Consider the following 71100-nt stretch of genomic DNA (forward strand, 5'->3'; position numbering starts at 1 on the left):
CCTAGCTGGGTGTTTCCAGTGATGCGTGTGCAGGGTGTGTATGTATGTTGCACACCATCTAGTGGACAACAAGGCAACTGATTTCCAGGCTATGGAGTGAACTCCAAAGCACTGGCAAACTTCTTAGTATCCAAGATTTAGTTAGTACATTGTCAGATTTTAAAAACTAAGATTGCTCTTAACCTCACTTATAAGGTAAAAATGTGGTAAAGGCAATTTACAGCCTGTAACTACCCTGTCAATCGCTGTACTAGGTATAGAGTTTCAAAAATGAGCCAAAATAAATATTGCATTTGTCCTCAAGGATTGCCAGGTTAGATGGGAAAGCCAGCTGCTTGAGCTGGTTAGTACAAAACAGGATTCAGCATATGGCTGAGAAGAGTACATGAGTTTGGACTAGGCTCTGGGCATCTTTGAGAGGCCTCTTCGGGCATGTCCCCAGGGCACAGTCCCTGATTCTGGAGAGGGGCCTTGCCCTCCATGGCCCATCTGTGGTATAATCCGGGTGACCAAGCCTGTCTTGGGTAGGCCCGGCTTCTTGAGTGTGAATCATCACAGACCTGCTCACTGCCACTTCCTCATACCCGTGCCCACACTTTCATCCCCTAATTAGAGAATGCCTCTTTGCAGAACGCCAGCCCTGGACTCATAAATTAATCGCGCTCCTGTTGGGACAGTATGGGGAAAGCATGGACTGGAACAGCTGTGCTCTGTCCCAATCTGCTGCTCAGCAGCTGGGTGACCTTTGGAACATTTCATTATATCTGGCCTCAGCCAGAAATCCAGGAGATGAGACACAACTCCAAGATCCCTCCCTCTTTAGAAAATCTGCGGGTTTTGTTGCATGTTGTTATATTCCAGGGAATTAAATTCGATGCAGTTATTTCTCAAGAAGTCAAATAACAAACCACACCACAATAGGGTTCTTCTGTAATTAAAAAAAAAAAAATCAAATCTTAAAACATTAAATTGTGTGTATTTAGTTCTAACAAAATGTCTTGCCTCTGAAATTGTGGAGGAAGAAGAATCACAGAATTTTGATGTTGCTTTAAAAAAAAAAAGTTATTGAAAAATAAATCATAACGGTTGAAAAGTGCCTCTGTGGAAATACGGTGTGGAAATCTGCAGTCTGATTAGAATTATGTAACGATTTCCAGAACAGCTCTGTGTCATTAACGCAAAGATGCCCAACTGGATCATAATGTCACTGTGACTTGGTAAAGCAATTTCCCTCTTGAACCGGTGAGCTATCTGTAGCTGTATTTTCTTCCCTTTCCTCCTTTATATGTTTTCTTAAAAAGAACAAAGGACCAAAATAAGATCAGCCCAGTCACTAAAAGAACAAGGACAAAAAAAATCTTCAAACCAGAAGCAAGGGAATGAGAGTCTGCATTTCTCCCAGCTTTGCTTGCTTGCACTGGAGAAATAAACTTGTTGCCAGCGCCTATGCGGGCCCGCATCAGCCCCGGGTCTTCAGACCAAGCTGTGATCTTCTGGCGGTTCTAGCGAGTGTCTGGGTCCATCACAGCAAAGCCCCGTTCTTGGCAGAAAAGCTGCACTCGGGACAATTGTGTGGGCTTGGAAGGGAATAGAATTTTCTGAGGCAATTGCGAGTTTCTTTATGTCGGCCTTGTGTCTTAAAATAATTGGGCTTATTGGCTCAGTGTGAAATGCGTGCAGGAGAAACTGACCTACGTGGGCAGAATGGTGACAGCAGTGTCTGTGGCGGAGACTCAACCTGCACCACCGAGCTGAGCTAACGGCGGTGCAGACCAACGGGCTCTGCTCTCCACTGTGCCCCATGGGACTTGCCCGACTTTTGAGGGCAAGGCCAAGTTAATTGTTTACATATTTTTATAGGCATTCGTTCATTCGCTCGTTCAACAAATGTGTATAAGTGCCTACTGTGCGCCAGGTAGTAGGCTAAGAGTTAAGGACACAAAAGAATTCATGTGTTGAAACTTTCCTAGATTGTTAAGTGGGAGGGCTGTGTTTTTCGTGCATTCACTCATTCATTCATTCACAGGGCACGGGGGTATAAAATGAGTAAGACTCCCAAGTAGCAAGTGCCAGTCCTCAAAGAATGTCCAGCACAGTAGAAAATGCTACCATCATGGAAAGGGCCATGGCAAGGGGCAGCCTTCTACTAATTGGGATGGGAAAAAAGGGGATTTTATGGAAAGTAACCTTAGAAGGGGATCTGATTGTAAATTCCTGGCTGAGCAGGTCATGGTGAGTGGTCCCACTCCAGGCCTGTAACTTCTTTAGAGCGAGGCTTTAGGCCAGCCCTGCCCGCTGTTCTTGTGCATCTAGATTAACACACCTCTGAGATGCTACGGGTAATAACCCCTCGAAGCGGGTATTAACCCTCAGGAGAGCATATAATCTGATTAACTATCTTGTAATTCAATCCTTGCCTTGCTTCCTCCCACCTTCATGCCATCTTCCTTACGTCCCTGCCTTAATTTCAACTGCATAAAAGAAGCTGTGAAACTGTTATTCTCTCCAGAGCAGTTGAGATCTTGCTCCTCGGCATGCGTCATCAGTGTGGCTCAAATAAACCCATAAAAATTCTCTACAGGTTTGGATGTTTCTTATGTCAACATCTAGCTGTTTTTTTCTCAACCGCCTGTCCCAGGTGTCCCTTTGGAATAATCTATGTTCAAGTGCTGTCAATCATTCAAAAAGCTCGTTTACCCCTTTTTAAGATGCAGCCTACGAAAGGTGCCCTGCTCAGCACTCCTTGGCAGTAGAGCTGATACTGGAATGAGGGGGACGAAACTGCCAGAGAGCCGAAGAGACTCTTGGGGGGAAAAGGCAGGACCTCAACCTCGGCATCTACCCACCAGAGCTTCTGACTGATTATAATGGTTCCATCTGAGTTCCATGGGCAATGATGGCCTTGAGGGCCCCAAAGACGCCAGGGCTCAGACCCCTGGGGGAGGGGTGCCAGCTCCAGCACGGCTGTGGCATTCCTTCTGAACCAAACAGCTAGAACCTCCTGGTCATTCCCCGTCTGCCACCCTGGCCCTCACGAGGGCTGTGTGTTCAAGGTGCTCCTTCAGCTTACACCGCACACCTTCCTCTTGCGTGAGGCTTAGGAGGCAGCCCTCCAAGTGAGGAGGGGGCCCTCGAGTCGCCCACGCAGCCATATTTATGCCAGGCTCTACTCCGGGCATCAGGGGCACAAGCAGTAAACGAGAACGAGACACACAGAACCCTGGCCGCTCACTTTTTTGGGGTAGTCACCAAAATGTTAACAGAATAAGTCTGCAGGCATCTTTTGTTCTTCCTCAACCTGGAAGTAATGTGGTTTGGTTTGCTTTTTACAGGCTGCAGGTATCACTTATATAATCAGGAAAAGAAAATCAAGGCTGCTGTTTATATTATGTGTGTGTTTCAAAGAAAAACAAGAAAAGGAGAGCTAGGCCATGTGTGGTGGAGGCAGCCATGGAAACTGAGCCTTCTCTGCCTCTCACATCGCACAGACCCCCCCCCCCCCAGCCTGCTTCAACCGCCCCCCACAGTCTCCCTTAATTATTTCTTCCTTCATTATGCATGAGCATTTTTTTCTCTAATCTCACTGTTAATAAACCAGGCAACATAATGTATGGTAAAGAGCATTTGGAAGTTAAGAGCAAACAGGGAAATAAAGTAAGACATGTTTATACTATTAATGAAAAAAACCTACAAAGCTTAGAATAAACGTTGTGGGGAATATTTTTAAATGGGCAAAAAGGTAGTAAGGAAATTCACAGAAGAAGAAATTGAAAAAGCCAATGAAATATAAAAACAAACAAATGAAAGTACAATATACATACAAAATCTGAAGACTATGGCTAAAGCTTAATTCAAGATAAAGTGGATAGCCTTAAATACGCACTGGAAAATAATAAAAATAAATGACAACTCAGGGAGGGAAGTGGAGGTAGATAATGAGGTAGAAGTGCCATCTTTTGCTCTGTATACTTTGTCTTATCTAAACCAGGTCTGCCCAAAAGAAACGTGATGCAAGACACATATGTAACTTTGAATTTTTATGAGCCACATTTAAAAAGTAAAAAGAACATAAAAATTAATTTTAATAATATATTTGATTTAACCCAATATTTAACCCGTGTAACCCAATGTTTCCAAAATAGTGTCATTTCAACATAGACTCGATATAAAGAAATTACTAAAAAGATATTTAATTTTTTTTCATACTAAGTTTTCAAAATCCAATGTGCATTTATACTTACAGCCCATCTCAATTCGAACTCATCCGTCAGGAGTGCTCAGTGGTCACGTGTTGCTAGTGACTGCTGTACTTGACAGAGCAGATCTAAATATTTTACAGAAAGCATGTATTTGTATATCATGTGTGAAATCTAAAAACTGTACAAATAAAATAAATGTAAATGACACTATCATCCATCCCAACAACCAAATATGTTTCATCTGTGTTGTGACCTTGCATGCAGCTGTTAAAAGGAATGAAGGGGCCCCTATTTTTGGCAGAAATAGATATCTCCGAGATAGTAAAAAAAAAAAAAATGTAGGGTATGATATGTACATTACAAGATCTCAAGCTGTGTGTGTGCGTGTGTGCGTGTGTGTGTGTGCGTGTGTGTAGAAAGAATCCGGCAGGATATAGGCCACACTATAAACAGAATGGAAATGGGGAAGGACTGAGGAAGGAAGGCTTTTACTCTTTATTTATACCAACATTACTTGTTTTGTTTGTTTTTGTTTACTTTTATCAAGGGAAAACAATAATAAATTCCTTAAGCTCTTGACTCTGTCTCTCTCTCTCTCTCACATACCCTGTCCTCAGTAAGACACCAGTATTTGGGCTCAGGTGTTCCTCAGGCATCTCTGGAGGTCCCCAGAAACTGTGAGCCTGTGGGGGCATTTCCTTGCTCAGTCCCACATCCCCATAGCACACCAGGAATTGGGGTTCCTTTGGAGCTGGACAGACAACTGAGAGCAGTAGATACATATGAAATTCAGAGAAAATTGAGGATATGCATAAAAAAACAGATTTCTGATTAAATAAACATTTTCTTTTATTATTATTATTATTATTTATGCCTATGGCACCTGATCTTCCTAGGTGGTCTCCCATTTAAATACTAACCATACCGGACCGTGCTTAGCTTCCAAGATCAGACACGGGGCTTGTTCAGGGTGGCATGTCCATAGACCATGGACTGTGGCACCACTGGGGCATGAACCCAGGACCTTCTGTGTGTAAAGCAGACGTGCTAACCGCTACACTATGGAACTATGGCCATTAAATAAACATTTTCTGAGGGCCAACTAAATGACAGGCATCGAGCTGGCACAGAGAAAAAAAAATTGAGTAAAACAGAGTTTCTTCCAAGGAAGAGCTGAAACCTAGTGAAGGAGCCAGCTTTGGACACAAGGAGGGGCCAAGGAGACAACTGAGCTCCCGGCACCAACGATGAGAAGGATGAGGCGAGAGTGACTTGACAGGAGGCCCTGCAAACTGAGGGGGAAACCGAGGCAGAGGCTCAGTCCTCATCCCGGCTTTAATACTGGGTGACCTTGAGCTCATAGATTCATCTCTCCATGTCTCCATTTTGTTATCCGAGAATGCAAATGGCTCCTGAAAAGAATGAAACTTAAGTGAACAGAGAGCACAGAGCACTGAGTGTCTCCCATAGAGGAGAGGGAAGGGAGGGGAGGGAGGGACGTGGGAGGGGAGGGAGGACACCTGCTGCCGAGGGAGCCCAGACTACATGGGAGAGGTGCTTTCAACGATAGGTGTTTCAGGTGATATCCTAGCCAAGAGCCAGCTGCAGCCACCAAGGAAGCCTTTGCGATGACTCCACCCACCTCTGACTGAAACCACCAGACACCTCGAGTGAGAACCGCCTACCTGAACCCAGTCAACTCCCAGAAACACAACGGGTAACATCATAAACGATATTTGTGTTTTTCGCCCTGTCGTTTTGAGTGGTCGGCTACGCAGCAATAGATAACTACGAAGGGAAGTAGCAAGAGGTGGCGGATGGTCACAGTAAAATGCCAGTTAAATAAGCAGCCTCCACCCAGCCCCAACCAATACTGGCCACGGGAGAACACAAGGGCAAATGTTCCCACGTTTCGACATTTTTCAAGTAAAAACGGACATCCAGAACCGTATGAGAAATGTCCCGGTTTTGAAATGTTGACGAATCGTTCAAAACCACTTGAAACCTGTTCGAGACAATCATGTGGGTCAGACTGGGTTTCTGGGCCGTCGGCAGTCTCTGGTTCGACGAGGTGGAGTGACCCTTGTCTGCCTCCCTCTCTTGGCACCTCCCTCAGCCCCATCCACACGGTCGTCGTGAAGCCTCCGTGTCTCTACATGACCGTACCTCTCGGTCACTGTTGACTGGTCCACAGGTCAGTTTTATCACAATTCTTACCTGGAATGTCTTAAGCAAAACGGAAGAAAAAAGATCCGCCCTGGCCATAGGAGCCATAAGAAATAGAGGCGAAAAAATGGCAGGCTTTGGGAAAGGACGGGGGAGGTAGACGGGGTAAAGGGGGTCAAAATATAGGGGGGTAGGGGGAGGGTGAAGTGGGTAAAAGGGATCAAATATATGGTAGCTGAAGGAAACTGGACTTTGGGTGCTAAACACACAATAGAATATACAGATGTCAAATTATAATGCATACCTGAAAATTATATTATTGTACTAACCAATGTTACCCCAATACACTTAATTTAAAAAATAATTTTAAAAAAAGAAAAAAGAGAAAAAAATAAAAGAAAGGGCGGCCTTGATCCCTGTGGTATATGACACAAGCCAGCGTCCTATGAGACAGGAAGATGTTCCAAACAGAGACAGAGACAAGCAGCAGAGGGGATCCGAGAGGCCGCGGAGCCCCCGGACCCCGTTCTCTCTCCAGCCCATCTGCATTTTAGTCCTTCCCATAGTTTGGTTCATTCTTCCTCCTGTTCTATGAGATACCCCAGTATCCTCCCCCCAAACTCCCCTTGGGGCCCATCTTCTTTCAAGCTGAGTTTCCGTCACATGTAACCAAAAACTTTTAACACAGGAGTTCAACAGAGAGTTTTAAGCAGGGTAGAAATCACGATCAAATTTATATTTTTAAAAGGTAACTTTGGTGGAGGGAGATAGATGGCGTAAAAGGGGTCAAATATGTGGTGACAGAAAGAAATCTATGAGCGGTGAACACAATGCGATACGTATATATGCCTTCCTGTCGAATTGTCTACCTGCAAGTTACTGGATTTCATTAACCAATGTCACCATAATAATAAACAAACAAACAAACAAACAAGGTAACTTCGGCAATGGCCGTGTTGGAACAGGCGGAGGACACTGAGGGAGAGGAATGCTCGGGCAGAACAGCGGACGAGGCTTAATGACCGAGGGATGAGCAAGTTACTAGACCTTTCCGGGTTCATGTTCTTATCTGAAAACTGGGATTTAAAAATATCTACCTAGAGACACAGCTGAGGCAAGTGAGAGCTGGTGGGCACTGGGCAGCTCTGTGCCTCACTGAGGAAACATAACTAAACACGGGCAAAGGGGACCCTAAGAGGCTGACAGGTAAAATGTCATCGGTGGCATTCTGCGTAAATTTGCCAGAAGTTGCCCAGGAGGACGCCTCCAGGTGCTTCGGTCAACTTCTCAGGATGTTCTTCGAAATGCTCTGAAATGTGGAGAGCCTTACCTGCTAAAAAGAAAGGAAACTGGAGCCACGACAAGAGTGGACAAGGCCCCTGGAAAAGAAAAATGGCGACGTGCATCTCTCCTAAAGCAGGAACAAAAAGGAGTCCAGTGATTCCAATGCACCCAAAAGACCTCCTATGGCCTTTTTCTTGTGTTCTGAGTATCACCCAAAAATCAAAGGAGATCCTGGCCCATCTGTTGGCAATGATTTAAAGAAACTGTGAGTGGCAGTGCGACAGATGGCAAGCAGCCTAAAAGGAAGGCTGTTCAGCAGAAGGAAAAGTACCAAAAAGATCTTGCTGCATCTTCAGCTAACGGAAAGCTGATGAGGAAGGCGGTGAGAAACCACTGAGTCAGAACATCGGGATTCAGTGATGGAGTGGATGTTGGACAGAAGAGCAAAGGAGTCAGGTTGGCTCCAGGTGTTTGACCTAAGCCATGCAGAGAACCGTGAACCATTTCCTGAGATGGGAAGCATCAGGGGAGGTTTTGGACGTCACTGGAGAAGCATATGAGACAGTCAAACAGAAATATGGAGAAGGCAGTAGGGTATCCCTGGCTCTCCTTAGGAGTCCAGGGCAGGAATTCTTAACCTCTGTGTGTGTGCAGTCAGGACCCCCTTATCAGTCCAAGGAAGTCTGTGGTCTTCTAATGCAAAGGTAGCTTGCAGTTACACTATCAAGCAAACTCTCCCAGAGGTCACAAAACAGAAAGCCTCCCAGACCAAATTAAGATGTGTGAATTACAGGATTTATTTAAATCGGTTTGAAACGCCTGATTTAAACCTCCCGAAGCAAGAGGGAACAGCATGGGGTAGAAAACACACACAGGACAGGATAGAGGCATGGTAGAAGGACCACACCATCTAAACCTCAAATTATGCAATGTTAGGTGTTCTGCTCTCCCTGCTGCATCCGCCAGCCCCACTGATAGCAGGGTTACAAACACCAGAGCTGAGGACGCTCAAGGCTACCCAACAGAGAGTACTGGAGCCAACTCACAGTGACCTATCAGAGAGACCCAGGGACAAGTACGGCTGGCCACAGATGTAGCTCAGCCATCGGCCTGCCTAATAGACATGGGTTTTATCTGCAATTTTGGGGCAGAGCATATGGGAGCTGGAATAGGACCATAATATTACCACCCATGAGTGGCCATTTAAGGATGACATAGTTGTCAACTCAGCGGTGGAATGATCATGCTTTTTGATTGGATTACTAAGTAAAATTCTTTCATTTGTTCCATCGTGTATTCCACGTACCACATTTACCTTCGACATATGTAACATGTAACTTATGTAGAATTCTTGCCTACATCTCACAACTGAATCGCCTACTCAACAGCCATGTCTCTTATGCTACTAGCTTTCCTCTGCTCTATGCTTAACATGTTTTGTGTGTTTCATTCATTCTGTTTATTTTTCTTGTCCTCTACAGCGGAACTGTAGTCTCAAATACAGCACACTCCGTTATAATGTTTTTACGAATAGAATAAAATGTATAGGATGAAAATGCCGGTTGTAAAAATATATAGTTTTACATTAAAGAACAAGATGTAGTAGCAGCAGGTCTTAAACCACAATTCCAAGTAGTGATGAGCTTCACAACATTGAGCTGTCTCCACCTGGCCGGCCACCGAGGAGCGAGGACACGCTCATTAAAAGGGAATGAGGGTAGAAGTAGTTGGGAGAGCATGTAAGCCTTCCAGGGGACAAATGGTTAAAGAGGTGGCGTCCGACCCCCTCAAGAGCTACGGCCGCTGTGCAGGCCTCGGACAGAGCTGGCGCAGCCAGAGGCACTGGGGAAGCACCGCCCCGCAAGGCCGACAGAGGGCGCGCGAGCCGGCGGCCCCGCCCCGTGAACGCGTGCGCGGGGGGCGTTCCCGCCGCCAGGCATCAGCAATCTATCCGGGAGCGGCGGGTGGTCGGCGCGGCGTGCTCGGCGGCGGCTCTAGGCGTTCGGGTGCCTGCGGGGAACGGACTGACGGACGGACGCACGCACGCACGCGCGGGGCGGCGAGGCGACGGCGGCGGGTCTCCAGGTGGCGGCGTCGGGCTCTGGGAGCTGCAGCGGCACAAGGAGAGGATGGCGGAGTCTTCGGACAAGCTCTACCGAGTCGAGTACGCCAAGAGTGGCCGCGCCTCCTGCAAGAAATGCAGCGAGAGCATCCCCAAGGACTCGCTGCGGATGGCCATCATGGTGCAGGTGCGGGCGGCAGGGCCGCTTTGTGCGCGGCGGGGCTTCCGTGTCCGGGAGGGGTGGGGGGAGGGCTTGCCGAGAGGAGCGGGCCGGGCCGGGCCGGCCCTTCGCAGTCCGCGCGGGGTCTGTGGGCTCTGCTGCTCCCCGTGCGGCCCACCGGGTGGACCTTCCAGAAGGTTTTGCCGATCTTGCAGGAAAAGCCCGGGAAATACGGTCTGAAGCTGGTGGTGTCTTTTTCTTTGTAAAAATAAGGAATCGCTTCTATTACCGTTCGCCCCAGAGGAAGATACGTGTGCGTGGTCTTTAGAGGTTCTGTTGATTTTCACTGACCTCTAGGGAAAAATCATTGACCTACCTTTTTCTGGAAGATTTTTGTCCTACATTGATGGTGGCGACCGGCACGCGAGAAATTTTTTATAACCTATTTTTGGGTGTCACTTCAACACCCACTCGCTCTCATTTTTTTTTAATTATGGAAAATAGTGTAATTCGATGTCATTTCCGTACAGTGCATTCACTTTTTTCCTGATTCGTGGTTTAAAGTAACATTTCCCTAAACTTTCCAGGTTTATAGTCTTGTTTTCTTGGTGCATTTTCAGCTATCTGGTTTGAGTAAGAGTGGCTTGGGGGTGGGGGGCTCCTCATTGGGACTTCTGGACAGATTTGGGGAGTCTCCGTTTTGGGTCCCCTGAGGCTTGGGGGATGTCGTGGGGGTGTTGGAGTGCTCTGTGAGGTGTGTCCCAAAGCCCCTGCCAAAAGGGCTCCTGCCTTTTCCAATCTCCTGTGTAATCTTGATTCTCACCTCTCCTGTCTCCCCACCTCCATCATAAAGCTGTCTATTGTCCAAGCTTAGTACTCATGGTCAAGGTAACTTGATTTCTTCCCTGTGGTGAGGCAGTACTGTGTTTTAGGAAAGACTGGGGACCCCTCACTGGATTTTCAATACTTAATGGGGTGGAGGGGGGTGGGTACCAAGTAGTCAGCTTATTTCATTTACTGACAAGGCAGGGACCAGGGCTGTCTTGTTATTCTCAATACTGGGTGCAGAGTACTTATTCATTCAGTAAACACAGGCACTGTGTTGGGTACTAGGCGCACAAAGACTGCACCCCTGGGAGCTTCCTGTTCAGTTAAAGGGAGAATGAGTGGTAACCATTGCTGTCCAGGGGTTCGTGCTACCGTTGGAGCTGTGCCCTAGACATTGTGCCGAGGTTGGGAGCTCGGTGAGGAGGTTAGGAGTCATCACCGTAGTGGCAGGAAGTCGAGGGTGGAATAGCAGACAAGGCCTGCCATCTGAAGAGCCACAGCTCCCACTGAGTGTCTTTGAGCTTTCCCCTGGACGTCTGGGCGGCTGATCTTCCAAAACTCCCTCGTCGGGCAGGGCCTGTCACCTGGGGTCCATGGGATGTGGATGGAAGGTCTGTGAGTTGAGATGAGAACAAATTTACATCTCCATTTTCACTGACCTCTGGGTAAAAATCATTATTTTCTCGAATCATGAGTGTAAGACACAAAGGCGTATGAGCAGTATTTGCAATTTTTGTCATCGATGTTAATTACAGATATTTTCATATCACTTTACATTTGTTGGGAATTTATCATTTACGCTCATCACTGCTTCAAAATTACAGTACTGTCAGGGTGGGTGCTGGATCTTATTTTATGCTTTTAGCTCATGGGTTATTGTATTCCTGTAAGCTTTTTAACTGGTTTCCTTTGTGAGGCTCTTTTGTCATGTATTTTCGAACGTTATTCTGTGGAAGGTTCTTCCGTAGGCTTCACCAGACAGCCGAAAAGGACCCTGTTCTTTGGACAGGCAGGTTACCTAACATTCAGGGCCGTGAGGCAGGGACAGTGAGGAGTAAAGAGGGCTGGGTCTGGGGGAGTCTGGGGTGGCTCCACTGAGAAATCAGTTCCTGAACCAAATAAAGTTTAACATCCCGGGCCCTCTTTTTGGCATACTTGATAGTGAAGGAACTTTTTTATTATTGAAAGTGTGTTTTCCTGTCATTGTAATTAGGGAGTGGGTTTTTAATTCTGAACGGTAGGCCGAGCTGGTGGGGGCCTGAAAGAAAGAAGCCATTCTTCTCCCACTGGGGTTTAAAAACCATTTACATTTGTATGGGAGGATTGTTCTCTGAGTATCAAATACCTGATACTTCAGCTGGTTGTGCCCGGGGGCAGCCTTGAGGGGATGGACTGGGAGGCGGGTGTGGTGGGCCATTGTGTTCTTCTGTCTTGGCGGGGTGAGGGGCACACATCGGGTCTCACAGTGTGGTGACCGACTCTCCTTGGGATGGCTGGGCAGTGGAGCGTGGCTGGTTGAGGACCCTGGGGTGGTGCTCAGTAAGTGTTTGCTGAATGCACAAAGATTCTGCTGCTTGCCTGAGCCATGCAGCTGCCAGAGTCTTGTGACCTTGGTCTAGTTCCCTGCCATATCATTCTCAGTCTTAAGTTCTAAAGTAAAGCCCTGCTTTGGTCAAGGGCTCCTTTCTCTTTTAGGGATGGGATTGCGGGGCAGGGCGTTTACAGTCCCCCAAGCTTGTGCTCTGAGTATGCTTTTGGACAGCACCCCTGAGATGCCTGGAACTGCATGGGTAGTTGGGGACACAGCACTCAGACCGAAGTTGAAGGGGCAGGTGCGAGGCCCTGGCAGAGCCAAGAAGAAATGGCACAACCACGAATTCCATTGTGGGTGAAGCCACTGAGTCACATTCCCCCCACCCCCTTTGCATGAGTGGATCCTGAGCCTTGCAGAGGAGGGCAGAGGAGGGTAGACGAGGGGTACCGAGGCAGAGAGAACCAGGTGGAGGCCCCTGCAGATGTAACAAGATAGCCAGGTGTTTCAAGGAGGTGTCTGCTGCCTTGGCTAAAGTTCGAGAGCCAGAACACGAGTCTGCTCTGGAATGCCATTTGTTGTCTGGTTTGGGGGCACCTCTTTACCACAGCAGGAATGCCACCCTCCTTTATGCTTTTTTCCTTCCAGACTGGGGGCATTCCACAAACACCCTGAGTGTCCCCTCTGAGTAGATGTTGCCAGGTGCTGGCAAGACAGGCATTGATCAATCAGCCAAATGGGTCATTCTTAACTGTGGGGGGCTGTGGGGGGTTTTAGGGGGACCTGAGGAAGTGCCATTGCCGAGTAGGGCTGGGGAGCGTTCTGGGCCGAGGGAGCAGCTGCCACTGCTGTCAACCCTGGCTGCTTGATGCTGAGGCACCCTGGAGGTGCCCCGGCCTGACCTTATGTTTTAATCTATTAAATCTAGAAAGAGGCGGCTCACACAGTGAGAGGCCTTGACGCTGCTTTATCAGACTATTTCCCCTGCCCCACAGCTCCATCCTTCAAGTTCTGTATGGTGTTTACTTCTAATGCTGTTGTAATAGTTTCATTCCATTTGCATGGCGTTCAGCTTCATGTTCTGTGAAAGCAGATGTTTGGGGCCTCCTTGTCTTCGGCAGAACCGTTCATGTATTTTTTAATAGCTCTTCCTGCCCAGCAGTGTAGTGGAAGGAACCATGGTGTCAGATTCAAGTTGGAGCTGAGTCACTTGCTGCCAGCGTGGACATCTCCCACCCAGGCATCTGTGACATGAGGGTGCTGCTTCCCACCCAGAAGCAGTCGTGGGTGTCAGGGACCAAGTACATGTCAGTGTTCATCCCACTCTGCCAGTCACTGTCACTTCCGCTCTGTAAAACTTGGGAGCGCCTGGCACTGTCATAGTGAAAGCCTGATACTGCCAAGTCGGTACCCACCCAAGTGTGAGGCTTCAAATGAAAGAAAACTGGTGTGAGGGGAACCACCTCTCCCACGTGGCCCGATGTCCCAGTTCCTGCTTCGGGAAATGGCACCTCCTGCAGGCCCGCGAGCAAGCTGACAGTCTAGCTGCAGGCCCAGGAGCTGGACCCACGCTCTTTCTGTCTCCCGCGTGGAAGTTAATTCATTCCACTCGGGCCTGTGCGGCCGCTGTGAGCCTGCCACTGTCTTTCGACACATTTTCTCTGCCTGGCCCATTACCTGGGACTCATTCCTCGTTATCTGAACTGCAGAGGCACTTCCAGAGCCCCTTCTGGGCCCGACTCCCGGCCGGACACTGCACGATGGGGACTCAGAACGGGCGTCTGGTGTGCATTTTACTATCTCTGAGGCAAAGCATGTCACTGGAACATGGTGGCGTGTGGCTAAAAGGTACATGGGCAGAACACGATTCAAAAACAGCACCGTCCCCGTGGGTGTCCTGTGTCCTGAGAGCAAGGGCTCACTCAGCAGCAGCAGGTGCAGCTTCCGCAGCTAGAGGGGAGGATCCTGAGGCGTGTGTGACGGGGCTGCTGGTTTTCATCCATTTGTAGCTCTCCACAGGCCATGTGGCACGGCCGTCCTCGCTTCACAGATAAGGAAGCACGGGTTTGGTGCGTTTCGCTGCTGAGGGCTGGGCTCGACGCTGAGTGGGAGGCCGACTGCTCATTCACCCCTCTCTCTGATTCCCATCCTAGTCTCCCATGTTCGATGGCAAAGTCCCACACTGGTACCACTTCTCCTGCTTCTGGAAGGTCGGCCACTCCATCTGGCAGCCTGATGTTGAGGTGGATGGGTTCTCTGAGCTCCGGTGGGATGACCAGCAGAAAGTTAAGAAGACTGCGGAGGCTGGAGGGGTGACAGGTGCGTACACACCAAGGAGGCACAGGTGTCACCCCTCGACCCCATGGTTTCCAGGGGGCCTTTTCCAAGGAAGCAAAAAAAAAAAGTCCTTCGGCTCGCCACTCCTTGTCTCAGACATGTGCATACAGATAGCAAGGTGCCCACGTTATGTTCGCGCACGTCATCCACCCAGCTTCGTCCTGTTGCAGGATTATTTTCCAGATGCCTGAAACATGGCCTTTATTTAAATTTGTTGTTGTTGTGGTAGACTTTATTTTTTTACAGCAGTTTTAGGTTCACAGCAACAGAGAGAGTTCCCGTGGACCCCCTGCCCCACCCTCAACAACCCCCACCAGATGGTGCAGTCGGCACAGTCAGTGAACCTGCCCTGGCACATCATCGTCACCCGAAGTCCATAGTTGACATTAGGGTTCACTCACGGCGTCGTACATTCTGTGGCTTTGAACAAATGTGCAACGACATGTGTCCACCATTATAAAATATTTTCACTGCCCTAAAATTCTTCCGTGTTCCACCTGTTCATCTGTCCTCCTCCTCGAACCCCTGGCCACCACTGATCTTTACTGACTCCACAGTTTCACCTTTCAGAATGTCATGTAGTTAGAATCACACATTATTTAGTCTTTCCAGATTGTCTTATTCCACTTGGTAATATGCATATAAAGTTCTCGCATATCTTTTCGTAGTTTGATAACTTAATCCTCTTCAGTGCCACGTAATACTTCATTGTCTGGATGTCCCGTGGTTTGTTTATCCATTCACCTACCTGCTAAGAAACTTTTTGGTGGCTTTCGAGTTTGGGCAATTATGAAGAAGCTAATACAAACATCCAAGTTTTCCACTTATTTGGGTAAATACCAAGGAGCACGATTGCTGGATCTTCTGGTAAGAGTATGTTTAGTTTTGTAAGAAACTGCCACACTGTCTTCCAAAGTAGCTGTACCAGTTGGCATTCCCACCAGCAGTGAGCGAGTTCTGTGCTCCGCCTCTTGCCAGCATTCGATGTTGGCCTTTCTGACAGGTGCGCAGTGGTATCTTGTTTTCATTTGCAGTTCCCTAATGCCATATGTGGAGCATCCTTCCAGGTTTTTTGCCATCTGTATATCTTCTTTGGCGAAGTGACTGTTCAGATATTTTCTCCATTTTTTAATCAGGTTTTATTGACTTTTAAGGGTTCTTTGTATATTTTGGAATCCTTTATCAAATATGTTTTTTGCAGATATATTCTCCCCAGTCGTGCCTTGTCTTTCTTTCCCTTGACATTGTCTTTCACGGTGCGGACGTTTTCAGTTTCAGTGAAGTCCAGCTTATCGATTTTTTCATGGATTTTGTCTGGTGTTGTGTCCGAAAAGTCATCATCATAGCCAAGCTCATCTAAATTTTCTCCTGCATTATCTTCTAGGAGTTTTATACTTTGGGGTTTTACGTTTAAGTCTGTGATCCATTTTGAGTTAATTTTTGTGACAGGTACAGACTCTTTGTCTAGATTAATTTTTTTTGCCTGCAGGTGATCATTTGTTCCAGCGCCACCTGTTGAAAAGTTGTCTGTTCTCCACCATGTTGCCGTTGCTCCTTTGAAACGTCAGTTGACTATATTGACTATATTCGTGGGGGTGTGTTTCTGGGCTCTCTTCTGGTCTGTATATCAGTTTGTATATTTCCATTACCACAGTCTCGATTACTGTAACTTCATAGTCAATCTTGAAGTCAGGGCGTGTCGGTCCTCTGAATCTTCTGGGTCTTTTCCCTCTCAGATGAGTCAGTTTGGCAGTATTCACAAACTTAACTTGCTGGGATGCCTTTAAATTTTAAATAGTCAGGTTTTTTTTAATCACTTTTTGAAAGAGGTCTTCCAAGACTGCATTCTCATTTCTCTGCCTTCTTAGATGACCCAGTTTAACCTGTTCCTGTGACTGTAGGCTGTTGATGGGAACAAAGCTATTTGTGCCAGTGCTAAACCGTTTTCTCTATCTGCCTGTTCTTTTAACTGTCATTGTGTTTGTCTCCAGCTGCTTCTGATCTGCTGGAAACCGAGAGATCTGAAACATAGCTCAGAATTGTGAATAAAACCAGTAAATTAGCAAACTAAGGGTCTGGAGAGTGAACATCAGTTATAGCAGAGGACAGTGTAATGATTTGTCTTGTTTTGTGGTCATTTTCCCTTTCGTGTTCAAGATAGTGGGGATTATCCTTTCAGGGACCTAGATAGCTTATATCTAGTTATAATTTATATGTATTATATAATTTTATAATATGAAAAGGCACAGTAACTTTGCTGTAAATGTGTTTCTTGTGAAACCATCATAAGTCATAAAGTTACGTTTCTATCAACTAATTATCTAAGGATTTTTTGTCCAAAGAGCCTAACAATATATTTAGATATACAAAAGTTGAAATTATCCTAGATCTTGTAAGTCAGAAATAACTATCATTGACATTGTGAGGTGTCTCCGTAGGAAATTATTTTGTATTCGGATATTGATTCATGTATGTGTATGTTTTCGTTCCTGAAGAAATGAGACTCTTCCCTAAGTGTTACTTTTTTTTAAATGCTCAGTCGCTTTTTTGGAGGTAAAATATACGTAACAGTATTTACTGTCTTAACCATTTTTAATTGCACAATTCAGTGGCATTAAGCACATTCACATTGTTGTGACACCATCACCGCCATCCATCTCCAGAACTTTTTCATCTCCCCAAACTGGGACCCTGTCCCCATTAAACAGTAACTCCCCATTGTTCCAACCCCCACCGCAGTCCCTGGTAACCACTTTTATTTCTGTCTGTGAATTTGACAACTCTAGGAAGCGTGTGTAAGTGGAATCGTACAGTATTTGCCCTTTTGTGTCTGGCTGTTTCGTTCAGCACAATGTCTTCAACAAATTTCACGTGTAGCATGTGTCAGCATTTCCTTTTCAGAGCCGACTAATGTTCCATTGTATGTATATGTCACATTTTCTATCCATTCATCAGTGAACATCGGGAGTTGTTTCTACCTTTTGGCAAGTGTAAATGATGCTGCTGTGAACATTGGTGTACAAAAGTCCGTTCCAGACCCTGCTTTCTATTCTCTCATGTGTATGTTCAGAAGCGGAATTGCTAGACCCTATAATTCTGTGTTTAATTTTTGTATAACTGCCATACTGGTTTTCACAGCAGCTGCACCATTTTGCATCCCCACCAGCAATACACAAGGTTTTGATTTCTCCAGGTCCTTATCAACTTTTGTTTTCGGGGGTGGGGGGTTTGGTTTGGTTTGGTTTGGTTTTAGTAATACCCAGCCAGTTGGTTCGAAATGGTATTTTATTATGGTTTTGATTTGTGTTTCCCCAGTTAATTAGTGCTATTGACCTACATACTGCATTTTACAACTTAATGTTTACTCTTTTCACATTGAAAGTTTCCATTATCTCCATCATTTTCAAAAGATACATAGTATTCCTTTATTGAGGTTTTGCTAAATTTCGTGCATCGTTCAAGCACATGACATATATTTCATCAAATCCTTGTAGCAGCTCTTGATCAGTTTTCACTGATGAGGACCTGAGACACTGAAAGGTTAGGTAACTGGGCCAAGGTCATGCTGGTGGTAAGTGCCTGAGCCAGGATTCAGATGCACACGGTCTTGCTTTTGAGGCTAGACTTTTAACAAAACATTTAACTGTTAGAAATGGAGCGGCTGCAAACTTCTTGTACACCTCGGGCACCTGTCCAGTTATTTCTTTTCAATTCCAAGAAGTGGAATTACTGCTCAGAGAAGTGAGCTGTTTTCGGGCCTTCTGTGTGCGCCAAACTGCCTTCCAGACGGTTGCATCAGCTATACTTGTACCGACGGTATGGAACACGCCCGTTTCTCCGCTTCCACCCGCCCCCAAGTATTTTCATTCCTTTTCATTTTGCTCCTAGTGAGGTAGAACATTTTGTCGCATGTTTATTATTCGTTCGTATTACTTTGATATTTGTGTGTGATCTTGCCTCATCGTTTGTTTGTCTTTTTCTTAAACACGTAAGATACTAATTCTTAGTCACGTTTTGCAAGTATTTTTCCTTGTTTGACCTTTTTCTTTCAGATTAATTTCTTGTATGTTTTGTCACATTGAAGCTTCATCTTTGACTAAATGTTCTTATAGTTTTATGTCTCCTCATTGACGGTATCTGTTTTTGGTATCTTAAAATCTTTTATCTGGAATTTTAAAAATAATGTGCATACAGGTATATGCACAAACTTTAAGTAACAGTTCAGTGAGTTTTGACAAATGCATACACACATCTGATGTACACACCCCAGAAAGTTCCCTTAAGTGCTTTCCCACCACCCAGGTAACCACTGTTCTGATTTCTAAACCCATGGACACATTTTGTGTGATTTAGAATTTTAGGAAAAAATAAATAGTGTATGTTTTCCCGGTAGGTTGTTTTCACTCAGCATGTCTGTGAGACTCACCTGGGTTGTCTCGTGTGTCATCAGTCAAGTTCTTTTCTATACCCAGGAGCAGTCCTCTGAGTGTGTCAGTTCGTTTGTCCATTCTTCTATATTGGTGACTTCAGGTCGTTGCTGGTTTGGGGCTGTTACATACAAATACAGCTGTTGTATTGATGTTTGTGTACGGGTCTCTGTATACACGTGCTCTCATTTCTCTTGGGTGAATACTCAGGAATGGAGTGGCAGATCATTGGGTAGATGTGTGTTCAGCTTTTTATAGAACCTGCCAGACTGTTTTCCAGAGTTGTTGCACCATTTTACATCCCCACCAGGAGGATGCGGGAGTTTTGGTCCCTGCACTTCCTTGCCCTCACTTGGTGTGGCCACTTTTTAATAATAGCCATGCTAATAGGTGTGTAGTGATATCTTGCCATAGTTTTAAGTTGCACTTGTCTTTTTATTATTGAGTTATAAGAGTTTGTAGACTATTCTAGATACAAGTTATTAGATATAAATAATGTGAATTACCTTCTTTTTTATAAAATTATTGACAGTTTTTGAAGAGCAGTAGTTTTTCACTTTGATGAAGTCCTGTTTGTTGATTTTCCCCCCTTTTTTGGTTAGTGCCTTCTGTCTCTTAAATCTGTTTGCCTGCTATAAAGTCATGAAGATATACTCCTCATTTTTTCAGGAGGTTTTGTAGTATTAGCTTTTATATTTAGGTTTGTGATTTGTCTTGAATTTATATTGTGTGCGGAGTCGTGTTTTGTTGTTTTTTTCCATGTGGATATCCTTTTGTTCCAGCACCATTTGTTGAAGAGACTGGCTTCTGTGTTAAAACCAGTTGGCTGCATAACTGTAGGTCTAGGCTTGGTCTCCATTTCATTCTATTGATCTATCTGTCCACCAATACCCCACCGTTTTAATTCCTGTAACTTCATAGGAAGTTATGAAACCATGCAATGTAATTCCTTTAATTTTGTTCTTTTTCAGCATTGTTTTGACCTTTCTAGGTCCTTTGTAATTTCTTATAAATTTTGTAGTAAATTTGTGAATTTCTCCCCCCAAATGATTTTGATTGGCATTGCATTGAATCTATAGATTAAATTGGGAAAATTTGACATCTTGATAAATTGAGCCTTCTAATCCATAAATATATATCTCCATTTATTTAGTTCTTTAATTTCAGCAAAGTCTTATAGAGTCAATGTAGAGGTCTCGCATGTCTTGTTAAATTTATCCCTTAAGTCTTCTGTGTATTTTAATGCTAGTGAAATAGTAGTATGCTTTAATTTCCTGTTTTGTATGTTTGTTGCTAGTATATAGGTATGTTTTATATATTGACCCTGTGCTCTGCAAATTTGCTAAATTCACTTAATGGTACTCGTAGCTTTTTTGTATATTTCCGAGGATATCCTGCATATGTAATAATCATGTCATTCTACAAATAGAGATGCCTTTACTTGTTCTTTTCTAAACCTTTTATTTCTTTTTCTTGTCTTAACGTACTTACTAGAACCTCTAATACAGGATTGACTAGAAGTGGTGAGAGAAGACAGCTTTGTCTTATTCCTGATCATAGGAGGGAAATACTCAGCCTTGGGATTTATTTTTAGATGAGAAAAGACGAAAAGACTCTAGCTTTTATCCCAAATACTTAGCCACTTATCCTCAAGATTCTTTGTTGAATGATTCAGCCTTACCCTACTAACTAGAAATGCTACCTTTACCACTTGTTTAATCTTACATGTTCCCGTTAATTCCACATTTAACTTTGATAGCTAAAAGTATAATGGAAATTAGAAGGCAGAGTTAGAATTTAGTACGTTGCAAGGCTTTCGTAGTAAGCACTTAGTAAGTACTTTCCAAAGTGTGGGAGGGGGCTCCAGAGGATGTGGAGAGAAATGGAAGCTGAGATGACCAGCAGCTAACACTGTGCTGTTCCCGAGCCTGTCTGAGGAAGGTTTTTATTTTATTGCCAGAAAAGAAGTTCTGTTAACCGGCCACCGTGGTTAGGAACAGGATAGGTTAGGTGGGCTAGCCGTAGTTGCCCCAAACACAAGCTGTCCTAGAAGAAGAACCCTGGGGGTGGGGGGCAGGACAGGGACCCGCAGCTGCAGTGAGGTCATCGGGGTGAGCATTGCTGTGTTCAATTCTTCAGGCAAAGGCCAAGATGGCGTTGGCGGCAAGACGGAGAAGACACTGGGTGACTTTGCAGCGGAGTACGCCAAGTCCAACAGGAGCACGTGCAAGGGCTGTATGGAGAAGATAGAAAAGGTAAGAATGTAGGGCTTCAGATATCGGGCTTTATGGAGTTTTTACATTGGATGTCATTGAGATCCCAAAAGAAAAGACAGAATGGGACTTTAAATGCTACCTCAACACTAGTGGTTGAAAAAAAGCGAAGGTCTCGGTAGAGACAAGAGGTGACAATGACTTTTCTTCCAGACAGTCTGGCCGTAACTACCCACGGTCAAGTCCTCGTGTGCGTAGCTGCAGTAGCTGCACCACTCCTAGGACTTGGGGGTCTGGAAAGCGTTTCCACGGAGGGTGGGAGGGGGTTCGTGTCCGGGCTCAGCAGTGGCTGGGAAGCTGTCATCTGTTTGATGGCAGCGTTAGGCTTAAGGAGCGGATTTGCTCCCTGACGAGAGTCTCCAGGCTTGTGCTTCATTAGAGGAACTTCATTGACCACCCTTTCCTGTTCTGGCCCTGAAGATTGACAGCTGGTTGGGTGGGAGGGAGCAGGGCACACGGGTGGAAGGGCAGTCCTGTCCCTCCAGCCTTGTCACCGTTCTCTGGTCTTGTGCAAACATTCCGTTTGATTAGTCAAAGGCACTGATTGGAGGTTCCTGCCTCCTCAGAGCCTTGTACTGGAAGCTGAGGTGAGTCAATGGGATTTAGAAAGGAAAACCATGACATTGCTAGATCTTCTCCAGCTACAGATTGGAGGCAAAAGTTAAGGGTCCTAGGGGAATGTCTAGGAGCTTTATGCTGTTCAGTGTTGCGTGGCCCGAAATGTAGTTTTACGTAGTGTCAGCACCCCTCGAGCTGGGTCGCCTGCATCCGGGGCTCGCAGGCACGGAACTCTCCCAGGAGTGTCAGGCCTGGACCTGTGAACCTGGACGGATGGCAGGACGAGGTTCTGGCCTGTGGGTTTATTAGGGGCTTCATATGTGTAAACAGACCAAAGAGGTGGGGGATGCAGAACATGCCGGCTGGGGTCGGGAGCCCGCTTTGGCTCCTGGGCCTGGGCGTAGCATCCCAGATGATGTCTGAGGCCACGGCTCCACCCCAGTATACTATGCGAGGTGTTCTCGTGCCCACTGTGGGTCTGCAGAACATCCTTAAGCCAGTGTCAGCACTTCCTCAGTTTGCCCAGGCAGGCAGGTAGGTAAGTAGTTGGAGTTGGCCCCATTTAAAATAGGGGTGCTGGGGCTCAAAGCTAACACACAATCCTTAGTAGCATAAAAGAGCCGAAACGGCAGAGCAGCCTTTGCATTGCCCCTGGCATGGACCTGAGGCCCCTTATGGGCTGGAACAGACTGGTTTTGTCACCCCATGCTCCTGATGGCTCACCACCCTTCTCATTTCCCTTGGTACCACATTTGGTTTTTCCTGCAGGGCCAGATGCGTCTGTCCAAGAAGATGCTGGACCCGGAGAAGCCCCAGCTGGGCATGATCGACCGCTGGTACCACCCGTCCTGCTTTGTTCAGAGCAGAGAGGAGCTGGGCTTCCGGCCCGAGTACAGCGCCAGCCAGCTCAAGGGCTTCAGCCTGCTCTCCCCCGAGGATAAGGAAGCCCTGAAGAAGCAGCTCCCGGGAGTCAAGGGCGAAGGGTGAGTGGAGGGCCGCGGGTGTGGGGTTGCAAAGGGGTTCAGTGAGGGCTTGATGGAGAGAGGCCCAGAGACCCCACAGATTCCGTACCACTCCCATGTTTTTTTGCCAACCATGAGAAAGCCAGGGATGCAGACCACGGACGGCGACCGCTGAGCTCCGCCCCTTCCCCAGCTGTGGAAGCAGCGGATGGCAGGCAAGGGCTGCGGGACACGCCTGGTGGTCTGCTCCGATACCACGCCTGAGCTCTGGGGCCGGCGGAGTGCGTGAGCCCCGCTTCCCTGCAATAGTCTTTGGGGGACATTTAGACACCACTGTCCTGCCCCATCTGAGCAGTCCTCTTGCCCCCCACATGACCCACTTTACTTCCCTGTGGCCACCTTCTGTGTGGCGTGTTCCTTTGTGTCAGAGTGGTGCTGGCAGAATCCTCACCGTTTTTAAATGGAGAAGAGGGGACAGTGGATAAGACGTTACCTGATTCAGAGTTTAGAATGGCGTGGGCTTCACATGGTCATATGGTACGAACGTCTAGGGTGGGAGGACCTATCAGGGACTTACTGGAGTCCGTGGACACGTCTGACTCTCCTGTTTTCCCTCTGCTGGACTTTTGCCCCAGTCTAGCGTTGCTTGGTAACAAGCACATGGAGAGAGCCGTGGCAGGGCCATAGTGTGCGCTGTGCTCCTTGGGCAGTGACTGCCGTATTAGGGTCAGGGTGACCCTGGTGTCATCGAGCAGCCGTCATGCATTATTTCAGTTCGTAGTTCATGCACAGTACATATGGCTCTGGAATATATAAGAAAATTGGGAAATTGGGCCCATGGGTTAAAACGCCCCAGGACGTTGCAGTGTGTGGTACAGGTGTAGGAGTGTGTAAGTCACGCGTGTGCCGTGACAACCACTGGGGTTGCCGGCGCACTTGTGGGATGCCAGGCACGGTGTTCAGCGCTTGATGTGGGATGTTTCATTCAACTGTCACCGCAGTTCCATAGAGTAGCTGGTATTTTCTGTGTTTTCACGGATAAGGAAAAGTGCAAGGCTTTGAAGAACTCTGGTCAGTGTGATGGCTGAAACAGAGTCAACCTCTGTGGCTTTCCAGTCCCGTTTTTAAGGGCTGCCCGTGACCCTCAGTGCCCTCCTCAAATCAGCGATGACACTGCCGAACTTGGTTAGCAGCGTTTGCTTGGGCAGACCGGTGAGCACTGCCTAGGCTGCCACTTCTCGTTTGGGCCTTAAATGGCAGTGCAGCTCACCTCTGAGAACAGCCTCGGCCTTAGGAGCAGCCCCGTGTTTCAGAGTCGAGGCCAGCGCCCCTGGTACTGTGCATTATCTTTCTGCCCCTCAGCTGCAGGCTGGCTTCTAACATTGTTCCTATCAGAACCTTTCAGGCCATCTCGTTTGTGCCAAAAGGTACATGGGGTTTCTGATATCACATGGAGCCTGAGCCCTGGGTCCTGGGTCATTCCAAGGCTCTGGGGCAACCCCCGAGCCCCATCCTTGGCAGCAGAGTACGTTCTGACATGGATGACGCTGGCGCAAACGCTGCCTGAGCAGACAGCGAGCTCCCCAGAGCCCTGTGTGGGAAGCGGGTGTGAGCAGAGCCTGGCAGAGAGGAGTCAAGAACACAGTAAGATACCGTGTCATCCAAGGCACTGGGTTTCCGAGTTTTGATGGCTTTGGTTCTCGTATCCTGCCTCTTTCAGAAAGAGAAAAGGCGATGAGGTGGACGGAATGGACCAAGTGGCCAAGAAGAAATCAAAAAAAGACAAGGATAGTAAGCTCGAAAAGGCCCTCAAGGTGAGTTCTGAGCTGTGTCTCATTTCGCCATTGTCTCAGTTCTCTGTCCTCATTCTGGAAGAAGGTTCAAGGAGGTGAACGAGACTTTTAAAAATTCCCAGATGGACAACTGCTGTTTAATAGCATGGCTTTTTCCCCAGGTGGTTTTCCTTACCCCTTCCCAAAATACCCTTCTTATTTGAAGGAGAACTCACATTAGGCTCCAGGTGCCAGGCGAGCAGCCAGGCTCAGGCAGGAACTGAGCCATCTGTCCCGTCACCAACCTCACACTGAGGTGGTAGATTCGTGCTTCAGCCACATGATACATCACTGCATCCTGGACCCGTAGGGTCACTTGCAAATATTGGAAACTGAATGTTAAGTTCAAGGATGCCAAAGGTTCTTAGCATAGACAGATGCCTTCAAGAGATGAGATTGTTGTATCTTTTTTTAATGAAGATCACGTTTAAGAACCAAAAAGGTCAGTAGTCATTGATCAGAGAGATTCATCACTTGTTGACTGCATTTGCATTGAAGCAAAGTAAAAATTATTAATCAAAAAATGCTAGGTGTTCAGGGACCTAGGGTTGAACAGTCTCCTGGGAACGTGATTTCCATGGGCCACCTGCTTGGCTCTTATGTGAGTCTTTAGTTTTTGCCAGTGGTGTAAAAATTAGAAGCAATTTCTGGTCTGGTTCCACTTGATAAGAAAGACAAAATTTTTTGTGGTTGCTCTTTGCAAAAAATGTGTTCGTTATGTGCCATATCTGGCTGCAGTAGAGCCGAGGTGCTGTTTTGCATTTGCTTTTCGGTGGGTTTGGCCCTCAAGGTGGCTTTGGCCCGACCCTGTCTCTGCTCCAGTGTTGTCAGATAAAAAGAAAGTCAGCAGTCGAAATGCTCACAGTCCCCGCTCCCTGCGCATTCATTGCCGCTGGCTTCCCGTCTTTGGTCAGTCCTGCTGTCATCTGACCTCCTGCTGTCATCTGACCTCCTGCCATGAGACTTTCTCACCTCCATAACCGACGGCCCAGCGCACGGTGCTGTAGGGAGGGGATGTTATTGAGAGGACCCTTACCGTGAAGCCGGGAAACTGCCTTGAATGTGTGAGATGCAGCTTTGCTGGCAAGTTAAAATCCTCACTTGGTGCTGAAGGTGACCCCGTGGCGTTGGCGTAGGTAGGGCTGGCATTTCTACCTCGGTTTTGCAGGGATGGGGTCTGAGGCCGAGGTGTGAATGACTTACCGCCAGCCCTGGCTTTAACTAACGTGGGGAGCTGGCGCCTTCCTTGCGAGGTAGTCATGAGAATAAATGAGACTTGAAAAATGACCCACGACGAGTAGGCACTGTATAACTGTTACCATAGAGATTTAAAACTTCATTTTCAAAAGAGCTCGAATCCAGTCCTGCACGAGACTTAGTATGATACACCCTGAAGAGATCGGCGTATTCGAGCATCACCCCTGCAGCTTTCAGACTGAAGGACAGCCCTGCCCGCCTCCCCGAGCTGCCGGCTGTTGGGCCGGTGGACCTGGGCTTCCAGCTCTTTCCTGTGTCTCCTGGGGTTGGTTTCTCCCGGGGCCCTGGCACTTGGGCCGCAGCCTTCCCCATGCCCCTCAGTGGCCCCCCACCTTCCGTGGTGTTCTCTGGGAGACTGCGGCCCGGGCCACACAAGGATGTGCTTGGAGACGCAGCAGGACCGTGTGGGAGCCCCTCCCTCGGGCAGGTTTCCTGCTTTGGGAAGAGCGGTCCCTCAGCAGCTGGGTCTCGTCCGTAGGCCCAGAACGAGCTGATCTGGAACATCAAGGACGAGCTGAAGAAAGCGTGTTCCACAAATGACCTCAAAGAGCTGCTCATCGCCAACCAGCAGCAGATCCCCTCCGGGGAGTCGGCGGTGAGCTGCCTTTGTGTTAAGTGAGGCGCGGGAGGCGGCCGGGCGGTCGTGGATGACGGTCCTCACAGGCTGAGGGAGGCCCTCCGATTGAACACCTGCTGGTATTAACTGGGAGGAGTGACGTTCCATAGTCGTGTTGCATGATCATCACCATCATGGTCACCATTTCCCAATGGCAGGCTCTCCCGGGCCCTTCCAGACCCTTCCAGACCCTTCCAGACATCTTCCACGTGTTCGCCCCTGGGTTAGAATTTGGGTGAGGGCTGAGTGGGCCTGTATTTGCCTCACATGTTCATGTCATGTTGGCCAGAGGGGCTCGCGCTGCTGCCTTCTGCCCAGACTCCCTCCTGAGACTGCTTCCCCAGCAGGCCCTTCCCTGCCCTCTCTCTGGGGAGAGGTTGGCTCTATTCCTTGTGCAGAAAGGGTGGGTGCTCTGGCTCTCCCTTTACTTCTAAGTCATTGAGGGGAGTGAGAGCTGCAGGAACCCTGAGTGGAACAAAAGTGCAAAATCCCAAGCTCCAGCCGTCAGCCAGCTGCCCGCATGGTGGCAGCCTCGGGGCGAGCCCTCGCTTCTGTTCCGTGAGTGAAGTCTGCAGGTTCTTCATCCCGCATGGCAACGTCCTGTTCTGTAGCCGCCCCCTTCCTTTCTGACTTGTTTCTCCACTGGCTTCAGATCTTGGACCGAGTAGCCGATGGCATAGTGTTTGGAGCCCTCCTTCCTTGCGAGGACTGCTCAGGCCAGCTGGTCTTCAAGAGCGATGCTTATTACTGTACTGGGGATGTCACCCCCTGGACCAAATGTATGGTCAAGACACAGACACCCAACCGGAAGGAGTGGGTGACTCCAAAGGTAAGTGAGGGGGCGTTCTGGGATCTGTTGGCAGAAAAACATGGATACCCTGGTCTTGTCCACACTCCAGGTCACCATGACTGCAATGCACAGTGTCCCTCAGAGTCCTTTACAGCCGGTCCAGCCTCGTAATCAGAAAATAAAATTAGGTGATTGATTCTGTATATTTACAAATTACACAAATGTAGAACCAGAGCGTTTCTAGCTAGAGTTACAAGTTTGGTGTAATATCCTTTTGCTTGCAAAGACCATGAATTATATTTATTTGTTTGTCAAGTGCTTACTGTGTTCCACTCACCGTTCTAACCACAGGGGACATAATAGTGAATAGGTGGATGATAATTCCTGCCTTTACAGTCAGAGAGTTTTTCTTAAGGATATCTCCTTGCCTTGGTGATAGAGATGGGATTGGGTTCGGAGTTCAAGTATCTCCTGTTATCGGTCTCTTTTGTAGTAGAGGTACACATTGGATTCTCAGGGTGCAAGAAAATCTCAGTTGAGGAACCTCATTTGGAATTGTGCTGGTGGGGGGCTGGCAGCGGCTTTGGGGGGCTGGCTGCTGGAAGATCTCCACCTGCGCGCTCAGACTCAGCTTGCGGTGGTGCCCAGCTGCGTGGGGCAGAGTAGTGGTGCCACTCACTAGGACTTGGGCTTCGATCTCCATCTAGCTCTCTCTTGCTGTGCTGCCTCCTGGGGCTGAGCAGTCGGAACAGTGGCACATAGTAACACTCAGTAACTGTTACTTGCCGCACTAACTCGGCGTCTCGAACTGCACATCATTCTTCCGCTGGCTCCTGCCCGGCCCCCTCAGTCCCTGCCTGCTCTGCTCACAACCGTAGTTACGCACCCTCACGCCTACTTTCCTCTGTACTTTTTCTCGAGTGGTGGCACTAAAACAGATTTGGCCCCATTTCCGCCACTCAAAATCTCACCATGATTGCTACAGAAATATTTTCCCGGGTTTTTCTGAGTGTACAAATGTTACAAAACCGTTTGTGGTATTTGTTTTCTTCCTACTATCTTTGGGAAAATAATAAGTTAGTAACGTGAACTATTATGTACTTTATGTGTCGGTTGTACAGCATCTGTCTATGTTTTTAGAGGGGCATCTGCACATGCAAGACTTTTCAGGTCAACAGCGTGCTTGCTGCCCATGCAGATTTATTGGTTCGCAGACGCCATGCAGTGACCATGCTGCCCAGAGGGTCCTGGCGCCCAGAATCTGGGTTGGCTCCTTAGCTTGAATCCCCCCACCCCCAGTGCCCTCCATGATCTGGCTGTGTCAGCCTTCTGTGATCTCTCTCTCACCCTTTTGTGCTCAGTTGCTGCCCTCATCACCTGTTCTCATCACCCACCCCCTGCCCCACCTCCACACCATTCACCACACTCCCAGCAATGCGGAGTTGACTACCTAGGGTTCCCAGCAAACCGCGATCTGTATCAGTAAAATGCCTTTGCCTAGACAGCCCGCTGCTTTTCCATCTCCTAGCCAGCTTAGCAGGTCACGGCCTCCAAGGGGCCTTCCCAGCATTCCCAGTCTCGCATCGCCTTAGCACAGCTCAGGTTTAGAACTAACCTGTGTTAAAGCTTGCTTTCATACACCTGGCTATATCAGTCAAGGTCGAACTTCTTTCTCAAGGGTAGAAACTGTCTTTGAGCTCACTGCTGTGTGGCACGTTAGGTGCTCAGCGTATGTTGGACGCGATCTGCTACCCCTCATCCAGCAGGCGTTCATCGAACGTGGATGTCGCGGGGAGGGCTGTGTCACGAGTGGATGAAGACCGAGGTGCGTAGGAGCCGTGGCAGTCCCCGAAGCCATGTACACTAGCGCCCCCTCATTCGCGGGGGACAGCCCCAGTGGATGCCTGAAACCAAAAAGAGAACCAAATGCTGGCCATAGTAAATAGAATGTGGGTTACTCAGATGCAGGCACCACAACACCGTGACGTTCTGATAACCGAGGCGGCTGCTAAGTGACTTGTGGGCAGGTGGCGTATACAGTGTGGGGACACCGAACAAAGGGGTGCTCCACCATCCCTGCGCGAGATTCATCAGCTACTCAGTTTAAAACGTAAGGATTGTTTCTTTCTGGAATTCTCCATTTAATCTTTTTGGACAGAGATTGACCCCAAGTAAATGAAACCTCAGAAAGCAACACCGTGGATAAAGGGGCAGTCTGCTACTGTATTTGATGTTTGTTGAGTGACCACTTAGAGCATAGCCCATTGCGAATCACCTGAGATGAAGGTGGACTGTGCTGATGGCAGACTGTGTTGAAAACCAACTTTGGCTGGGCTCTCTGCATCCCTGTCCCTTTCTGCAGAGGGGAAGGAATTGCCCTGATTTTGCGGGGAGGGGTCCTAATCTTTCTCCCAGTGTGTGAGTCTTGGGGCAGGGGGTCTTTCGGTCATGGAATAGGCACATGATGCCACAGAGGCCTGCTGACTCCTGAGGAGGACAACTCGGGACTAAGGCCTGGGGTGTTAGGTTCCAGCTGTGGTTCACTGACCATATCTGATTTTTTTTAAGCAAAACATTTTTATCTTAAAGCATGCATAGTACCAGCTGTATCATAAATGGAGAAGCGCTAGGAATAAGTGCGGTATCCTCAGTGCTGGATTTTATACTAGAAGCTTCATGTTTTTTTACGTTCTTTATTGTGAGAAGGAAAAAGAGATTTTGTCATTTGGACCAGAGAAATCCTCTGCTCTATCAGGTGGTTATTTCAAGGGAGAACTGGTTTCTTAACTGAAACTTAAATTCTTTAGGAATTCCGAGAAATCTCTTACCTCAAGAAATTGAAGGTCAAAAAACAAGACCGTATATTCCCGCCAGACACCAGCGCCCCAGTGGCGGCAGCACCGCCGCCCGCCTCAGCCTCTGCGCCCATGACCATGAACTCATCTGCCCCCCCAGGTAGAGAGCTCCAGGGCCACGGTGGCTGGGGGTGGGCTTGGGCCTCGTTCTTAGGGGGAACAGGGTATCCTTCTGAGTTTTCTGTTGCTGATCCTGTGGGGAAGCCCTACCCCGCCCCCAGATTGGGAGGGGGGCTCCAAGGAAAAGCCAGGTAGGCAGCCTTACCTGGAAAGGCATCCAGTGTATCCTGCCTGACCGCCCTGCAGAGCATCTGTCAGATCTCGATTTCCTGCCTCCGGGCAGCCCTGCACCCCTCAGTCTCCCTGAGCACGATGTGCTGCTGGGGTCTCGCACACACAGACTTGTATGTGTTGCCGAGGAAGCTACTGATTGATATTACTGAGAAATACTCCACGCCAACGAAGACAGTGAGATAAATTTGTCTTTGTCACCAGAAGAGACCCACTGCCTCATGTACTCAGGGACACCTGGGGGCTTGCAGGACTTCTCCTTGCAGGGTTCCTCTCGTTCTGGGGACATGTAACCAGCACTATGTTCCCAGCAGCTACAAGCAAGGCACACCCCTCTTCCGGTGCTTTCTGGCCTGGGGTCAGTGCTGGATGCATCAAATGATACTTCTTTTTGCCTAGAATCAATTGCCTCAGCTCGCCGTGATCAAAGCTTTGAGTGACTGTTATGGATGAGTCTAATTTTTTTAATGGGGTTAACTAATAAATATTGCATTAAAAATTATAGTTTGTTTTTAGATGTGAGATGGGAGACAAGTAATAAAAGTAATTTGGGGTTCCAACAACCTACCCTTTTGCTTCCCATCCCACTGCCAGCTTCCTGGTCCCTCATCCCCAAATACAGCCTTTCTGTACCCGAGGATGAGGGCAGTGTCTCAGGTGGAGTTCACCGTCGTGACCTCTGCTTTCCCACTAGCCTTTTACTTCTGCTTTCATAGACCTCCCTCAGGAGAAGCGGTGAACGGGGAGTGCTGAGGCTGTCCAGGGGCCCTGCCGCCTGCTCTGGCCTTTCCCGGGTGCTTGTCGCCTGGCTTCCTGCTCCTCCCCTCCCCTTCCTGGCTAGCAGTCCTGCCTCACAGTTCCGTTCTCTCATCCCAGATAAGCCATTGTCCAACATGAAGATCCTGACTCTTGGGAAACTGTCCCGGAATAAGGAGGAAGTGAAGGCCACAATCGAGAAACTCGGGGGGAAGTTGACAGGGACGGTCAACAAGGCCTCCCTGTGCATCAGTACCAAGAGTGAGTTGCATTGTATTTGTAAAGCCGAGATAACGCTCTCTTGTGATTGCGATGAGAATTAGGTGAAATGCTTAACACAGCATCTGACGCACAAACAGCACTCAGAAAATGAGCCTCTTACGAGCATCGTCACTGTGGTTCTGTGTGGAAGGAAGTCCGCGTTTGCACCTTATGCTGCTGCTCCGTGTTGTAGCATGTTCACACGTGTCTTCTGGTCCCCACTTAAGACTAGGCTACTCTCATCACCTAGCGCTCTTCCACAAGATGCTGCCAAAACAAGAGTTCACAGGTTCAGTACAGGAAGTTTGGGAAATGCAGTTAAACAAAGGTAAATAGGTTTCTTTGCAGGGTAATTATACTGACGCCCATTGCAAGTCTCCAAGACCAGAGAAGTAGCATTTTCCATATGTATTTGACCTCGGGACTCTGTGGAAGATCTGTTAACATCTCGTTCTGTAGGGGGCTTTGGAGAAGGCGGCCCTAACTCACCGTACCATAGAGAACGGGGAACATTGCCGATAAGACAGTTGTTGAGTTGTCCTACGACACTGGATTTGGAAGGAAAGGGTTGCTGTGGGGGATGAGGGTTTGGAAGTACTTACTACATACGACTCTAGTAATTTGAGATTCAAGTTTAGTTTTAAGCATACTGTTCAGATTTTTTTCTTTTTTCTTTCTGATTCGAACAGAGGAGGTAGAAAAAATGAATAAAAAGATGGAGGAGGTAAAAGAAGGCAACATTCGCGTCGTGTCTGAGGATTTCCTCCAGGACGTCGCCGCCTCCACCAAGAGCCTTCAGGAGGTGCTTTCAGCCCACATCTTGTCCCCCTGGGGTGCCGAGGTGAAGGCGGAGCCTGTCGAAGTTGTGGCCCCAAAAGGGAAGTCGGCTGCGGTCTCTAAGAAGAGCAAGGGCCCCATCAAGGAGGAAGGTGAGTCCCTGAGCTGCCCGTCCCTGGGAGCTGAGAGCCAGGGACGCCAGTGGCCCCATTCTGCCGTAGGTCATGGCTGTCCCAGGTGGCCAGGTCCACCTTTTGTGGCGCTGCTCTCTTGGTGACCCTGAAGTGGCCTGTTGAGTGCTGCCAGGGCCAATTTTGTCAGTCTCGTTTTCCCTGGGTCCAGAATGACAGGTGCTTTGGGGTGGCGGGAGGCAGCGCACAGATGTCATGTTGGCATGTGATGTGAGTGAAAATGACCCACTTGCCTTGCACCTTCCCCCCTTATTTTTTAATTTAATGTTTACGTTGTTCTGTTCCTTCCAAGGAATCAATAAATCTGAAAAGAAAATGAAATTAACTCTTAAAGGAGGAGCTGCTGTCGATCCTGATTCTGGTGAGCAACGTGAATTCTGTGAGCAGAGAGGGGCTGCCCTTGCCCGCGTTGATCAGGAAACAGGGTGGCAGCGGGGCCCAGCTCTGCCCTCCTGCCTCTTCTCAGGCTCCCCCAGTCCTAGCACACACATTTCTTTTGGGAAACCTCCCAAAGGTGGCGTTAGGGTAGCCAAGCTGGCGTGGGCCTTGTCCCTGAGCCCACCGGCCCCCCTGCAGGGGCGGAAACTATAGGACCCCTGCCTCCTTGCGACAGGTCTAGAACACTCTGCACACGTCTTGGAGAAAGGCGGAAAGGTCTTCAGCGCCACCCTCGGCCTGGTGGACATCGTTAAAGGAACCAACTCCTATTACAAGCTGCAGCTCTTGGAGGATGACAAAGAGAGCAGGTGTGTTCTGAGGACGGAGGATGTTCTGTGTTCATGGGAGCTGTGCTCCGTGACAGGTGCGGTCCCGTTTGTGCCATGCTGACAGCCTCATGGAACCCACGTTTCCCAGTCCCTGGGGGTTTGGTCCCCTCCCACAGAACACAGGGTGTAACGAGGCCTCTAATGAGAGAGGGGGACCACCAGACAGCTTTGCTCTGGCGCAGTGACACATGATCTACCGTCTTTTCTTGTAGCCACTCGAAGAGTCTAGATTTTCTGATAGATGCTTTTATACGTTTTTAAATTTCTAAAGCAGCGCTTGGCAAGAACTAAACTTACTCTTTACTACTACTTTAAACTTCCTAGTTACTAAAGATGTTTGAGTTTGACTTGTTTGGGCTTTTCGTTTGTTTGTTTTTAACCTGGTGGAGCTAGGCAGGGGCCAATTCTGGGGTGCTGAGGGGCCGAAGGTCTGGACTGACTTTTACCATCCCCACCTCCACTGATTGTCCCAACATGGAATGCAAACTACGTGTAGGTGGAAAGGTGTGTGGAAGGAACTCTTATTGAGTTTCTAATGGTGAAAAACCGACTTTTTAAAGAATTACCTTCATATGTTAAACTTGACCTTTTTAGTGTATGAAATCAGTTACCTATTGGAACTCCAGAGATCCAAAAAGCTTTACTAGTTGAAAGGCAAACCCCTGTGATTGTAACTCCCTGGTAACCCCCGGGAGCTACAGTCAGTACCTGGTCAGCCATGCTAGCCTCAGTTTGTAAGCACGGTCACAGCTCAGGTTCTTCCATCTCTTTAGCTTTTCACCAAACCTTTCACTTAAAAAGTGACCTTCAAAGGTGACCCTAAAAGAGAATAAAGTATCTGGCTGGCTACTTAAAATTTCTGAAGAAATAAACCATATCTGTTGTTTTGTTTAGTAGCTACTCTTGACAGAGACTTGAAAGTCAAAAAATGGTTTCTTGCTTATAAAATATACCTTCCAAAAGCTAGATGTATATTGTATTGAGGAAGAGGAGGTAGGATTTTTATAGAAATGTACAGTGTCATAGTCCGTTAAATGACAGGCAATGAAAATAAAAATTTCCACCACCAACAGAAGAGAAATTCTAATGGTGATTGTGGCATGCGCGTTTTCCTGTAGGCCTAAGATTTACTGGTTTTTAGAGTGAAACGGTCATGAGGGCTGTTCGGGTCAGGATGTTTCAGTATGGTGTCTTCCAAACACTTCCAGGAGGAAAACTCCAGCAAAGAATGAATTTATGCGTCTCTGGACAATAGCCCAGGAAAATAGCAGGAAGCCCCAAATTTTCTTTGAACTCTGGTTTTACCTTAAAAACGCATAAGTCTTGTGTTTGGGTTTCTGATATACTTATTGTGATGTAAAATTTAACTTATTCATTACTTCCACTAAGGCAGCACAGCACCTAGGGTACCATGATGTGTGCCCTAAATTGAGATGGAAACAAAACTATGGCCTGGGTCTGAGGGTAGCTAAGCCCGAGTGCCGCTGTCTCACCCCGTCCCATTTCGTCACTTCTTGGCTTCTGGTCTGAACCAAAAGTTCTTCGTCATCTTTAGGTCATGTCATTAATGGTTGCATCTCCTTAAACACACGAGTTCCAAATGATTCTTGCTATATTTCTTTGGGGAGCGAAAGTAGGTGTTTTTATCTGATGGTCTGTAGGCCCAAGCTTTGTTCCTCAAGCTCGGCTACCAGGTGCAAGCGTAAGCTGTTCTTTGGCACTTTGGTAATCCATTCACCAACATGACTTGGAAGGGCATTCTCTAATTACTTTAAATTTATAACGCTCAGTTTCATAAAAAGTAAAACAAAGGTCCTTTATTGTAACATCGATTCCTTTTGTTCCTCTGTCAGTCACCATCATTTTGGGATGTTTAGGATTTTTTCTCTCCCAAGTGGAATGTCACGGAAGGGAAGCCCACCCTGAAATGGGACCGGCTGACCTACAAATTTGTATCCAATGCTTCCCCTCCACACACAGGTACTGGATATTCAGATCCTGGGGCCGCGTGGGCACGACGATCGGTAGTAACAAACTGGAGCAGGTGCCGTCCAGGGAGGATGCCGTCGACCTCTTCATAAAATTGTATGAAGAGAAAACTGGGAATGCCTGGCTCTCCAAAAACTTCACAAAGTATCCCAAAAAGTTCTACCCACTGGAGATTGACTATGGCCAGGTAATCTCTTAACGGTCTTGTACCATCTAGTTCTAGTAAAAGGAAGGGACACCATAGTCTTTTAAAAACTTGCCATGGTGAATGCTACCAAATGTTTAAAGGATTAATACAAGTCTTTCACGAACGCTTCCAAAAGATAGAAAATGAAGGAACACTTTCCAGCTGATCATATGAAGCCAGTGTTACCTTAATATTAAAAGGAAAACTAAAGACCAATATCCCTCTAACTGGAGGTGGGAACCCCTGAACAAAGTACTAGCAAACTGAATCTAGCAGCGTGTAAGGGTTGTACACTGGGACCAAGCTGGATTTATCCCAGGAATGTAAGGTTGGTTCAACATACGAAAATCCATTAGTGTAATATTAAACATATGAGTAGAATAAAGGTTAAAAGCCACACAGTCATCCTAAATAGATACCAGAAAAGGTATTTAATAAAATTCAACATCTTTCGTGAATAAAATCCACACCATGAAGTATGAGAATGGGTCTTAATATAGTAGCATTTTTAAGACCCTCAAGGAGGCACAGTTCTTGAACACAATAAGGAGTCATTCATGGACTCCAGGTAAGGCTTCTTATCTGAACCTGTTTCTTCATGGATCATGTGACCTGGTTTATCATCGAGATAGAATTATAGTGACTTGATGTGTTCTAGGTCACAGATTTTTTTGTTTTTGTTGAGGTATAATTGATTGATGCATACATGTTATTAATTTCAGGTATACAGTGTAAGGATTCGCTATTTGTATATATTGCAAAGTCACCACATTAAGTCTAGTAACATCCATCACCACACTTAGTTACAGAAATGTTTTCCTTATGATGAGAATTTCGAAGGTCTACTGTCAGCAACTTTCAAATATGTAATATGGTACTCTGAACTTTCGTCTCACCATGCTGTCCGTTACATCCCCATGGCTTGCTCATTTTATAAGTGGATGTTTATGTCTTCTGAGCCGCTTTACCCATTTCGCCCTCCCCGCCCCACTTCCTGCCTATGGCAACTACTAGCCTCTTTTCTGTGTCCATGGGCTTGTTTTAGGGTTATAGGGTTTTTTTCCCTTGGTGTTTTGTTTTTTTGTTTCTCGGTTTTTTTAGAATCTACATATAAGTGAGATTATACAGTATTTGTCTTTCTATGAGCTATTTCACGTAACATGATGCTCTCAGGGTCCATTTATGTTAAAAATGGCAAGATATTGTTTATAGCTGCATGGTATCCCGTGTATGTGTATAGTCTATTTTCTTTATCCACTCATCTGTCGGTCGATACATAGCTGGTTTCCACGTCTTGGCTATTGGTTATAATGCTGCTATGAACATGGGATAGAGTATGTATATCTTTGAATTAGTGTTTCCTTTATCTTACGCTAAATATCCAGAAGTGAATAATTGCTGGATCATATGGTAGTTCTACTTTTAATTTTTTAAGCAGCCTCCATACTGTTTTCCATAGTGGCTGCACCAATTTACATTCCCACCAACAGGGCTCGTGGGTCCCCTTTTCTCCACATCCTCACCAGCACTTGTTCTTTCGTTTTTTATTTTTGAGAATAGCCGTTCTTAACAGGTGTGATGTGATATCTCATTGTGGTTTTGATTTGCAATTCCCTGATGATTAGTTATGGATCTCTTGGCCATTTGTATGTCTTTGGAAAAATGGCCATTCAAGTCCTCTCTGCCCATTTTTTAAATCAGATTGTCTGGTGTTGTGTTTTGTTTTGCTTTTTGGCTGTTGAGTTGTATGATTTCTTTATGTGTTTTAGATATTAGCTCCTTATCAGATACACGATTTGCAAATATTTTCTTCCATTCAGTAGGTAACCTTTTTATTTTTGTGGTGGTATCCTTTGCTGTGCAGATAGGTCAGTTTTTATTCTCAAATTATTTCCTAATAATTTCCTAAAATCTGCATTATTTGTATTTGTACCTTGGCTGTATCCTTACATATTTATAGACAGTTGTCTTTTGGCTGATATTCTTGTGACCATTTGTTTTGACAAATGCTTGCTTTGTTTTTCTATGAAATCTTGTTACTTTTATAATCTAGGGAAAACAATTTATTTTGCAGAAGAAAAGACTTATGGGTGGGTACAAGTTTTAATTCTAAATCTTTGAGGACTAGCATGTCTCACAGGGAGGACTCTCTGGTTTATAGATAATAAAAATATGTGACCATTTATGCATGCATTTTAGTAGCTACATTTTAAAAAGCAAAAAACAGTTAATACTAGTAATTTATTTAACCCGCTATATCCAAAATAATCATTTCAGCACATCGATATTAACAAAATTATTGAGATATTTTACCTTTTTTAACTAAATCTTTGAAATCCAGTATATTTTTAACCCCTACACACATCTCAATTTAAAATGGCCACATTTCAAAACCAGTGGCTATTGTATTAACCTGAATTGCTCTAGAGCACGATATCTTAAGGCCGTACAGAATTCCACCTTGCGAATGGCCATAATTCGTAATTTAACAAACAACACAACGCCCCACCCCATTAGGGAGTTAGATTATTTGACGTAACAATGCTGCTATACATATAAATATCTGGAGATAGAGTTAATCACAGCATACGTGCATTTAAATTTAGGCTTTTTGATACATGAATATCAAAAAGTTTGCCCTCCAGTGAAGTCATAAGCAGGGAGTGAGAGCGCATTTAAGACAGTGTTTCAGCGTCAAGAGTAGATCCTCTGTGATGCTGACAACAAGCCATGAGCACTGACACAGCACAGACTCCTCTCTGCAGCTTGGTTAAGCCAGGCAGATCTCAGGGTCAAAGACTAATGCCAGTCACCTTCACCTCGAGCAAGCATCAAACACTGTTAGTTGCTAAGGACACTTTGATGGACAGCATGCAGCCCCTGCCTTCTTGGGATTCAAAAGTGAGAAGAGTTAAGGCATTTCCAATACAGTATGGTCTTGACTTAGCCTAGATTGTCCACATAGCAAGAGTTAAGTCTTATGCTATTAGTTTATTAGGAAGTACAATCCCAGGGAGCAGGGGCGATTGTTAGGGGGCTGTTAGGGGAGGGAGGATGGGGGTTAATGCTAAGATGTGCTTCTGGGTGCCTGGTAGGAAGTGGAGCTGGTTGCCTGATCCTTTGGGACTACAGAGAAGGTTGTAAACTTAGTTCACACAGTTGGCGCTGGGGTGAGGCAGTGCAAGAGAAGTGGGGAGCATGTGTCCAGTGTCCCCTCAGTCGGAGGTTTGCTCTCACAGTGGCCCAGCCCTTCTGGGACAGGCACGAGGAGGCACTGGGCGGGTTTCCAGGCGGGGCTGCAGCAGCCCCGGGGTGGGAGGCAATGAGGGTGCAGCGGGGAGCATGAGTGCCTACAGGTCAGCCTGTACCGAGCTGGGTGCTGCAGTGGTGGCTGGAATAAGAATCTGGAGCAGCCAGGAGGACTTGGGGTGCATAGGAAGTGTCTGGTCCCTCTGCAAACTCACACCTGCTCCTCTGGCAACAGCTACCCCAACCTTGTTGGTTGGCGCTCAGCCCCTCTGCACGCCAGCCTGGATCCTTTACCTGCAGCTCGAACCCTTACCACCAGCACCACTTTGGGTTGTTTAACTGGGTCTCTTACTGATTTTCTTTTTCCCTAAAGGATGAGGAGGCTGTAAAGAAGCTGACGGTGAACCCTGGCACCAAGTCCAAGCTCCCCAAGCCAGTGCAGGAGCTCATTAAGATGATCTTTGATGTGGAAAGTATGAAGAAGGCCATGGTGGAGTACGAGGTACTGCATTTTGTTGTTTGATCGTGAGCACTTAACTGGAGTTGCTGAGCTGGGGCTGGGTTCAGTGGCTGGTCTCGTTGGATGCCGGTGTCTCTACTCGTTCCTCATTCTGAGACAGATGCAGGTGTGCTGAGGCCTGGAGTGCTTTCTCTTGGCCAAGGGTCACTGGACTTGCTGTGAAATGTTGGGTGTGTTATAGAGAGCGTCCCCTGAGCCCCCAGGCGTCCTTGCACCTTCCTCTTTCTGGCTGCCATGATAGAATCTGTATACACGCTTTTGTGGCCCAACCGAACGGCCAGCCAGAATTGTCCTGGCAAGTCCAGGATGTGGCCCACTTCCAGGAAAAGAACAGCAGCAACCAGCATTGACAGGCATGCAGACAACTCTGACACTTGCTTCATCAGATAAAGTTCATACCATCTATTTTTAGGAAGAGGTTGGGCACGGGGCTGGGTGGGGTAGAGGTGATGGTGGTGGGGTTAGTGCCTCTCCTCCCTGCTCAGGGCAGAGTGGCGGGGACGGCAGTCTGAGCGTTCCCTATTCTGTACCTTGCCTCCCTTCTTCCCCAGCCCTGGAGCCCAGAAGCTTCAGGCCGCTCTGAACAAGGATCAGGGGACCAGTGTCAAGGGCAGGAGTTGCGGATCAGCCTTGCCCATTCCGCCCCTTCCCTGAAGGCTTGCTCCCTCCCTGCTCCTTCCCAGGTCCTTTGGGAGGCTACACCCAGCCTTGGGGCACAGGGAACAAACCTGAGTGGTACAAACCACTGGTAGCCTCTTTCTCTTCATCCCTGTGTCACCACGTGGAGCTCAGCCTGGCAGGATGCTCAGGGCCCAATGGTGTTAGAGAGCCATGTCGAGTGACATCCTTTTTGCAAATGGCCTGGGCTTGTGCTGGGTGGTGTATTTCACAGTGAGTGCAGGGGTGGTAGAGCCCTGGGCGACTTACCCTGCAGTACATAAAGTGAGCAAGAATCTTCTCTCCCAGGCTCTGCGCAGACCCTGCAGAGGCATGGGATTGCAAAGTCTGCAGAGTTGGGTCACCAGGTCTCCCCAGGAAGACCAGGCGGCCCAGGAGGGGATGCTTCTTTGGGGAACCCAGGAGGCCTGAGGAGTTCTCGGTCCAGCTCTTGGTTGTCACTCTGCACAGTGCCTGGCCTTCAAGGGGGATCCCTTATCTCCACAGATCGACCTCCAGAAGATGCCCTTGGGGAAGTTGAGCAAAAGGCAGATCCAGGCCGCATACTCCATCCTCAGCGAGGTCCAGCAGGTGAGCCAGGGGTCAGCCCCTCCTCTGTCCCAGCTGCCCCTTGGGTCTCTGGGGACAAGCTCTCGTACTGGGGTGTGGCAGGACATTTACTCAGGGTTAGTGAAATAGACGTACCAAGCCACAATTCATGATGATTTCCATTTTTTTCAATCCAACAAATATGACAGGTGCCTGACCCTTATGAAAGATGGTCACAAAACTAATGAATTAGTGTTTTCAGTGATCAGATGTGTAATAAATTCCCTATAAATTTGATGAGGAATTTGGTTCTCCTGCCTCATAAGTGTCGTGATTTTATTTTGTGTATTAAGATAGGCTGAATTTATTTTGCCATTACTAGGAAGTCATCAAATAGAAAGCTAAATAATGCCTTGTTTCCATTCACTCCGTATCCGCTTTTCTACAAAGTCCCCATCCCTGGAGCCTTTCAGGCTTGGGCCCGGAGGGTTCCACTTGTGTTTGGGATGGGGTATAGGCTTGGCTCGCGAAAGAAGAAAAGTCTGCGGGAGGCCAAAGTGGGGCCAGGAAAGCGGACTTCTTGACCGCTGCTGGAGAAGAGGCCCCGAAATGTAGCAGTTAATCCACTTAGTGCAGGTCTGAGCAGCAGCCACTTTCCATGTGACCCACCAGCTGGATGTGAAAGGCTTTCTTCAGCCCAAGCCTTTCCTGTTCCGGAACGCCCAGGTGGAGGGGCTGGGGCAGTGTCCTCACGCTCTGCACAGAGCAGACCGCAGTGGACAGAAGTCTTAGGATTTGGAGAAGCTGGCGTCCCAGGGAGAAGCAGACTAGGGGCTTTGGGCCTGCAGGGTGTCGACTCACCACCCTCTACCATGCTAGGGTGTCTGCCGAGTGTGCGTCGCCCCGTCACCCAGCCCCTGCGTCTCTGTGCATTTGTCAAGCACTTGTGCATAGAGAGCACCGAATGGCATTGTGGCAGGAAGGAGAGTTTAGCCCTTCTGGACCTGGCCACCTGGACCTCCGGTTGCAGTAAAAATTAATTTCCTGCCTTAAAGATGAAGTTCAGTGGATGGAAGGGAGCCAGACTGAATTTTATAGTAATGAGTTTTTTTCCCTTTTAACAATTTATTATAAAAAGCTTTCAAACATAAAAAAGCTGAAAGAATTACATAGTGGTTCCCCCGTCTCACCCCATAGATGCTACAGTTCGCATTTTGCGTAGCAGTGGGGGTTTTATAAGTCTATAACTGCACCACTTTTTACACAGATGAGATTGTCTGTGGGAAACGGATCACGTGCTGGGCCGTGCAGCGTGAGGGTGGGGAGCTGCCGCTTCGGGGCAGCCTGACACGAGCAGGACCGTGGCCTCGTGGGCATCTCCCTGTGCACACGCGGGGCCACCTCGGGACTCCGCTGTGGCACCCGCTTCCAAAGGAAAAAGCCCGGCCCAGTGCCGAGGCCTCGGAGCTGCGCCTCAGCCTGCATTTCCTCCCTCCCCTCCCCTGAAGGCAGTGTCCCAGGGCAGCAGCGACGCCCAGATCCTGGATCTCTCGAATCGCTTCTACACCTTGATCCCCCACGACTTCGGGATGAAGAAGCCTCCGCTCCTGAACAACGCAGACAGCGTGAAGGTAGCAGGCGTCCGGGAGGGAGCCTCCGACCTGCTGGCTTTGGTCCCAGTTGGGGTGTCGCGGGCCCCCCCCCATGACTGCCCCTCCATGTCATGGTCCTGAGGGAAGGGGCCAGTGCTGGGAAGGCCACTGTCCTGCCATCATTTTGAAATGGGGTTTCTACCCACGTTGGTGGAGCCAGAACATGGGCAGAGCAGGCAATGTCCCTCCGTTGCCCCAGCCTCACAGGAGAGCCAGCCACAGGTCCCCACCTGACACCAGTGCGTATGAGTGGAAAAACAGGTCTCAGCACAGCCCCGTGGCTGCTGCCTCCCTCCCCCTCCCCCAAGGAGCAAACCCTTCTCAACATTCCAAGAAATCCTCAGGAGTCTTCGCTATGACATGTCGGAGACACACTGTCCCCGACCAGTTGGGAGGTCCCTCCACTGTCCGTGTGGGCCGTCATCTGCCTTGTGTGTTTTCTATGCCAAAATGGCGAGTTGTTTTCCCTTGCTCCAGGTTTTCCTTTGTCCCTCCAGGCCAAGGTGGAAATGCTGGACAACCTGCTGGACATCGAGGTGGCCTACAGTTTGCTCAGGGCTGGGTCTGAGGACAGCAGCAAGGACCCCATCGACGTCAACTATGAGAAGCTCAAAACCGACATTCAGGTAACAGGGCCTGCCCTTTCCAGAGCATCCCGACCACCCAGCCCAAGAGCCCTGGTCTGTCCTCCAACTTGACCGTGCACCAGGGTCTCCTGAGAGCTTCCAGATTGCAGTGGCCCAGGAGCTGGTTCTTTTGTCAAGTCCCAGGTGCTACTGGTCTTTTGGGAACCACAGCGTTTGCCCTGTAAATACGCACCTTGTTTGCGTGGCGGGCTCCCAAGCCAGGGCCTCGGTTTGCTTTAGAGACTGGTTTTGCAGAGCCTTACAGAAAGGTTTTTTTTTTAACTTAATCTGGAGATGATCTGTCTTTGGGGATTGCTGTGGCATGAACCCTAGAAAGTTTGCTCCTGGTACCCCTTTTCAGAAGTGGAAAAGCCTGATAGTGGCTTTAATAAAAACACGTGCCTGGGTTTGTATTCTTCAGCTGAAGCTGCCGTGTTGGTGCACACAGTCCTTGAACTTCAGTACTTTGGAGGTTTGGGCAGAAATCACCCTGCCTAGGCCAAATGAGGAAGGGGTTTTCGCCCCTCCTCCTACCTTGCCCTGACCTTAAGCCCAGTCTCACCTGCCATGTGCCTCGCTCCTCAGCCCCTGCATCCCTCCCTGCAGAGGCACAGGGTTCAGGTGCGCTGGGGTCTGGCGAGCCTGGCGTGGTGTTTACATCACTAAAAAGAGCCTTTGCTTCTTGCTTAGGACAAAGCATGGGTCTGAGGCTCTGAGCAGGTAAGACACCAGGTCACATGCTTTGCCCCTGGGGCACCTGAGATGGGACGGCCATCGGCATGGTTCTCTGTGAAGGGGCTGTCATTCGCCCCGTTTACAGTTTTGAAGCCTTTTAATTAAGAGTCTGAGGAAGAGCAGAATTCCTGGATTTTCTGAACTTTGGGTAAGACCATGAAAACACAAGAGAGCACACATAGCCTTTCCCATGACACACTCCTGTTCGTTTTGCACAGATTCCATTAAGTAGTTGGCAGGTAGTGGGGGATATTCTAAGCCACAGTGCGCATAGCCCTGAAGATTCAAGAGATGGCGCCTCCATCCCCAGCTGCAGACCCCTATGGTTAATTGGATCTCTGCCTCTTTGAATTGCAAATCTTGGCTGTGGGGTGTCTCCTGGCCCACGTTTTAAGTTTTAAGTTCATGAACTGGAATGTTACCTGGGAGCCAGCTCTCTGTTCTGGGGGCTCCCTGTCCACAGTGAGCCCCGGGTTTCTAGTTTACTGCTATCCCAAAGAAGCCGATGGCCAAGCAAGGGACCGCTGACCTGGGACCTCCCCAGTCATGGGGCCTGGGACACAGGCTCTCAGTCGCACCTGGGCTCCCACGAGGGCTGTAGTGTGATCTTTGTGTCAGCCGAGCCTGTGATTGTCCTTCTCCTGGGGTCTCCCTTGCTCTAACTCCAAGACACCCTTCTCCTAGGTGGTGGACAGAGATTCTGAGGAAGCTAAGATCATCAGGAAATATGTCAAGAACACTCACGCGACCACACACAATGCGTATGACTTGAAAGTCATCGATGTAAGAATCTCTTTTTCCTCTGTCCCCTTATGTCCTGTTAGCTCTTCCTGTTCTTTCCTCCTGCCTGGGCAGAAAAGAGCATTTTACTGCTTGACATAATCAAAGGAAGTGATTTCATTTATTAAGCAAAAAATTAGTAGTCTCGTGGTTTGGCGTGGCTTTATTCTGTTTTAAAAGACATTTCTTATCCCAAAACCTGGTTTTAGAATCGGGGGTCCAAAATGAAATGCTTCAGGTGTGCATCTGCTACACCTAGTATTTATTTTAGTCGCTAGTTTCTGCTAGATGGGACCTCGACAGGTCAGGTTGCTCTATCGTGATTGAAACACCTTACATGCTCCAAGAGCTATTAAGTTTCCAGGCTCTGGGGACAACCAGTCAGTCCTGTATCTAGTCAGATCCCCGGGTTAACCAGAGTCACAAACGGCTTCCTTCGTCTCTCTCGTTTATTTAATATTCCTACCAGATCTTTAAGATAGAGCGTGAAGGGGAGAGCCAGCGCTACAAGCCGTTCAAGCAGCTGCATAACCGAAGGCTGCTGTGGCATGGGTCCAGGACCACCAACTTTGCCGGAATCCTGTCCCAGGGTCTCCGGATCGCCCCACCTGAAGCACCTGTGGTAAGTGCCTGGCTGGGGGAGTGTGGAGTGGGCAGTGCCTGTCTCTGCACTTGGCTCCATAAAGAGTTTATTTAGGTGAGAACTGTACATGCCCCAGTGAGTAAGGAGTCTTGTTTAAAGCTGTGGGTATTGTCTCGGCCGTGGCTGACAGGTGGCGAGGCATCCCTCTCCAGGCCCTCAGCACAGCCCCCAGGTAGTACCTGCACCCCCATTCTCCCATCCTAACCCCCGTGGTGGTGGTGCGGCTGCATGTGTCAAGCATAGTTTCTGGAACAGAAGAAATGTCCAGGCCGTGCTGGGAATGCTAGTTGGGATGTCGATGTGCAAAGAATGGACTTTGGCCACGGGCCAAGCCGAGTTTCCATCTGCCTCCACCACTTCCCAGCCGGGTAACCGCTGTGAGCTCCGGTGCCTTCCTCGGGAAAATACAGTAATGAATTGTCGCGTCACCTATTGGACTACAGAAGTGGCCAGCTGGACAGGAAATTGGAGGTGGTCTTCCAAGCCTCTCATTTTACAGTTGTAAAAAGTGGGGCGGGAAGAGGTTTAATGACTCTAGTGCTGTGCAGTAGCTCGTGATTTGGGCAGATAACCACTCTGAACCTCGTGTTTTCACTTAAAAGTAATAAAAATAGTAGCCGACGTTGATCGGGTGTTTACACGTGTCAGGTGCTAGTTTCAGTGGCGTTTATTAACTCATTTAGTCTTCACAACAGCCCAGTCAGGTTCTTTTCCCCAGTTCAGAGGAGAAAGTAGGGTCCAGAGAGGTTAAATACTTCTTGTGGCCTCAGTATCTGGGATCTGAACAGCCCGGGTCAGGAGCTAAGGCCTCAGCGACCCAGCCAGGGGCCGTATGGGAATTGGAAGTGGCCGTTACTGCTCTTGGCGCTGCGGCTGGCTCCTGTAGAAGGTTTTCAGCTGTCCCCTTTCCACCCCTGCAGACTGGCTACATGTTCGGTAAAGGGATCTATTTCGCCGACATGGTCTCCAAGAGTGCCAACTACTGCCACGCGTTTCAGGGAGACCCAGTAGGCTTGATCCTGTTGGGAGAGGTTGCCCTTGGAAACATGTGAGTACACCTGGCTTTGGGGCTGGCGGCACTTGATGGGGATGGGAGAGGTAGGCTGTGGGAAGGAGAACTCCCCCTGGCTGGGAGGGGACTCTGAAAATTCCTCTCCACAGTTATGGGATCCACTAGTTAGGTGGTGGTTAGCAGAAGCCAATTCCTAAGTTAAGTGAACGAGCAGGATATAGGGTTGCCTCACCATCCCAAGGACAGCAGTACAGCCAGGCCGTGGGGACTGGCAGGCAGAGGTTGACTTGCACAGAGGACGGTCACCCCATGGCCCAGCTCATACCAAACTTGAGTCTTAATCCCAGTTTCAAGTACCCCACGTCGGTCCTGTCAACTGTAACCCAAAGGTCAGAGTGATGTGATAGATCGGGGTCTGGGGGTCATGGGCTGGACTGGAAGCTTCCAGAGCGGCCGGCCACAGCTCTGAACAGGACCGGTCCTTGAAAGGCCCCAGAGCAGCGGTCGTTGGCACAGACTCTGTTCAGAAAGAGCTGCACTTCCGGTTTCCGAAGCCGGAGCGGCAGGGAGTGCCCAGCAGTGACCGTGGCCGGGGTTCTCTGGGGTCTGTCTCCTCCTCTCCTTGACCTTATTCTGAAAATCAGACTGTTGGTTTGAGAGCCCCGTGTCCCTAAAGGCTCTTCTGAGACCGTTCCCTCTTGAACAGGTATGAACTGAAGCATGCTTCGCACATCAGCAAGTTACCCAAGGGCAAGCACAGTGTCAAAGGTAACGTGTCCGGGAAGGGGCTCTCCCCAGAGGCCGCATTCCTATGGCCAGCTGTTAAACAGCTGGAGGGCCATGAAAAACCATTTCACTCTGTGGCTGCAGCTAGGGTCACAGATGCCACCAGAGGGTCTTGGTTTGTGCACCAGTGACCAGGTGCGTTGGGTTTTAACCTGACTCTCAGCTCCAGCACTGAGGGACCTCTGTGGATCGAGTGGCACCTGGAGCATCTTAGATTGCTGGAGGTCATAGCACCTGCTGAGTTAGTCTCATCTGCCTGGTTGATGTCACTGCTCTGGAATTCTGCTCGGCAGAAATACGGTCCTGGGGTGGAGGCTGGGGGTGCTTCTGTTCTTATTAAAATCAGTTAAGGCTGGTGCCCTGGGAACTTTATGTGTAACCTGCAGCTTAATGTGTGGAAGAAGGATAGAGTATGGAATTTATGTATTTTTAAAATGAACACACAGACCTAACATGAAGGGATCTCATCTCCCTGGAACATTTGCAACATCCATTCTCACAGGTCATCTCTCTCGTGCCTTCTGTTTTGCAGGTTTGGGCAAAACCACCCCTGACCCTTCAGCCAGCATTACTCTGGACGGTGTAGAGGTTCCTCTGGGGACCGGGGTTCCGTCTGGCGTGAACGACACCTGTCTGCTGTATAATGAGTATCCTTTCACGAAGGGCGGTCCCGGGGCTGTCACGTCCCTTCCTGCAGCCGGTCAGCCCCCGGACTGGTGCGAAACTGTCCTGTAACAGGTCTCACGGGCATAGTTCCCCTCAGTGGTCTCTGCTGGTGCCGGTGCTGGCTGAGGGACCAACCGGGCGCCCCACGTGGATACGCACAGTTTCTGGGGTGTGAGCAGCGCCCAACATTCTGCCCTCCTAGGGGCAGCACGTGCACCCCGTCATGAAACTGTTTGCTCCTTGACACGCTTCCCCTCCAGGTACATCGTCTACGACATTGCTCAGGTAAATCTGAAGTACCTGCTGAAGCTGAAATTCAATTTCAAGACGTCCCTGTGGTGAACTGGGGGGTGCGGCTGAGTCGCAGCCCAGTGTCACTGGCACGAACTCGCCTGCTGTGCTTCACACTGACCTCCGCTGGGTTGCCGAGGGGTCAGGGGTCATTCCTTCACTGGATTTCCTCAGAAAGATTTGAACTTTGGTCACATGTTAAACGATTTTTCCCAACTTTTCAGATCTGTTGTTTGTGTTGGTTTTGGGGGGCGGATGTTTGGGGATTTTTTTTTCCTGCCAGCCCTAACTCTGGTAGGTACAACTGAATAGAAGAAAAAAGTTGAGGGAGAGGTTGGGGGGTTTGGGGGGGTTAAGGTTTTTTTTGGGTTTTGAAGTTGGCCCTGAACTAGTTCTATGGAAAGAACCAAGCCACATTAGAACTTCTGCCTTACTGGTTTCCCCAGGGAAGAAAAAAATAATCTTCACCCTTATTTCTAAGTGTTCATCTTTAGTTTTGGTTTTTGGAAAAATGTTAAACATTTATTTTGAGGTAAAAATAAAAACTAATTTCATACTATTTAAATTTTCTTTTTTATTTTGCCTTTGTTATCACCTTTTTGGCTTTTTTTCTCATGAGGGGGTGCGGGGAGACCAAGAGGAGGAACGTTAACAACTTCTCGTACTTGCCAGCAAAGGGCCTTTCCTTTTGCAGAGACACTTGAATGTGGAAACTCTCGGAACATGTAGTACAGTAAATTAAAAGTTGCATTTGAAATTCTCGACTTTCCTATGAGCGATTTTGTCTTCCAAGTTTATCTATATCGCCAGTATACCCAAAGGCTGATAGTAATTCTCAGTTACTGTGGAAATGACTTCTGTATTTACGTACCGTGTGTTTGGTCCCATTCTGACTACCGGTCTGGTTAATCATCACAGTGCAAGGTCCACAAAGGCCACAGGGGATTGTTTGTGCCTGTGTCTGTGAAACCCCAGGATGTGCCAGGCAGCAAACAGGACATCTGAGTGGCAGAAAAGCAGATGCGAGACATGAGAAGATGCTGTGTCAGCTTATCAGTTAGTTAACTGGTGCTAAACTCAGGCCAGTGTATCGCTCTATCGTGTGGAGCAGTATATTACGTATACCGTATTGGCTCACACTGCTGCTGTATATTTGAGAATGACAATTAAATGTTTACATTTAAGTTCACCGAAAGCCAGGGTGGTAGCGTATGACTCTTTTGACCTTTTACAGATGGAGAATAGGAAATGTGGGCCGGAAGGTAGAGTCACGGGCAGGAGAAGGCAGCAAAGCGAGCTGTTGTCTCAAACTCACAAGTTTCCCTGGATTTTTTGGCGAGGAAGACAAAGGACAGGCACCATTCAGGATAGGAGAGAAGGAAAATACTTAAGCTTTTCTACGTTGAGCTACATTTAAGTGATTATAACAACAGGTGTGATTTCTGTCCTTTAGGAGCTATGTTTGTGACTTCATGCTGTTAATAAGCTGAGGGCTATACAAACCCAAGTTAAGGTGTTAGATTTCAGAGAAATGCAGCAAATCAATAACAGTGGAATCCTCATCTTTTTCAGCATCTTTTATGAAAATCCTTAGCTCCTTGCACCAGAGGCCCCCTCTCCTGATTAGCCACATTCAGTAAGGCTCTCAGGCTCCCTGGATCCTGAGTATTTTGTATTCTTCACCTTTTTTTTTTTCTATCAGCACAGAGAAAGGCAGTAACCCTCACAGTACCTGATTAAACAAAGTATTTTTAGGTTTGAGTGATTGCTTAATGGGTTCCCTGTAATCAAAACTGATTTCTTTGTTAAAGAGAGATGAATATTTCTGACTCCATATTTTTTTTCTAAAAGAGGGAAGCTACCAAATTATGTTTCAATATTTGGATTTTCTTCCTTTATTTTAAAGAAATTCGAGTCCTATCTCAGGGTGCCACAGAAATGCATGCAGTTAATGAAAAAGTTTCTTAAACAGTGAGCTGGAGGAGCAAACGTGCCACATCCCGCTGCCTGAGCTGCCCCCTCTCGCCTCTGTGCCTGGAAGTGCCCCCGGCTGTCCTCGGCTCACATTTCAGGCCGCGGGCGTACCACACAGCGGCCGGTGCACGTGGTGTCGAGTGCACTGAGGTGCCGCCCATCACCGCAGCTTCAGCCCACGGGTTTTGCGTTGGCACTTAGTTTTGCCGCACCTCTGCGGGGGCCGCCTTTGGAGGTGGGAAGCAGCTCCTTCAGTATCCCAGAGCACTTCCGTGAGGCTGCTATGGGGAGATTTGTTGGAATGTCACCTTGGGGTGAACCTCAGAGCGAGCTCTGTGCTCGGGCAGAGCCCTGAATGAATCCAGTGGGGCGCTGCCCCACCCCTGGCAGACAGCGCGTGTCTGTGCATTAAATAACGTTGCAAGGCTGCGAGGTGCCTCGTCCTGGCCTCCAGAAACCTCACGTCTTCTCACTTGTCAAGATCTGAATATCAGGAATGGTTCATCTTCTACGTGTTGGGCTGGTTTTATGGCACCGACGTCACCCAGGTGCCTTAAGAATTTCATATTTCCCAAAATGGTGTCCCTTTAAATTCTGCATTTCAGCTCCCAAATGCTCTGGGAATGGTTTGCTTTTTGTTTTCGTTTTAAGGAATGGTGTTTCCATCACTTCTCCAGGCAGGGCGTCCGCACGATGACTCCTTGGGGTAGTGGCCGGTTCCGGGAGGTCTGGCCGGCTGAGAGGCAGCGCCCCGCTGGCCGCCCCACTTCGGCCATTTAATCTCTGCCTGGAAGATCTGACAGCAGCTTCCACTTGTCCATTTTTCTGGCTTATGAGAGCAGTGCGTTTTCCCCTTGCTTACTCGTCTCTGAAGTGGGTAATCTAGGTTATAAGAAGAGGTTACTGCTTTTGAAAAGGAAGGAAATGTGGTCTGTAACAATTTCTCTTCAGTGACCTGGCCCACCACAGGGCGAGTGGGCAGTGTGAGTGATGGGGTCACCGGGCGTTCGCTCTGTGTGCTGGGGGACACGCGGGGTGCTCGTCCACCCCCGTCATGTCCTGCGCGGCCTTGCTTCCGGTCAGAGGTCTCACTTCACAGAGAGCAGGTCGGCGTTGGGCTCGTGCCCACGAGTTACCTGGTTTTGCCACACATCCCATAACCTAGATGAGGCCTCCTTGAGAGGTCGAGTGGCTCCTCACAGTGCCAGTGTGAGTCAGCACCATGATCTTCTGGGGTCCAGCATGTGGGTTAAATCAGGGACCAGTGTAAGTCACTCTCCCCCAGACCCAGACTTCGTGGGTCTGGGAGCCAAGCAGTGGAGTGGGGGTGGCTCCTGTCACCGCATCTGATATATCCACTCAGAACTTTTGCTTCCCGCCCTGGAGCTCTGCTGGGCTGGAGGTCCAAGGCCCTGACAGAGACACGTGTCCCCCAGGGACACAGCAATGGTTCCACTGAATCAGATGAGGCTGCCACCTGGCACTTTGGGGCTCCTTAACGGCCACGTCCCCCCACCAGCAGAGAAAAACGTTGCTCTACTGACTGGAGCGACTGATTACTAAGAGGAAATTGGGGTGCTGCACCGTGGAGGCGAGGACAGTGTCTGCAACCTGGGGTCCTCAGGAGCACCTCTGAGTGCTGCCGTGTTTCACAGCAGAGGCTTGGGACGGAGGGTCAGCAGCCTTCAGCGGTGACAGGACTGTCGAGGATTCAGACCCTCAGGAGGGAACATTCGGAGCATTTAACCAGGCCAAGGACTGTCATCAGCTAAAGTTCTGAGCGAAGGCAGAAAAAATAAGGACTGAATACAGAAGCAGAAAGTTACAGGTAGCAACTCCCGGTTTTGTGACCATCTGTGACAACACGACCTGAAGCAACCAGTTAAGGGGCCACGACAGACCTCACTCGCCCAAGTCTAGGAGTGGTGATGAGGGATTAGAAGCAGGAAACAGGAAACTGGACTCTCGATTTTGGAGAATCTATGAATGCACAGATGATATTTATCCCCCAGATTCCTCACTCTGTAGTGTAATGGAGGGGTACTGTCGCCCCCCTCTGGAGAAACAGAGATGGGCTCAGTGTGGAGGAAACAGGTCAGGGCCCAAAGGAGAGAACCCTTATATTCCCAGGGTCATCCGAGCCAGGGCTCCCACCGTCAGACCCTTTCAGCCAAGCCTCCGGCTGCAGAAGGATGAATCAAGCCATTCTGAGTCCCTGAAACCTTTTGGTACCGACCCTTGAGTCATTTTGAGAAAAGCTCATCCCTGTAAAGTACTTAGCCTGGTTCCTGGCCTTGACACACCCTCAACCTCAGCCATGGCTGAAATCCCAGGGGATGGTTTTGCTGGGGTACGAGCCCAAACGGAGTTCCTGGTCAGAAAAGGAGAACCAGGGGTCGGCACAAAGATGATCCCGGGCTTAGGAGGGAACTGTCGGACAGTCTGGGGAGGCAGAGCCCAAGATTGTACAGGTGCCCTTACGCCCTTTCGGTCTGAGAAACCTGACCATGACACTGGCCTTCCCTCAGTGTGGCTTCATCCTCCCATTCCTCCCGGTCATTCAGCTTGACCGAAGGGATCAGACTCTCCAGTACTGTCCCCCCAGGCCCAGCCCCACTTCCAGGCAGGCCTGCTGAGGCTTAGAATAGCCCAGCTGCTGTCTCAGCAGATGGCCAGGCTAATTTTAGCCATGTGGTACTCAACCCAGGGCCCAAGCTGGGCTTTTTATATTTGAATAAGCCAGTGTGCAACTTGGGTTTGGAGGCAATAACAAAGCTTTGAGTTGTGATCTGTGTGTCTGCCTAGCACGGTACAAGTATTCCAGAAATACAATTTTTTAAAAATTTTGTTTCTCTGAACCAACAGGTCCCCAAACTAGAGAACCAGTGGGCATTCAAGCCTGTGGGTACTGGGGACGAGCCAGGAGACAGTGTTGATAGAAAGCCATGAGAAGCAGATGGTGACACCAGCTCCTGCCTTGCTCTCCCTGATAACAGGCAGGTGGCAGATCCTCAGTGTCCAGGGCACACTGACCTCTCAGTGCTCTCTTTGTCAACATGAAAGAGGAAAGCCAGCCCCTTCGCTTCCCGGTTCATCCTCTGAACCACTTCTAGTGAATGGGCTGCATTTTGATGCTGTGGAGGGAATGTGATCAGAAAGAAATTAACCACAGATGCCAGCAAGAAGCTCCTGACAACCTAGTATGAAGTAGGCAGATGTGGAAACTGAGGCTCACAGAAGTAGGAGACTCCAAGGTCCTAACACAAGTTAAAATGGAGCAGGTCGATAACCTGCATTTTCCACACAATGTGTCTTACTCATCACCGGCCAGCCACACACACATATGAGGATTGCCTTTCATACAGATTATCCCAGAAAGTCGAGAGACAGCTCAACGGTGCCTGGAGACCTGCGTTCCAGCCTGCTTTTGCTGTTGTCTAGACTGATGAGCCATTGAAGGAAGTTGAGGACCAGAGAAGACATCAATAGAATGAGACCAGACTGTAGTTCATGGCTTCCCAAGCCGGGTGCGTTAACTCTTAGAAGATGCTCGATGGTCATCAGAGCATCTTTCAGCTACAAGAAAAGGAAAGCCCAACTCACAACAGCTCCATCCATAAGGACACGTGTGATCTCTCATCAAGAAGTGGACAGAGGCAAGATTGGTTAATTCGGCTCGGTATTTCTCTTGGCCTTCCCTTTATGGTGGGTGGCAAGATGGCAGCGGGACTCCTAGCTTTAACGTCCAAAGGCAGGAAAGGAGGAGAAAGTTGTCCCCTCATTCTTCTCTTTGTACCAGAAAGAAAAACTTTTCTCCATGGCTCCCAGTAGACCAGTCTCACCGGCCAATGCTGGGGACACGTGCCAGTGCCCCAGCTACAAGGGAGGTTGGATGGATGTGGAATATCTGGTATTTTCTGCCTATTTAGAGGATGGTGGGCTCTACCAGCAAGGACCGGGGGGGTCAAGAATGGTGGCTGTGTGCATGTCACTCCCTGGGAAGTATACGCAGAAGTTTAGGCAAAGGCACACTTTTTTCTGGGTACTGGGTCCATAGAAGCCGTCAGATTTTCGGCGGTCCCTGCGTGCGAGGACTTTCGGAACCACAGCCACAGAGAATCACTAAGGCTCCCTCAGCTGCTCTAACATTCTGTGATTTTTATGAAGATGTAAACCATGACAGAAATAGAAACAATTGCCCAGAATAGTTTCAATGGCGGTGCTTACTGCTCTCTCACAGATACAGTCAGCCTTCGATGACACTACTGAGGTCACTATCAGACACCCTGGGACAGTCAAGCTCTCTTTTCCTCCTTAGTGAGCTTGGTTTTTTGCTGTGAACTCCAGTGACCTTGGCCAGAGGATGGTCCTGCCCCACTTGTCTGGAGTCAAAATCCTTTGCCTGATTGGTTACTGGATTCCAGTTGTACTGGTGTTGATCCCAGTCCTCGTGGTGGTGCCCGAAATACCTGGGAACAGCTCGCAATTGGCTGTGACAGTCTCTAAGGACATCGCCCAGGGCTGCAGCCTGGTCTCGGGCACCCCCAGTGCAGGCACCGTTCCGGGCAGGCCCTGGCTTGACAAAACTCATCTACATTATCTGAACAGGCACAACTTGCAATCAAAGCCATTGATTGTTCTCCTCCCGTCCTTTTAAGATTGTTCAGTGAGGGAATCTTTCTCCTGCCACTGGAAGAAAATTCTGCAGGCAGGCCCTGTGGCTCTTCCCCTCTGTAAAAGAACTTGTTTTTTTATACCCCACGGTGACTCTAAGATCCAGTTCCAACTCAGCAATTGGAATGGCCAGTGTAAGATAATGATGACTCTTTGAACTTGATTTACATTAACATGTCCTGTGGCTCAGTTGAGCCTGCTTCAGGCTGGAGGCCTGGGGTGGCAAAGGCGCAGAGCTGCTCTATTTCCCAACCTCTCCCCTTCTGTCTGTTCCTAGCTCGTTTCAGGTCCCCAGGGAGGTAAAGGGGGCAAAGGCTGGGGAGTGAGAAGGATCTGCCTTACACTGGCACTTGATTAATCTGACTCTAGCAGGTGTGACACTGGCTCTTTCTTAGATTGCTTTCATCAGCTTTTTAGGGGGTCCTTTCTGGGCCCCTCAAACCTGGCAGGTGCATATCTATTGTGATCACCTCTGCGGGTCTTGGCACGCAGGCATTCACCTCCAGCTTCCTGCAGCCAGACTCCCCCATCCCATGGGCAGCCCCAACAGGACCCAAGAGGACCCCTCGCTGCACTCCCGCTGGTCACCCACACCTGGTCTCCCTCTGGTCACCCACACCTGGTCACCCACGCGTCCTTTGCCCTGACCGGCTCTAGCAGCATGTCCAATCCCAGTGCAATGGCGCTTTCACCCTCTCCTGCCAAGCAGTCAGGCCTGCGTCCTTCCAGGTAGGGGACAGACCTTGGTCCCCACGCCCCCAGCTGAGGGGTCACAGATAAACCCTCCAAGGAGGCAAGCCATCCCCTGCCCCTTTGTAGGTGAAGGGGGTGGGCTCCTGGCACAGCTTTCCTCTGAGACAGGCTTCTCACAAAATGTTCTCTCCCCGCACACTGACCCCTTTCACATCCCCGGCATGGCCGAGGGCTCAGAATCACAGAAGCTTCTCACACGTTTCCTTTTCACGCCTATTGTATTCTGAGGTCTCCATCAGCTTTCCCCTTGACAGGCCCTGGGTGCCCTCAGCCCAAGACAGGAGGCACTGTGGCCAGGACACAGGGGCACCTAGGGGTGGCTTCCTGCTGGTGGCTCCTCACCAAGGCAGTCACCTGCTGGCTCCTCACTGCGGCCTGGATTTCCAGAACACATACCCGAAAGACTCCTGCTGGCCTCGTTTTCTAAGAAAAAAGTGGGGTGTAACTGCCCGCTCTCCAGAGGCACCCATCTTTCTGCCCGAACCACTCCCAGAGGAATGGCTGCCTCTTCTGACTGGGAAGCTCGGTTTCACAGAGAAAAAGTTCCACTAAGTCAGAGTTGGACTCTGAGGGGTGGGAATCGGTGAGCTCTGCTGGCTAATTCAGAATGAGAGAACCGTGGAATGGCGGGGTCCCCTCTGTGAGACCTCGTAAGGTTCTGGAACCTCGAGAACTTCCCCACGTTGGCCCTGACTGTTAACCGTTAGTGATCTGCTCCCATACTGGTTAGTGGGAGAACTTCGAATGAAGGAGGGGCTGTGTGTGTGTCTTTAACAGGGCAGCGGGGAAGGCTGGGCCCCACTCTCCAGCCCTCCCGAGATGGAGGGCTGAAGGCCGGGCCAGGCCTCCTTCGGAGGGAAGAAGGCCGCATGGAACACCCAAGATCTCCCCTTCGTCAGGGGCCCTGCCGTGCTGTCCTTTTCTTTCATGCTTGGTGACAAACGGTGCCTGCTGTTTAGGGGCGGTGAGTGAGCCCCCGCTGGAAGGTCACACACAAGTTTGGTTTCCCATGAGCTCCGCGGGGTGTGGACGGTACCTGCTTCCCGAGGAGTCGGCTCATGGTTCATTTTCCTCGCGGCTTTCATGCCACCAACGCTGCCCCTTCCAGCTGAGACGGCGGGTGGAGGGACGCCCCTCTGACAGACGGATGCCATCCGCCAGCACCTCCCCCTGAAACTCAGATCTCTGCGGAAGTGGACGGTGGGGCCTGAGCCTGACTGTCCTCTTCACAGCCCTGCTTGTTCCAGAGGTGACCAAAGGGGTGGTAAAAAGTAAAATCGGCACTTCCGGGCTAAGAAAAACACCTGGACCCTGTCTTTCAAACCCTCCGTGTTGTGGGTCTTTTGTCCCCAGCGCTCCGCTGAAGCATTTCAAGGAAGCTGACCGAGTCCGTTCGAGTTCATCCCCTTCGATCCGTCAAAGCCCTGGACTGGGAAAGCTACTTCCTATCCAGAAGCTTGCAAACACTTCGCTCAGTGGTTTGAAAACAAAATTATTACCAAGAAATGATTTTGCAGACAGTCTTGAAAAACATTCAGGTGAAAAAATTAAATATAATTCCGTTCTTTCTTATTCCAAGGAACCTTCTTGGAAGCACCATCTTGGGAATTATATTTAATGGAAAGCAAATAAACGAATGGACTCAAATTAATTCAGGAGTCAAGGAGTCGGCGAACGAATCTGAGCGCCTCTCTTACCTTCATTTTCTGCCCTTCATTTTCTCTGACCAGACAATAAGAGCTACCTTTACCTGCACCATGAACCGTAGATTTTACCTCACAGTAAGGGAGGTCTCAACACCCCAGTCAGACTTTCTCTCGAAATGGAGTCTCAGCCCCAATCCATAAATAGCAGTGGCTCAGCACCTCCCTTCTGCTGTAGGAAGAAATAAAGTCACACAGTCAATTGCAAGGACTGGGGATTGAAAGCCCAGAAGGAGGTCATGTGATGTGGAAGCAGAGACTGGAACTGTGACAGAGGTGGGCTCCTGAGATGGTGGTGGTTTTGCCAGTTCTTCCCTGTCCTTGCAGATTTCCTGGTCATAGGTTATTAGATTCTATCTGTTAGAGCTGGAAGGAAACTTAGGGGTATTATTATTAAGTTTATTGAGGTGACCTTGGGAAGACATTGGATAAGTTTTAAGTGTACAATTCTATAACACATCATCTGTCTACTGCGCTGCATGTTCACCACCCAAAGCTGTCTCTTTCCGTCACCGTCTGTTTAACCCACTTTACCCTCTTCATCCTCCCCTACTCCCCCTTTCCCTCCAGTAACCCCCCTTCTGTTGTCTGTGTCTATGAGTTTGTTTGTTTTGTTCATTCGATGCTTTCAGTTTTGTATCCTCCATATGAGTGAAATCATATGTTCTCAACTTTTTCCATCCGACTTATTTCACTTAGCGTGATCATCTCAAGATCCATCCATGTTGTTGCAAATGGCAGTATTTCAGCCTTTCTTATGGCTGAGTAGTATTCCATTATATATATGTACCACATCTTCTTTATCCAATCATCCATCAAAGGATATTTAGGTGTTTCCATGTCTTGCCTATTATGAATAATGCTGCAGTGAACATAAGGGTACATATATCTTTATGAATAAATGTTTTAAAATTTTCAGGTAGATGCCCAAAAGAGGGATTGCTGGGTCATATAGTAGTTCTGTTCTTAATTTTTCGAGGAACTTCCATACTGTTTTCCATAATAGCTGTGCCAGTTTACATTCCCACCAGGAGTGTATGTGTGAAACCTCAACTTTGATGTGTAAAATTTTGTTGTATATGGATGTGTTGGCTTTAAAATATGTCCACAAATTCTTTCATAATTCTCCCCTCAAACAATGGAAGCTAATTCTTCTGCCTTTCAGTGTAGGCTGTCTTCAGTGACTTGCTTCTAGCAAAAAGGCCATAAAAGCATGTGGCTTCCTCCTTGCCCTCTTTCTTAGGACTTTTGCTCTGAGAGAAAGCAGCTGCCATGTTGTGAGCCATTTTGGGAGGGGATCCTCCAAACCCAGTCATGCCTTGAGGTCAGGGTTTGTCAGCCTCGGCACTATTAACATTTGGGGCTGGATAATTGTTGTTATGGGGTCTCTTCTTTCTACGCATTGTAGGAGGTTTAACAGCATCTCTGGCCTCTGCTCAGTAGATGCCAATGACATACACACCCCATAAGCGATAATCAAAAAATCTCTAGACATTGCCAAATGTCCCCTGGGAGGGCAAAGTCACCCCCAATTGAGAGCCACTGCTTTAGATGACTGATGCCCTGATCAACATCTTGACTTTAACTCTAGGAATTAGAATCACCCAGCTAAACTGCTACTGAATTCCTGACCCACAAAATTGAGAGATAATAAGCCACTAAGTCCTTGGGGGCGATTTATTATGTAGCAATAAATAATCAATTCAAAGGGCACGTGAAGTTTTCCGAGGAAAAGAAGGGTTCTTACCTTTCTTCAGGTTCTCAGGGGACACTTGACCCTAAAAGGCTTAAGAACCCTGGATCTAGTCTGGCTTCCTAGCCGATGTAAACACCCTTTCCACAGCATCTGTGAGTGTTGGTCAATTACTGGAAATATCCGAGCAGTGTGTGTTTGGCCATCTCCAGTAATCCCACCTCACTAGATCACTCAGTTCATTGTTAAACAGAAAAACTTTGACATGTACTGAGCCAAAATCTGCTGCCTGAGCTTCACCTGCATGACTGGTGACCTGTGGGTTTTTTAGATTTTCTTCCTAGCTCCTCAATCTCTATCAAAATTTAGCTTTTCTGTGCCTTATTTTAAATTTAGTTTCAAGTATACAGTACATTGGTTAGACATTTTATAGTTTATGAAACAATCCCCCCGATTACTCTTCTGTCTGGTTCTACACACAGCCATTACCTTACTGCTGTCTGCATTGCCTCCGCCGTGCTCCCCATCCCCATGACCCTCTATCAACTACTGGTTTGTGCTTCTTTAACCCTTCATCACTTTCTCCCAGCCCCACACCCCCTTCCCCTCTGGCCATCACTCTATCGTCCTCTATATTTGTGGGTCTGTTTTCAATTCATTTGTTCTTTCCGTTCCTTAGATTCCACATATCGGTGAAATCATATGGTATTTATCTTTCTCTGCCTGACTTATTTCGCTCAGCATAATCACCTCTGGGTCCATCCATGTCACTGCAAATGATAGGATTTCATTTTTTTTTAATGGCTGAGTAATATTCCATTGTATATGCCTTGGTTTTTTAAGACCCTTGTTAACTAGTGCACTAATTCCTACTACACTGAAAGTATCAGTTAGCAAAAGATAGCGCGTGTTCTGTTTAGCACTTCTGGAAATGAGAATGTCAGGTAAGTCAGTTCTATGAATGGTCCCTGCTGGTGGAGGTCCTCACTCGTGTGTAGTCATCGGCAATGGCCCATTGCTTGTCCTTTCTCTCCAAATACCCTGAGGTTGTGGACGTGATTTGACCATGATTTCCTCCTGTCCATCAGTTCCCTTGATTGAGGTGATGCTTACGATTTCCTTCCTCAAGTCAGAGGACTCCCATCGATCCTTACTTACCTGTTAATCCTCCCTTCCTGGACTGCTTCCTTGAAGGCTTCTTCAGTCTCTATTGAAATCCAGCATGATACTTTTCCTCAGCCCTATAACTTCTAAAGTGGGCCACTGTGGGTTAGAACTACTTGCCAAAAACAAAATAAATGCAGAAAGAAAGGCCATAGAGGAAACAACTTCGCCTTTTGCAGAATTTATTCAGCCAAGGAGGACACATAGGGTGTTCATCGGCTGAGAGCTTATGCGGTAGGAGGCGCTTGCTCGTGCTCATTGGCTCAGGGTACACAGCACGTCCTGCTCTCATTGGCTCAAAATGCATGCGTCGTACTCTCAGAACAGAGGGAAGAAGGTTAATAACGAAGTACTGTGAAGAATTGTGTTTGTTTTGTTTTTAAAAATGTTTCTGAAGACAAATAACCTTATGAATTAGTGCTATGCAGGATGGCATTATAAAAGGGTACGCATGTGTATTCACCTCCTAGTTAGAGAATAGACTAACTGAATTAAAGGCATTTGTCTCCTGAAAAGGCATAAAAATTTAATGTAATGATTAAACTTTTAGATGCCTTCTGTCTTTGGCTACCACTGATAATCTTGATAATCTATCAAAAGCAGTTGGTATGGTCACCTGTGTGTTTCTGTCTTTCAGACTGAGGTCTTGATGGGCAGGATCCATGTCCTGTTTATCTTTGTATTCTTCGGGCCTCTATGTACAGTTAGTGAGACTGTACACTGTCCAAAGATGCCTGACACAGGGATGAATAAGGGCTGGAATTCATCCGGCTCTACCCTAGTCCAGCTCTGTGCTTTGGGGTCATATCTGCCCAGAGGACATGTACTTTTTCTGTTTTCTCTGATCTGTTTACTGATTCCCTAGTAGTGCCCTTTGATTTCCCATCTCCTGGGCATTGTGGGAGCCCAATAAGTGCTGGTTAAAAGAGGAAAGGAATCGATGAAAGAATGAATGGACATACTTTGCTTTCAGTGGAGGTGAATGGAAGACACGGACACTATTTTCTTTTTTTGCCAGCCCAACAATCATTACCCTCCTTCCTGGCCCCTTTTTTTTTTCTGGTACCCACCCCTCCCCACCCACCCCACATCCCTGCCCCTCGACTCTGAGTAAATCCTAAAGAGTCTAAGCCAGTAGTTTTCAGTTTTGGCTATACATAAGCATCACCTATGGAGACTTAAAAAAATCTTTATGCCCAGGGCACATCCTAGATCAATTCTCCAGGTGATTCCTCATACAAGTGGCACCCAGTTGATAACCTGACACCACTAGTCTAAGCCAATCACTGTGGTTCCATTCCCCTTGCTGGCACATTAGTGAGGAAAGAGCACATGGCCCAATTCTGACCAATGAGGCATGAAGGGAAGTCTGCCAAGGGCTTCTGGGAGAGAGGTCCTCACCGATAAGAAGTAGAAGAGGTAGCCTTGTGCTGTGTGGATGCTTAGATGGTCTGTAACCTTCAGATGCCGTGAGAGGAGCTCTCTCCCAGGACAAGCTGATGTGCTGAGGAAGGCAAGGCGAGGCGGGAGAAGGGATCCGGGGCCCTGATAACCTCCCCAAACTGCACAGCCTGCAGCTGCCCTCCTCCAGGAGTCTCGTTACCCAAGATGATAACATCTATTTATTGTTTCAAGTCATTCCGGTGAGGGTGTTCTGTTACTTACAAAGATAGAACTGATATAGCTATGAATTCTCAATACAAAAAGGACTCGATACAAACAGGATTCTGAAAAGATTTTCCTTACTGGAGGGAAGAGTCAATGACTGTGCGTGTGTGTGTGTGTGCGCGCGTGTGTGTGTGTGTTTCCCCCCCAAACAAACAGTAACATGTGAAGAGCAAACACAACAGCACATGAGGGCAGAGGAGGAGAGGGGCATAAAAAGCCAAGAGCTAAATATAGACAAAAAGCTGTATACAATGTTTGGGGAAACATTACACTTTAGAAGAGGAATTAGAATGATATAGGAAGAAATTTCAAAAGAGAAGGTGCTAAATAACTTTGAGAAGTTAAAAATGCCGATGACTGATGGAGATATTACATGGTTTGCTGAGCACAGAGGCCCAGGAAAAGGATTAGAATTAAAGAACCGAGGTAATAGGAGAAAGAGCAAGTTTTAGGAACGGGGGTGGGAGCCAGTGAATGCGCAAATAGTAATTAGATACCCGCTCTGCGTTTGCTCGCACAGGTGACACAGTAAGTCCAAGAACACTTGCAACCAAAACACAAGGTTTTCTTTCAAAAGGCACTCTGTCCTGCACATAATGAATATTGGTTGAATCAACTAGCAAAGTGGTTGATCGCGAAGCAAATTGTTGGGTCAGGACAATTGTGTCTTTGGAGTACGGAGAAAAGAAAATCGGCCCACTACCTAGGGTGATTCTGGAAGGGACCGTGGAATACAGGATCTGGGTCTTGAAATTTACAGAGGATTTATTTGGGCTTAGAAAGCTTGAGAGCCTTAATGACATTATGGTGGGCGAATTCTCAATGAAGCATCCCTGGGAATTGATTCAGGCCAGCTAATTCCTATTATTGTGCTCAAGAGACATGATTGACACCATAGAATTTGGTGTGTGACTAATTGTGTTTAATTTTAAAAATGCAAAGTATTTCATTCAAACAGAAAAATGTATGAGCTTGAAAGTGACTCATATAATCCTTGCACTACTCTTTTCAATGTCAGCAGGGTTGTTGTTTTTTTTTTCAATTAATAAATGAGCACCATGTAGCAGCTTAACTGAAGGCTGCTGCTGCTGTGAGGCTTTGTGGTCATGTCGTTGAGAAATTAGAGCCATTGAAATTGCTCTGTGGTTAGAAGCTGCTTGCCTCTGTCACTTGCTAGCCATATGATTTTGGAAAGTTTCTTAAACTCTTAGAACATCAATAAAATGAGGAGAGCAATGGTGTCTCTCTTGAAAGGTATGAAAGTTAACCGAGAAAAGTGCAGGTAGTATTAACTAGTGACTGGTATGTAGGGGATATTGTGTAAATGTTAACTACTGTTATTATATAAGTGCAAATAACAGTTACTACAGGCATGCAAAATGGTCTAGGGGCTAAAATCAAGTAGTCCAGAAAGAAGAAAAAATGAAACAATAATTATCAAATAATAATCTAATAACCAAACTAGTACTATTAACATTTTTGGAATATTTCCCTTCAGTCTTTTTTCTATATAAAATATTTTGGTTGTAACCCTACTGTATGTAGAATTTTGCAATTTAGTTTTCTGGAAGGAATTTCTTAAAACCCACCACCTTCAAATCACTCTACAGTATATTCTGAAGTCTGTCCAGTTACAGTCTTCTGAGATCTTTCTTATTACTTTTCATTTTGCGGAAATGACCATGTTTTGGGGACTCTGAAATGAGGGCAGTGGGCACCACTTGACTCAACTTTACACTTTCAGCTTCAAGCAAGTGTCTGACATCATGGCAGGACTGAGGAAACGTTGGCTGAATGAATGAATAAGTAAATGAGTTAACTGGGATATAGGTTACTTGAAGCTCATTAAAGACTAAGGAGATAATTTTAAAGTCAGCCTGCTTTGTTCTGAATTAGATATTCTCATTCTCTCTCTTCCTCCCTCCCTCCCTCCCAACTCCTTCCCTTCTTCCCACACCTCCATTGTTGCTTATGCACATGTGGCAAAACAAAATTAAGTCTAGATTATGACACTCATTTTTACACGACCTTGACTCTTTTCTCCAAAGTGGACATTTGGGGTGCTAACCAGGGATACACTATAGAGATCAGAAGCCCAGTTTGGCCTCCTAGGCCAGCACTTACTAGTCATGCCATTTCACACCTTTTTCCCCGAGCCTGGAGTGATTTCCCACCTACATTGACTAGATAAATCATCCTTTAAGACTCAGCTCAAGCATGGTCCAAACCAGAAGCCTTTCCTGACCCCAGATACACCTGCCAACCCTGCACTGTGCCCATTGGATCCTATGTTTATCACATTCTGCCTGTTCGCTATGTCTCCCCCAGTGGATTAAAAACCTCAAGCAGGCAGGGACTTTTCTATTCTCAGTGCCTTGTACTTATTTGATGCTCAATACATGTTCCGTGAATAAAAATAGATGTGATCTTGGGCAAGTTATTAAAACTTCCTGAGCCTCAGTTGCTTCATCTATGAAGTGATGATAATAATGAGATGAGGGATGTGAGTATACTTAATGTAAAATGAGAATTAGCTCCTGAAAGATGGGAACTTCTGTTACATAGTACCAGCATCACCTGGATCCAAAATGACTATCCTCCCCTCAGTGGTATTCACTGAGGGGGCAAGAGTGTCAGGCAGTTACCTGAAACAGATGAGACCAGAGAGGAACCTTAACATGTTGAATAATACAATCAGCCACCATTATAGTAGGTATAAGGCAGATACTGTGTGAGATGCCTTAAGTAGCTTATTTTTCTATTTTCATGATAATCCAATAAGGTAGGTTAAATTATAATTATGACTGAGCATGAGGAAACTGAGGCACGTAGGGGTAAAGTCACTTGTCCAAGGTGACTGTGGCAATCTGTCACTAATCAGAGAAAAAGAAATAACGAAGAGATACAGTAAATAAGTCAATAGAATAGAAAAAATGGAATCCTGAAAAATAATCAAAAGAAGGCAACAAAAAAGAACACAACATATGATTTTATTAACCAATGTCACCTCAATAAATTTAATTATAGAAAGAAAACAACAAAGAATAGATGAGACAAATAGAAAACAACTAGCAAGTGGCAGACTAAAATTTAACCATATTGATAATTCTGTTAAATATAAATGATTTAAACATTTCAGCTGAAGGCAGAAGTTGTTAGACTTATTAAAAGAACAAGATTAAACTGTATCCTGTCCAAAAAAATGTACTTTGAATATAAAGACACAGTCAGATTCAGAATAAATGATTGAAAAAGATACACAGTAGTCCTCCTCTTATTCACAGTTTTACTTTCCACGGTTTCGGTTACCTGTGGTCAATGCAGTTTAAAAATATTTAATAGAAAATTCTAGAAATAAACAAAAGTTTTAAATTGACCGCCATTCTGAGTAGCGTGATGGAATTTTGTGCCATCCTTCTCCATCCTTCCCGGGACATAAATCATCCTTTTTTCCAGCATATTACACCTGTTAGTCACTTAGTAGCCATCTTGATTATCAGATCAACTACTGAAGTATCGCAGTGCTTGTTTTCAGGTCACTCTTATTTTACTTAATAATAGCCCCAAAGCACAAGAATAGTGATGCTGGCAATTTGGACATGCCAAAGAGAAACCATAAAGTGAGTGCTTCCTTTAAGTGAAAATGTATGTATGCATAGGAGAAAAACATAGTATGAATAGGGTTCAGTACTGCCCACAGTTTCAGGCATCCACTAGGGGTCTTGAAATGTATCACCCACAGGTAAGGGGGACGAATGTACTATGCAAACACTAATAATAAGCAATCAAATGAATAGTAGATAAAGTAAACTTTGGAATAAGGAATACTACCAGAGACAAAAAAAAAACACTTCATAATGCCAAAGGGGGCAATTCACCAAAGAGTCCTAAGTATATGTGTACCTAATAACAGGTTCAAATTACAGGAAGCAAAAACTGACATAACTGAAAGGAGAAACAGACAAATCCACAATCACAGGTGCAAATTTCAACAATGCTCTCTTAGAAATTGATAGAACAGGTAGAGAGATATCAATAGGCAGAGATTTGAACATTATCAATCAGCTTGACCCAATTGATATTTATAGAGCACTCCACCTAACAACTGCAAAATGTACTTTCATTTCAATTGCAAAGATAATATTCACCAAGATAATCCATATCCTGGGCATAAAATAAGTCTCACATTTAAAAGGACTGAAATGCTGTAAGAGTATGTTCTTTGATCACAAAAGAACCTAGAAATCAATGTCACTACATACCTATCAGAATGGCAAAAAAACAAACATAAAACCGATAGTACCTCATGCTGACAAAGGTATGGAGCAACTAGAACTCTCATACATTGCTGGTAGGAATGTCAAATCACTTTGGAAAACAATTTGGCAGATTCTTATAAAGTTAAACATATACCCACCGTATGACCCAGACATTTTGCTCCTAGGTATTTACCCAAGAGAAATGAAAACTCATGACCACAAAAAAACATGTACACATATATTTGTGATAACTTTATTCATAACACCCCCAAACTGGAAATGATCCAAATGTGCATCTACAGGCATGTACATAAGCAAACTGTGGTATGCCATGCAGTGGAATACTACTCGGCAATAAAAAGGAGCGAACTACTGATACATGCGACAATGTGGATGAATTTTAAAAACATTATTGCTGAGCTAAAGAATCCAGACCCCAAAAAGTATGTATAAATATGGCTCTTTGTATACAACGTTCTAGAACACGTAAAACTACTATCGGGTGACAGAAAGCAGATACGTGGTTGCTTATTATTTGGGTGGGGTTGGCTGCAGAGGAGAATGAGGGGAACTTTTAGGTTATAAAAATGTATATCTTAATTATGGTAATGTATACACAGGTGTCAAAATTCATCAAACTACACGTAAATGGTGCCTTTTATTATTTATAACTTTTACTTCAATGAAATTGATCTTTTAAAAAATTGTCACGATGTTATATATTTTAAACACGTGCACTTTACTAAATATACGTTACACTTCAACTGAAAAATATCTTAAAATTGATCGTGGTACAAACTATTTGTAGAAATCAAGCAAAGACTAGCATTCTCCCATGGTCCCCCTCCCTAAATAAACTAAGCTCTCCTCACTTTTCTTTGCCTCTCATCCTTTGCACGTCGGCCGTCTAGTTTAACTGCAGCATAGAAATACAGGTTAGTGAGGCCTCAGGTGGCAAGTAACGCCAGGGCAGGAGCGCAGCCAGCTCAGGAAGGAGGGGAACAGAACCAGGCCTGGGAACGCTGCTGGGCTCTCCTCCTCTCTCCATGCCTCCTGCTAGTCCACCACTTTCTTTTTTATTTAAGGACTGGCTTTTTCTGCTTTTTCGAACCACAAAGCAGAAAACATAGGCAAAGGAAAGGACGATCTTGTGCCTTATTGTGTAGTCATTTGGAAAGTAACAAATTCACTGGTCTGGATCTCATTCCACAATCCCTGCTGGGGAGACTTTTTGATTTAGTTTCCCATCCTTGAACCAATCAACTGCAGTGAAATGTGAGAAAGAAAACCTTGGGGAGGCCCCAGAGGAGACACGTTTTAGCACCGCGGTGTTTGCTTGGTTCTCGCTGTCTGGTGCAGTCATGGGACCCTCTGCTGCAGCCGAGGCAAGGATATTTAGGACAGAACAGACTCATGTTAACATGCCCGAAATAAATACTGACAACTTTGATAAGCAACACGTTCAGTTTCTGGCAACAATGTGTATTCTTATCACTGAAAATAGCTGTAAAATTGGACCTGGAACCAAAAAGAACCCTCCTTTCTTCAGCGTACAGTCACCTGAATGAAAACATTGAGGAAAGTCTATTGCATCGAACCTTAAATGTCATCTTACTCAACACAGAAAATAAGCTACAACCACAGCAGAGGTGAGATGCTAAAATGTCCTTTCCCGGTTGTTTTTACTAATATCGTAGTTATCCATTAAGTCTTCCAGGAGAACATGAAGAAAATAATGCAATTGGAGTAAGAAGGGCACAGAGGCCTTTAAAAGCCGAATTAGAAATTCTCATAGAACAGGTTTCCATAGATATTCATTATTTAACATGAATTCACTACAAGGCTCAGTCTGATGGTATTTGGGGTGAACATGAAATTGACTGCATTGTGTCTGTGAGGAAGACTGACTTCAGACCCAGATCCCCATGAGGTTAAGAGCTATGGTTATGTGTCAAAGGGAGAATGAGAAGAACCTAGAGAAGCAGCCAGTGCTGAGATCAAGATAACATCATGTTTTAAAATGACTGCTCAGCCCTTCCACTTTACGTGGTGAGACAACTTCATTCGAATCAACCTGGTGAACATGAAAAAACATGAATGTGAAGCATGGCTGAATGATTTTACAAGTACGAGAAAACTTGCCCGTGTTAAACTTAAAAAGATTTGTAAAAGCCAAATCCGAGACACGACGTACGTTAGATAATTCACGGTGGCAGGAATCTTCACCATCTCGCTCCCAGGGTTTGACTTTGCTTTTGATTTATATTTTGTGGGGGGAGACAGCGGGAAGTTTCAGAGGCTTCCACATACGCTTTTAACCTTCCCCACTACGGTAGCTTCTACCCCACAGGCCAAGCATCCAATGAGGGACCTTACTCCAACTGCCAAAGCCTGGGGAAATGACCACCAAGTGTGTCCACAGACTCTCGGGGCCAACTGAAAGCCAGACTTCAACCAGGACTCCATTTTTTACTTCCTGCCCCCACCCCATGAGCCCCAACTTTAAAAGGGGTTTTTGATGACTTCAGGCCTATGACTATCAATGTCAACTCAGACCCTGTGTTCAATAGTCCTTAAAATGTCTGAGAACCCCCCTTTCTTCAGCATATAGTCACCTGAATAAATAGGTCCCTTTGAAGATTGACTAGGATCATTGCAGTGTGTACTTGCCATAGCGTTACAATGTGTTTCCTCCTAAGGACCTGGCCATCTCTTTAATCAATGAATTCCACATTGGTACATTTGTTAGAATTGATGAAACTACATTGACACATCACTGTCACCTAAAATCCATAGTTTACATTAGGGTCCACTCTCAGCACAGAACAGTTTTTTCCAGGCAAAAGATACAGTACAGTAGCAGAAGTTAACACAACGAAAGGGCTAGAGATCTCAGGCACAGGCTCCTTTGTCCTCCCACTGCTGGATTGTGAAGGATGCACTTTGTCTCCAGGTCTCAAACTATCATTAGCACCTGTACCAAGAAGTCCAAAATTGACTTATAGAGTGAGCCGATCATGTGGGCCTATTCCAGCTCCATGACCAGCCTTAATCGCTGAAATTCCCAAGCCTCTGCCAAAACAACAACTATTAAACAACGCTGACAAGCTGGTATAATCTGCTCTCCAAACAATCCGCAGACCAAATGGTCACAGAACGTCTATAGTGTTGGCCAAGGGTCACCATCATGCTCCAGGCACTAGCTCTGCAGGTAAGCATGCAGCCGTTCCAGGCCATGTCATGACCCCCAGAGCAAAGATTGCCCCTTACAGGAGATTCATGTTGGGGAGAAACAGCCTGGCTCTAGCAGCTCCACTAACTCAGCTATTACTTAGCAGCATCCTCGGAAGAGCATGGCATCGGTATTAATGCTGCCCCAGATCTCAAGGGGCAGTTCTCAGATCTCCTCACAGCTGGAGATCTGAGAGGCATACTTCCACAGCTACCAAAACCCACTTCAGGAAAAGTATTCAAAAGCGGCCCCTACCTCTTGTGCGGCCCCCGTTTATCTCCCTAGTCTTACCTCTTGCTATATCTTAAACTCTCCAGCCACCCTGAACTACTTAAAGTTCCTGGAATAAAAGTCATGTTCTTTCTCACCTCTGGGCCTTTGCCCATGACCCTCTGCCAACCATACTACTTTCTCTTTCTACTTCATCTCCCTAACTTCTCATTCTTCAAGTCTCAGTTAAAACTACTTCCCTGAGAAACCTTTCTTGATCCCCACCCCCCATAACCACACACATGCACTCTATGTATCCTGTCCTCAACCCTATGGTAGCACTCATCACACTACTGTAATTGCCTATAGCATTCGGCTGTGTCTTCCATTAGACCATAAAATCTGTAAAGGTAGGCACTACTTTACATTGAATTTTGCTTAATGCTTACCACAGAGTAGGTAAATATTTGCTGACCAACTAGTGGATACTTGTATCCAATTAAATTGCTTGGAATATTGGGGGTTAAGAAGAGAAAGCAAAATCAATGATCATCCAATCTTAACACGTGCATGTCTTGAAGGGACAGTCTTTCTGGGTCCACAGATCCACTGTGTTGAGTCATCGATCTTTCTGTTTTGAGCAGCTCTGATGACAAGGCATTCCTCCTTGGGTAGCCCCCCTCGTCGATGTCCCCCAATTCATTTAGGAAATTCTGGAAAATGATTGAGTACGTTCATGTGTGGAGGGACTATGTATCTCTACTTTCCTTCCCACAGGATAATCTAGCATAACTTCTTCATAGTTCATTACACAAGATATCAATTTAAGAGGTTGCTGTTATTCCTTAGAGCAGTGGTCCTCAACCTTTTTGACACCAGGGACCAGTTTCATGGAAGATGATTTTTCTGCAGACTGGAGGGGGATGGTTTTGGGGTGATTTAAGTGCATTACATTTATTGTGCACTTTATTTTTATTACTATTACAGTGTAATGAAGTAATTATACAACTCACCATAATTGCAGAATCAGTGGGGGAGCCCTGAGCTTGTTCTTGTGCAACTAGACAGTCCCATCCAGGGGTAATAGGAGACAGTGACACCTGAGGTGTGTTGCTTATGTCCAGTCTACTCTGTAATCTCGTTTTGTTGCTGTGACTGCAGAAAACCCTGCTTCACAAAGATATGATTTTGGAAATAGAAGCAGATTTTTCAGTGCTTTTGTGACAATCTCAGGAAATTCCGTCTTGACTTTAATCCAGAATGTATGGAGATTTGAAGTTGTCTCAAACATACCTGCAAGGCCACCGTCATTTTGCGACCTCAAGCAGTTGATCCTCTTCTAGCACGGACAAAGTCGATTCACCTGGCTCATTCACAAATGGGTCACGGATCCATTCCTCCCCAGTTTGGGGAGTCTTTTCGTGGTTGGGAAGTAATGCTCAAACTCTTTTCAAAGCTGAGATAGATGATCATGCACCAGCTGAGAGAAAGAAGGTGCTGGCTCTGTCTCTTTCAAAATCTCTGCTAATGTTTGAAACATGTCAAAAATCCCAATGTTCACTCATCGCCCGCATAATTCCAGTTTGGCTTTGAATGCAGCCACTTTATCTGCCAACTTAAATGCAGCCGTCATTCTCCCCTAAAATGATCAATTGATTTGGTTAAGCAGGTTGAATCTGTCACACAAATAAGCAAGTTTTGCAACCCATTCCATGCCGCTGAAAAGTGCTGCCAGTGGTGACTGTTTTTCTAAAAGAAATCTCTGGAGAGGCTCTTGTAACTCAAGAATGTCTGGCCAGTGATCTGCCTTTGGAAAGCCATCTCGCTTCTGTGTATGAGAGAAGACGTGTGTGCTCTGTGTCCATCTCTTCACAGAGCTGTGCGAACGGATGTGAATTTAGGGCATGTACTTTAATGTGATCGATAATTTTAATCACATCCTGCAAAATGTTGTCAAGTTCAGGTGACATTTTCCAGCTAGCCAGCATTTATCTATAGATGACACAGTGCGTAGACTCACATTCAGAAGTGACCTCATTGACTGGCATAGTGAAATCAGAAAGCCATCTAGTCATGGAGCCACTCCATCTGTGCATATACCAACACAAAATGACCAGTTCAGTTTTCCTGATATGTAATCAGTCAAAGACTTGAATAGTTCTGCAGCTGTGGTGTTGGTTGGCAACAAAAGTGCACATAACATATCCTCATGCACATCCTCCTGAAAAAAACAAGCATTGTCGCCATG

General features: G+C 47.2%; 1 protein-coding gene and 1 pseudogene across 1 annotated transcript; both read left to right on the forward strand.

Annotated features, from left to right (window-relative positions):
* The first annotated feature begins 9700 nt into the window (after positions 1-9700).
* On the forward strand, positions 9701-47745 carry PARP1 (poly(ADP-ribose) polymerase 1). The gene is made up of 23 exons (XM_039883285.1): positions 9701-9898; positions 14384-14549; positions 21134-21249; positions 22594-22808; positions 24508-24601; positions 26355-26471; positions 27145-27321; positions 30090-30237; positions 31305-31445; positions 32135-32374; positions 32706-32774; positions 33027-33159; positions 35161-35356; positions 38979-39107; positions 40290-40373; positions 41840-41962; positions 42481-42609; positions 44029-44127; positions 44594-44746; positions 45688-45815; positions 46486-46547; positions 47098-47212; positions 47492-47745. Exons 1-23 carry the CDS (start codon positions 9779-9781, stop codon positions 47571-47573), a joined length of 3036 nt encoding a protein of 1011 aa, XP_039739219.1. The 5' UTR covers positions 9701-9778; the 3' UTR covers positions 47574-47745.
* Positions 47746-66831: 19086 nt separating this feature from the next.
* On the forward strand, positions 66832-67813 carry LOC120619307 (isopentenyl-diphosphate Delta-isomerase 1-like; annotated as a pseudogene).
* The last annotated feature ends 3287 nt before the right edge of the window (positions 67814-71100 follow it).

The sequence above is a fragment of the Pteropus medius genome, unplaced genomic scaffold (genome assembly GCF_902729225.1).
Source record: "Pteropus medius unplaced genomic scaffold, Ma_sr-lr_union100, whole genome shotgun sequence".
NCBI lineage: Eukaryota > Metazoa > Chordata > Mammalia > Chiroptera > Pteropodidae > Pteropus > Pteropus medius.

What these genes read in the sequence shown, in the direction of transcription:
- PARP1 (XM_039883285.1), top strand. Translation starts at nt 9,779, where the DNA reads ATGGCGGAGTCTTCGGACAAGCTCTACCGAGTCGAGTACGCCAAGAGT. An exon ending in GTATGGAGAAGATAGAAAAG is followed by an intron (nt 21,250 to 22,593) that starts GTAAGAATGTAG and finishes TTTTTCCTGCAG; the next exon opens with GGCCAGATGCGTCTGTCCAA. An exon ending in AGGAGTGGGTGACTCCAAAG is followed by an intron (nt 27,322 to 30,089) that starts GTAAGTGAGGGG and finishes TAAATTCTTTAG; the next exon opens with GAATTCCGAGAAATCTCTTA.